The 70,344-nt window shown below is 48.3% G+C and overlaps 2 protein-coding genes and 1 non-coding gene across 5 annotated transcripts; 2 read left to right on the top strand and 1 right to left on the bottom strand.

The window, feature by feature from the left end:
- The first annotated feature begins 16,179 nt into the window (after positions 1–16,179).
- LOC103540039 (BLCAP apoptosis inducing factor) lies at positions 16,180–44,962 on the top strand. The gene is made up of 3 exons (XR_011531078.1): positions 16,180–16,316; positions 24,654–24,772; positions 44,794–44,962. It is a non-coding gene; the product is annotated as a BLCAP apoptosis inducing factor (transcript).
- Positions 20,373–23,803, bottom strand: NNAT (neuronatin). Of its 3 annotated transcripts, none has more exons than XM_070589181.1 (3): positions 22,642–22,864; positions 21,625–21,705; positions 20,373–21,401 (listed from the first exon to the last, which is right to left on the bottom strand). In XM_070589181.1, exons 1-3 carry the CDS (start codon positions 22,711–22,713, stop codon positions 21,309–21,311), a joined length of 246 nt encoding a protein of 81 aa, XP_070445282.1. In that variant the 5' UTR covers positions 22,714–22,864; the 3' UTR covers positions 20,373–21,308. The 3 variants fall into 3 exon arrangements, with proteins under 3 accessions (XP_070445282.1, XP_070445281.1, XP_070445283.1); XM_070589180.1 differs by having other exon boundaries at positions 21,630–21,705; positions 22,642–22,838; XM_070589182.1 differs by lacking the exon at positions 21,625–21,705 and having other exon boundaries at positions 22,642–23,803.
- Positions 24,695–25,279, top strand: BLCAP (BLCAP apoptosis inducing factor). The gene has a single exon (XM_070589184.1). It carries the CDS (start codon positions 24,830–24,832, stop codon positions 25,091–25,093), a length of 264 nt encoding a protein of 87 aa, XP_070445285.1. The 5' UTR covers positions 24,695–24,829; the 3' UTR covers positions 25,094–25,279.
- Positions 44,963–70,344: the final 25,382 nt, after the last annotated feature.

The following is a 70,344-nucleotide window of genomic DNA, read 5'->3' as shown; positions in this document are numbered from 1 at the left end:
TCAGCCTTGCTCAATAGGGCACACTTGAGTAAAGATGTACAAGATGCGAGGGAGGCAGCCATGAAAATCTCTGAGGGACGGTCATTCCAGCAGAGAGAACAGCCAGTGTAAAGTAGTAAGGGGTGAGGCATGTCTGGAAGCTCCAAGGAACAACGAGGCTAGAGTGCTGTGGAGGTGACGTCAGAGGGGGAGCAAGGAGGCAACTCATGGAGCGTCTTATAGGATTGAGGATTTAACTCTAGGAGAAATAAAGGGACATTGAGGATTTTGAGGAGAGTATTGACATGATCTGACTTATTTTTAACAAAATCACTCTGGCTGTTGGGTGATGACGACAGTGGAGCAAGCCTGGAATAAAGAAGCCGGTAAGGAGGCATTTGCAATAATGCAGGGGAGAAATGATGGTACCTTGGATCAGGACATTAGCGGCAGAAATAGTGAGAAGTTATTAGATTCTGGAGATATTTCAAAGGTAGAGTCACAGAGATTGACCAGGTGTAGACAAAGAGTCAAAGATGACTCTAAGGCTTTGGGCCTGAGGAAATGGGAGGATGGCATCGCCATCAGCTGAGATGGAAAAGGCTGCAGGGAGAGCAGGTTGGGGTGGCGGAAGGATCAGGATTTCTGTTTTGGACACTCTGAGTTTGAGGTGCCTATTGGACATCTAAATGACAGCATCCAGTAGACAGTTGAACATCTGGAGTTCAGAAAAGTGGTATTAACCCCTTCTCTGATAGGGTTGAACACTGAGAATTAATTCCTTACCAAAATGAAGTCATGACATTTGTACAACAAACTTGTGTTTCTGGAAGCCATCTGAAGCAGTCTCTAGAATCTGTCCTTCCACTGAGTGTGTCAAGTTATTTATCGACGTCTGCAAAGTGATGGGAAAAGGGTTCTTATCCACTCACAGCTGCTTTCCAGTTCAGGAAAATACTCACGATGATCTTTTAATTCAATCTTTAAGTGTCTCTTCATCTTGCATGAAATACTTTCAGCGAGTTCTTCAGCTGAGTTTATAACCAGATCGTTGAGACCACAAAAAGGTTTTTGGCATTTGTCTTGTGATTGACAGACTGTGGGATTGGCATTCTCCCTCCTAGGGCACAAGGGGCTGTGTGGGAGCCCAGAGGTTGTAAGGGCAGCTGCTGCTTCCTGATTAGTTACTGTGTGCCGTGCGCTGTGCCAATTGCTCTATCTGCATAAACACATTGAAGCACCACAACCATATCAAGAGGGAAGTGCTATGATCACCCCATACAGCTGGGGCACTTGGGGCTCAGAGATAGAGCAACTGGCCTGAGTTCACTAGTGCCTGGGTGTTGGAGGTAGGACTAGAACGCTCTGAGGGACCCTAGAGATGTCCTTGGAGCTGCCGCAGTCTGCTGGGTCCATGCAGTGGGAGCTGATTCCGAGTCAGGGAGGTTGGAGGTCCTAGCTTGCCCCGAGCCTTGGCTGTGGGCTGGTCCACTCAGCACTCCAGGACTTAGAGCCACTCTGGCCTCCTGGGCCGGACCTCAGGATCCATGCTAGTCTGCAGTCCCCCTGGGGGCCATGGGTGTGTGTGGGAGGACACTAATGATCAAAAAAGAGGCCATCACTGCCCCTGATCTTGTTTCTCCTCATTCTCCAGACCTCCTTCCCTGCATGACGTAGAATGCCCTCCCACTTACTTCCGAGAACCCTGAAATGGAGATAAAAGTAGCACGTTGGGGGCAGGTAGGGTGTTATTAGCCATTTCTCTGCCTGGAAAATCACTTTCTCCCTGAATATAACCCTGATAATCCTTGAGATCCCCTCCAGCCTCTTTCCACAATCTCCAGCCCCATTAGTAGGAAGCGGACAGATGGAAAGAGGAGGTCAAGGAATTAGAGTGAGGCCCAGGGAGGATGGGGGAGATGGCATTCTGTTAGGGACCTTTCTTTTGGGTGTGAGGTGCCCCTCAGACTTGGAGGGTGATGCAACCACCCACAGCCCTCTTACTTGTTTGTGCTTGGGACTGGAGATTAGTTTCTGGGATGCCATTAACTGTCGAGCAGGTTGTATACTGCACAAGAGCACTTAGCCAAGGAGAGATGGAAATCTAGCCCTTGCTCCCTTTGCCGTGGAGCTGAATCTACCCTTCCACTTTTTCTGATTTACACAAAGGTGTTATATGGGCTGCAGCTTAGTATGTTAATTAAACAAAAGGCTTAAAATGTTACATATAAAGCTTCAGTATTTTACTTTAACTTAGAACATAGAAACTTATTCACTCTCCAATCTTTTATACAGGTCCAAGGCCTTTTCTTTGAGGAGTCCACTGATCAGAATTCTAGTTCATTATCTGCAGTCTACAATTTCCAATTTGGGTGTCTTGAAAGAAAGGGAACTTAAGACTCTTATGAAGTGACCTGTAGGCAGAATTCTTCTTGAGGATTTCTCCCTTCAGCAGCTGTCCTGCTCATATCTAATGAGAGAGCAGTATTTTAACAATTTGCCATTATTGGGGTTTCACAATCTCCTACCTGGATCCCAAAGCTCCCAAAAAAGGCACTTTTGTCCATAGATAGCTGCCAAATTACTGTCGCTGAGGGGGAGACAAGTGGAGGACCCCTATTCTACCATCTTACTGAGGTCTTTCCTCTACTAGTTTTCTAAGCTAGCATTTAGCAAGTATTTACCATGTGCCAGCTCTATGCTAAATTAAAAAAAAATTATGGTAGTAACATTGGTTTATAACATTATATAAATTTCAGGTGTACATCACTATATTTTAATTCCTGTGTAGATTACATCATGTTCACCACCCAGAGACTAATTACAATCCGTCACCACACGTGTGCCCAGTTACCCTTTTGCCCTCCTCCCTCCCTCTCTCCCCCCGTAACCACCAGTCCAACCTGTCTCTATGTGTTTGTTTGTTGTTGTTTTTATCTTCTACTTATGAGTGAGATCATACAGTGTTTAACTTTCTCCCTCTGACTTATTTCGCTTAACATAACACCCTCGAGGTCCATCCATGTTGTCACAAATGGCCGGATTTCCTCGTTTCTTATGGTTGAATAGCATTCCATTGTGTATATATGCCATATCTTCTTTATCCATCCATCCCTTGATGGGCACCTAGGTTGCTTCCAAGTCTTGGCTATTGTGAATAATGCTGCAGTGAACATATGGGTGCATGTGTCTTTACACATTAGTGTTTTCATGTTCTTTGGATAAATTCTCAGCAGTGGAATAGCTAGATTGTATAGTAGTTCTATTCTTAATTTTCTGAGGATACTCCATACTGATTTCCATAGTGGCTGCACCAGTTTGCACCCTCACCAGCAGTGTATGAGAGTTCCCTTTTATCCACAGCTCCAACACTTGTTGTTTCCTGTCTTGTTAATTACAGCCATTCTGACAGGAGTGAGGTGATATCTCATCGTGGTTGTATTTTTTTGCTTTTTTTTAAAAAAAATATTGGCCCTGAGCTAACACTGTTGCCAATCTTTTGTTGTTGTTTTCTTTTCTTCTTCCCCCCAAAGCCCCCCAGTACATAGCTATATATTCTAGTTGTAGGTCCTTCTAGTTCTGCCATGTGGGATGCTGCCTCAGTATGGCTTGATGAGCGGTGCTAGGTCCACACCCAGGATCTGAACGGGTGAAACCACCGGCCACCAAAGCAGAGAGTGCGAACTTCACCACTCGGCCACGGGGCCTGCCCCTCATTGTAGTTTTGATTTGCATTTCCCTGATAGTTAATGATGTTGAACATCTTTTCATGTGCCTGTTGGCCACGTGTATATCTTCTTTGGAGAAATGTCTGTTCATGTCTTTTGCCTGTTTTTTAATTGGGTTGATAGTTTTTTTGTTGTTGAGATGTATGAGTTCTTTATATATTTTGGATATTAACCCCTCATCAGATATATGGTTTGCAAATACCTTCTCCCAATTGGTACGTTGTCTTTCTGTTTTGTTGATGGTTTCCTTTGCTATGCAGAAGCTTTTTAGTTTGACGTAGTCCCATTTGTTTATTTTTTCTATTGTTTCCCTTGCCCAATCAGACATGGTACTCGAAAATTTGCTGCTAAGACCAATGTCAAAGAGCATACTGCCTGTGTTTTCTTCTACAAATTTCATGGTTTCAGGTCTTACATTCAAGTCTTCAATCCATTTTGAGTTACTTTTTGTGTATGGTCTAAGATAATGGTCTAATTTCATTCTTTTGCATGTGACTGTCCAGTTTTCCCAACACTATTTATTGAAGAGACTGTCTTTTTTCCATTGTATGTTCTTGGCTCCCTTGTTGAAAATTAGCTGTCCATAGATGTGTGGGTTTCTGGGCTCTCGATTCTGTTCCATTCATCTCTGTGTCTGCTTTTGCGCCAATATCATGCTGTTTTGGTTACTATCGCTTTGCAGTATATTTTGAAATAAAGGAGTATGATACCTCCAGATTTGTTCTTTTTTTCTCAGGGTTCCTTTAGCTACTTGGGGTCTTTTGTTGTCCCATATAAATTTTAGGATTCTTTGTTGTATTCCTGTGAAAACCGTTGTTGGAACTTTAATAAGGATTGCATTGACTCTGTAGATTGCCTTAGGAAGTATGGACATATTAACTACATTAATTCTTCCAATCCAAGAGCATGGACTATCTTTCCATTCTTTATGTCTTCTTCAATTTCTTTCAACAACGTTTTATAGTTTTCAGTGCACAGATCTTTCACCTCTTTGGTTAAATTTATTCCTAGGTATTTTATTCTTTTTGTTGCAATTGTAAACAGGATTATATTCTTAATTTCTTCTGCTGCTACTTCAATGTTAGTGTACAGAAACACAACTAATTTTTGTATGTTGATTTTGTATCCTGCAACTTTACTGTATTCGTTATCTCTCAAAGTTTTTTTGTGGATTCTTTAGGGTTTTCTATATATAAAATCATGTCATCTGCAAATAGGACAGTTTCACTTTTTCCTTTCCAATTTGGATCCCTTTTATTTCTTTTTCTTGCCTGATTGCTCTGCCTAGGAGTTCTAACATTATGTTAAATAAGAGTGCTGAAAGTGGGCATCATTGTCTGGTTTCTGGTCTGAGAGGGATAGCTTTCAGTTTTTCTCCATTGAGAATGATATTAGCTATGGGTTTGTCATATATGGCCTTTATTATGTTGAAGTGCTTTCCTTCTATACCCATTTTATTCAGAGTTTTTATCATAAATGGATGCTGTATCTGTCAAATGCTTTCTCTGCATCTATTGAGATGATCCTGTGATTTTTACTCTTCTTTTGTTAGCGTGGTGTATTATGTTGACTAATCTGTGGATGTTGAACCATCCCTGCATCCCTGAAATAAATCCCACTTGATCACGGTGTATGATCTTTTTAACATATTGTTGTGTTGAATTTGCTAGTATTTTTGAGGATTTTTGCACCAACGTTCATCAGTGATATTGGCCTGTAATTTTCTTTTTTTGTGTTGTCCTTGTTTGGTTTTGGTATCAGGGTAATGTTGGCTTCATAAAAGGAGTTAGGAAGCTTCCCCTCCTCTTGAATTTTTTGGAAGAGTTTGAGAAGGAAAGGTATTAAGTCTTCTTTCAATGTTTCTTGGAATTCACCAGGGAAGCTGTCTGGTCCTGGACTTTTATTTTTTGTGAGGTTTTTGATTACTAGTCGATCTCCTTACTGGTGATTGGTCTATTCAAATTCTCTATTTCTTCTTGACTCAGGTTTGGAAGGTTGTATGACTCTAAGAATTTATCCATTTCTTCCAGATTATCCAATTTGTTGGTGTATAGCTTTTCATAGTATTCTCTTATAATCTTCTGTATTTCTGAAGTGTCCACTGTAATTTCTCCTCTTTCATTTCTGATTTTATTTATTTGAACCTTCTGTTTTTATTGGTGAGTCTAGCTAAAGTTTTGTCAATGTTGTTTATCTTTTCAAAGAACCAGCTCTCAGTTTCATTGATTTTTTTTCTATTAACGTTTTAGTCTCTATTTCATTTATTTCTGCTCTGATTTTTATTATTTCCTTCCTTCTGCTGATTTTGGCTTTGTTCTTCTTTTCCAGTTCCTTTAGGTGCACTTTTAGATTGTTTGAGATTTTTCTTGTTTGTTGAGGTAGGCCTGTGTTGCTATAAACGTCCATCTTAGAACTGCTTTTGCTGTACCCCATAAATTTTGGCATGTTGTATTTTCATTTTCATTTGTCTCCAGGTATTTTTTAATTTCTTCTTTGATTTCTCCATTGACCCAATTGTTGTTCAAGAGCATTTTGTTTACTCTCCCCATATTTGTGGCTTTTCTGACTTTCTTCCTGTAGTTGATTTCTAGTTTCATACATTTGTAGTCAGAAAAGATGCTTGGTATTATTTCAATCTTCTTAAATTTTTGAGACTGGTTTTGTGGCCTAATATGTGATCAATCCTGGAGAATGTTCCACGTGCATTTGAAAAGAATGTGTATTCTGTGGTTTTTGGATGGAACGTTCTGTATATATCTACTAAGTCCATCTGGTTTAATGTGTCACTTGCAGCCAATGTTTCCTCACTGATCTTCTGTTTGGATGATCTATCCATTGGTGTAAGCGGAGTGTTAAAGTCCACGACAGTTACTGTGTTACTGTCTATTTCTCCTTTTAGGTCTGCTAATAATTGCTTTATATATTTAGGTGCTCCTATGTCGGGCGCATAAATATTTACAAGTGTTATATCCTCTTGTTGGATTGCTCCCTTTATCATTAGGTAGTGCCCTTCTTTGTCCTTTTTTTTTTTTTTTTAAGATTGGCACCTGACCTAATATCTGTTGCCAATCTTCTTTTTTTTCTTTTCTTTTCTTCTTCTTTTCCCAAAGCCCCCCCAGTACATAGTTGTATATTCTACTTGTGACTGCCTCTGGTTGTGCTAGTGGGATGCTGCCTCAGCATGGCCTGATGAGCGATGCCATGTCTGCGCCCAGCATCCAAACTGGTGACACCCTGGGCCGCTGAAGCGGAGCACGTGAACTTAACCACTTGGCCACAGGGCCGGCCCCTCTTTGTCTCCTGTTACAGTTTTTGTTTTAAAGTCTATTTTGTCTGATATAAGTATTGCTACCCCAACTTTCTTTTCTTTGCCATTTGCATGGAGTATCTTTTTCCACCCTTTCACTTTCAGTTTGTGAGTGTCATTAGGTCTGAAGAGTGTCTCTTGTATGCAGCATATACATGGGTCTTATTTTTTTTATCCAGCTGGCCACCCTATGCCTTTTGATTGGAGCATTTAGTCCACTGACATTTAAAGTAGCTATTGATAAGTATGTACTTATTGCCATTTTGTTACTTTTTTTCTGAGTGTTTTAGTTCTTCTCTGTTCCTTTCTTCTTCTCTTGCTCTCTCCCCTTCTGGCTTGATGGCTTTCTTTAGTATTATGTTTGGGTTTCTTTCTCTTAATTTTTTGTGTATTTATTATAGTTTCCTGGTTTGTGGTTACCATGAGGTTCATATATAATGGTCTCTTTAGTTTGACCTCTCTCTAAAAGCTCTACTCTTTTATTCACCTTCTCCCACATTTTGTGTTTTTGATATCATATCTAACCTCTCTTTGTGTGTGTGTGTATCTGTTACCCTCTTATTATTGAAATGGGTAATTTTAGTACTTTTGTCTTTTGACCTTCATATTATCTTCATAGGTGGTTGATCTGCTACCTTTACTGTATTTTTGCCTTTACCAGTGATTTTATTGCCTTTTTAAATATACAATTTTCTTATTCCTATTTGTGGTCTTCTCTTTCCCACTTAAATAAGTCCCTGGAGCATCTCTTGTAAGATTGGTTTCTTGGTAATAAACTCCTTTGGTTTTTGCTTGTCTAGGAAATTCTTTATCTTTCCTTCCATTCTGAATGATAAACTTGCGGGTAGAGTATTCTTGGCTGTAGGTTTTTCCTTTCAGTGCTTTAACTATATTGTGCCCCTCCCTTCTAGTCTGTAAAGTTTCTGCTGAGAAGTCAGCTGATAGCCTTATGGGTTTCCCTTTGTATGTAACTTGTTGGCTTTGTCTTGCTGCTTTTAAGATTCTCCCTCTTTATCTTTAATTCTTGACATTTTAATTATAATGTGTCTTGGTGTGTACCTCTTTGGGTTTATCTTATTTGGTGCTCTCTGTGCTTCCTTTACCTGGATGTCTGTTTCCTTCCTTAGGTGAGGAAAATTTTCAGCTATTATTTCTTCAAATAGATTCTCTACCCTTTTATCCCTCTCTTGTCCTTCTGGGATACCTATAATATGAATGTTAGTGTGCTTGATGTTGTCCCAGAGGTCCCTTAGGCTATTCTCATTCATTTTAATTCTTTTTTCTTTTATCTGTTCAGCCTGGGTGATTTCCTCTAGTCTTTCATCCAGTTTGCTGATCCGGTCTTCTGTATCATCTACCCTGCTACTGAGTCAGACTTGGCCCCTGCCGAACTGAGGCTGCTCCATCTGACTGGGTCCCACCATGAAGCAATACAGAGCAGAGCCACAGTGGAGCTGCAATGGATGCACAGCATGAACGAGAAATAAACATCTGTGGTCATCAGCCACTGAGGTTTGGGACTGGTTTGTCTCTACAGCATAACCTCGTCTACCATCCCCTGTCCTAAGTTCTGGAAGTACAACTGGGACCAAGACAGACTTAGTCCTTGCCGTCATGGAGCTCACAGTCTACTCAGGAAGACAGATGCTAACCAAATGAATAATTATTTAGTCACAATTACTTTAAGGGCTACAAAGGAAAAGCACAGGGTACTGGGACAGCACCTATCAGAGGTACCTGACCTCATCTGAAAAACCAGGGAGAGCTTCCAAAGAAGCAACAGTAAAACTAAGACCTTAAGAATGGTTTTGAGTCAGCCAGGTGAAGAAGGGCAGGTGAGGTATTCCAGCAGAGGGAACAGCATGTGCAAAGGCCCTGGGGCAGGAAGGGAGCCTCCTGGGTTTCCGTACTTTCCAAGCTTCCTTCTCTAACTGTCTCACAATTCTGTGAACCCCAGGATTCTGCTGATACCTTTCCTTTTTACTTAAATTAGCTGAAATTCCACTGCTTTCCACCAAAGGAATATACACTTTATATTTTAGGCAGGAATGGCCACAGTCTGTAGCCTTTTCTCAGGGTCACATCAACCTGAGTCTCTCAAATAAATACCCACCTCAATAGACTCATTGGCCAGAAAGAAGTTCTTGGGCTAATGTATATGTGGGTCCATCTGTCCTCTCCAAGGACAAGTCAAGAGAGTATCCTCTTGTGCAACTCAGTAACGAAAAGGAACCTGACTTCCTTGTTTCCTTCTGTTGATTCTTCAGAATGAGTCATTGGCCCTATTCCACACCCCGCCAGGGCAGCAGAGCCCAGCGGTCTCTCTCAGCAACACTTCTGGCACCCATGACCTCCTCCCACCCCTGTGTCAGGTGTAATCTCCCAGCATCATCTAAACCAAACAGAACAGAGAAGAATCTCCACCCTGTGGGGCAGATCTGAACTCGAGAGTCTCCCCACGTCTGCTCTTCCCTCGGCCTTACCCATTTCAGTAAATCCATCCATTTTTCAAGCCAGAATCCCAAGAATCATCCTTGATTCCCTTCCTTACCCCTTACATTTAAGCAATCAGCAAGTCCCGACAGTCCAGCCTCCAAAATACATCACATTCTAGCCCACGTTCCTACACCACTCCTGCCTCCACCTTCCACCAAGCCACCACCGCCCACACACTTGCCTGACCTCCCCACCATGTCCCCACTTCCTCTCCTGCTCTCCAATCCATCAACTTCAGCTGGAGTGATCTTTTAAAAAGGCAAATCTTCTTCTTAAAGCCTTCCAATGGCTCTCCATTGTCTTAAGATAAAATCCAAACCTTCTCCTTGGCCTGTAAGACCCTGTGTGATATGACCATGATGCAGGTCACTCACTTCTTACCCTCAGACAGCCAGCCACACTGACCAGCTTGTGGTCTCTGGAACAGCCCTAATCTCTCACTTCTGGGCTGTCTCAAATTCTATTCTCTATAATGCCTATAATGTTGTCGCCCATATTCACGATCCAGAAAACTCCTTCCTCACCCTCAGGCTTCAGGTGAAATGTTTCAGGTCAAATGTTACCACCTTCAGGAAGTCTTCCTTGGCCACCCCCCGGCTAACTTAGGTCCTCCTGTTTATGATTCTTCTCCATCAGACAGCAACACACTTGTAATCTTCCTCTGTCCCCGGTTCCTCTGCCATCAGACTGTGAGCTCCATGAAGGCGGGGACTCTCTTTCTTGCTCACAGCTGTCTCCCTAGAGCCCAGCACAATGCCTGGCTTATACCAGGTACTCAGTAAGTGTTTGCAATAGGGATGAATGAATGAATGACAGCTGGGATTCTGGAATCTAGGCTTCTAGCTAGCCCTGGCCAGATTCCATAATCTTCTGGGATGGACTTGGCCCCTTGGGAAGGAAAAGCTCTCTAGGTCATAAATTCTCCAAGGGATATTATGGAGACATTTTATAGCTTATCCAAGCATGGGAGCCTAAGTATTAATTATTCCCTCTAAAATAGCTATCTCTTATGGTTACATTCTGTATGAGGCAGGAATATGATTTTTTATGTTTTCCCAGTATTCATCGGGGGGCCTGGCACAGAGGTGTTAAAAGTGAAGATTTCAGAGCCAGCCCTGATGGCCTAGTGGTTAAAGTTCAGCTCTCTCACCGCTTTGGTGGCCCGGGTTTGGTTCCCGGGTGAAGGACCACACCGCTTGTCTGTCAGCAGCCATGCTGTGGTGGCGGCTCACACAGAAGAACCAGAATGACTTGTAACTAGGATATGCAACCATGCACTGGGGCTTTGGGGAGGGGAAAAAAAGAGGAAGGTTGGCAACAGATGTTAGCTCAGGGTGAATCTTTCCCTGCCAAAAAAAAAAAAAAAAAAAAAACACAAATCCAGAACTTCCTATAAATATTAACTTATACTTAAGAAAAACAACAACAACAATGCAGACTTCAGGTTCCATGTGGCCTGGATTCAAACCCAGGTCCGTCACCTATAGCTGTGTAGCCATAGGCCACTAACTTCATCTTCCTGAATCTTCCTTTCCTCTTCTGTAAAATAAGGATAAGAACAATCTAGATTCTTTATAGGATTACACTGAAAATTAACTAAGACAGTTCATGTAACACTGAGTGTCTGGCACAGAGGAGGAGCTTAATATACCATTATTGTTTGTAGCACTAATAGTTTGATAAGTTTAGTAAGAACGTTAGGCATTTCCCCATATTATCATTAGGTGTCGCCACAGACTTGGCTAAAATAGCAGCACCAGCTTCCTGAGTGTAGAAGCCTAAGTCAGGGACAAAAGGGCCTGGGAGCTGGAGAAATGGAAGACAGAGTAGGCAGGAACCTCTAGAGGTCATGAAAGCAGGTCCCGGATTTGAACTCCCTTGTCCTGCCTCCTTAAGGGTGGCAAACTTAAGGGCCATGGTTGGGAGGGGCCCTCCCCACCAGGCCTCCCACAGCTCATCCAGCCCATGGGATAGCCTGTTTTAGCATTCGTAGTAATAGGTAACTAGGAGAGCCAACTACGTGACAGGCGCTATTCTAAGCACTTCAAAATATGAACTCGTTGAATTCCCAGAAACAACCATATGGGGCAGATTCTAATGCTTTCGTCATTTTACAGATGTGAAAAGCGAGGCACAGGGAGGTTAAGCAACTTGCTCAAGGACACACAGCTAGTAAATGCAGAGTGGGATTAAAACCCTGGTATTCTGGCTGCAATCTGTGCTATTGCAGAGTTTACTTCTTTCGTCACCTTGGTAATAATGTTTCTTATTACGCTTTTAATCTTTTGACATCACATAGCTTCTCTGGTGACTTAACAAATAACTACTGTTCCATGACAGGTTAAATTTCCTGAATCTAAGTCTTGGTAAGGAAAAATTTTCTTTTGTTCCTTTTTCTCCCCAAAGCCCCCCAGTACATAGTTGTATATTCTTCGTTGGGGGTCCTTCTAGTTGTGGCATGTGGGACGTCGCCTCAGCATGGTTTGATGAGCAGTGCCATGTCCGCACCCAGGATTCGAACCAACGAAACACTGGGCCGCCTGCAACGGAGTGCGCGGACTTAACCACTCGGCCAGGGGGTCAGCCCCGGAAATAATGTTGATTTTCGAAAAAAGTAATTGTCAAATGGATGCCAATATAGGAAATAGGTATTGTGGTTTCACAAAACTTGGTTCTGTAAAGAACACAAACTTTTGCTGATTCTTTATCATTTAGCCCCAAGTCTGCCATCTAGTTCTAACTGAATCCCACATACCTGGTTACCAGCTAAATTGGAGGCTTGGAGGGCAAATGAGAAAGGGAGGAGCTTGGCCTGGCCTTTCATTCATTCATTCAGTTGCTCATTCATTCATTCGTCAACAGTCACTGCCTCTTCCTCCCTGCCAGGCCCTGGACTGGGCTCTGAAACCAAGCAATGACCCCAAAAGGAGCCTGGCCCTCCAGGACTCACAGTCTAGGGGAGTTAACAGCCATCGGAAGGGCTTTAACTGCACTGGCATTCCTTAATTGCCCATCTCTCAGACCCGTCTGTAGATGGCAGTGTCTGATCCACTTCTCTATCCTCCATTCCTAGCACAGTGCTTGGCACATTTTAGGTGCTTGATAAATATTGGCGGAATGAATGCAAAGGCTTCAGGGAGGAGGCAGCATTTGATTTTGGACTTTGACAACTGGAGAGGCTCTTGACAGGTGAAGACAGGGGAGAGGGGACCCCCCTGAAGAGGAAGAGTGACAGGGCCACTTTAGAAAGATCATCCTGGCTGCTGTGTGAAGGACGCTGGTTCCGGGTAAGACAGGGCCAGGAGACCAGTGGGGAGGCTGGTGCAGGGTCCAGGGAGAGAGGATGGCAGCCTGGACCAAGGCTTTGGCAGTGAGGACAGAAAGGCCTGAGGGGGATTCAGGAGCGATGAACAAGACTTGGGGAGTGGGGAGCAGGAGAGAGCAAGAGTCGTGAGTGAGTTTGGGCATCTGATGGAGGAAGGCAAGTTCGAGAGGACTTGGCAGGAAGTTGAGGTCTGTTGAGGACAATTTTAGTGCAGAAAGACCTTCTAGGTCCCTCAAGTCAGGGCCCAGCTTTGGCGTCATTACTACCACCTGGAATTGAGCTTGGAGGGCGGAGCAATCTTGTGGGTACAGAGGAAGGGAGCCGGCGGGGGGCAGGAGGCAGCCCCATGTGAGTGAGAAGCCCCGTCTCCCCTTCTCCAGTTTTCTGGGGCCCCGAGGGAGAGAGAGCTGACCACTGAGGGTTGTCAATGCCCAGACCTCGGTGTGATGTTTACTGGAAGGCTGAGTCCCTCCAAACTGGACCTTCTGATTCTTGCTCAGCAGCACACATCACACGCCATGGGTTGGCAGGACCTCTTCCTCTCTTTCATTATATTTTATTTTTCTTAGGGTATGACATACACAAAGTACATAAAGTCCCCTAATCTTAAAGTATAAGCTTGATGAACTTTTGCCTGTGTAATCACCAACCAGATTAAGATACAGACCCTTTCCAGCACCCCAGAAAAGTTCCTCTTGCTCCTTGCCCATCTCTGCTCCCCCTCCAACCCAGGTAAGCACTATTCTGATTTCTAAAACGATAGATTTGCTTTGCCTGCCTTTGAACTTTACATGAATGGAATCATACAATATGTACTGTTTTTGTGTTTGAATTCTTTTAGTCCGCATGCTATACGTGAGATTAGTCCATGGTGTTGTGTAGATCAGTATTTTTTATTTTCACATGTAAAACATAGTATTTCATTGGATGAACAAGCCACAATTTGCTTATCACTTCTCCTGTTGATGGACATCAGACTATTTCCAGTTGAGGCTATGAATAAATCTGCCATGAAAATTCTTGCACGAGTCTTTTGCAGACATAGGCTCTCATTTCTCTCGGAATGAACACCGCAGAGTGAAAATTCAGGGTCATAGCATGGGTGTATGTTTAGATTTAGTAGATACTGCCAGTTTTCCAAAGTGGTTGTACCAATTTCCTCTCGCAACCAGCAGTGTGCAAGAATTTCATTTGCTCCACATCCTGGCCAACACTTAGCCCCTTCTTACTCTAAACAAGACTTCCCACTATGAGACTTCTCTTTTCCTCCAGTGTTGGATATTGGGTGTACCTGGCATGGGTGCAATGATCCCTCAGCCCATAAGCAGCAAGAGAGTGAGAGGCCACATCCAGTTTGTTTGAGTCTCAGCTAGAGGAGGAATGGACATCTCCTTGACATGGACGGGACCCCAGGAACTGGGGTGGCCATCTTATGACCATGAGCATGAATTCAATGTGAGAATGGCAGAGCAGAGATGGAATGAACCTGAGAGACAGAATGTCCTTGATAACATTGCCAAGCCACTCAATTAACCCGCCATTGATGGCAGCCTCCTTATTTTTTTAAGCCAATGGATTTAAGGATCTTTTTAGGAACTTGCAACATAAAGGATACAGTCCATAAGCCTCCTTGTAACCAAACCCACTGGTGCCATTTCTGTCCTCCACAGCAGTCAGCCCCCTGAGCACTCTCTCCTTGAAACCTTCTCTCTGGGATCCCATGCTCACCTGGTCCTCCTCCTACTCCACTGGTCACTGCTTCTCAGCCTCCTTTGTTGGGTCCTCCTCCTCCTCTGCCTACCTTTTTAAATCTCCTCCTCTCCCCTGGGATGTCATCCAGCACCATGATGTAGCACCTGTGTGCTGATGTTCCCCAAATATGTAGCTCCAGCCTAGACCTCTTTTTTGAGCTCTCATCTCGTATAAAACTGCCTATTGACCCTCTCCACCTAGAGGTTGCCCAGGCATTTCAAACTTTGGCTTCTCAAAGCCAAACTCTTGATCTTCTCCCTCAATCTGATCCTTCTGTAGGCTTCACCACCTTAGTCAAGGGTTCTTTCACTACTTCATACTCAAGGCAAAACCCTAAGTGTTATTGCCAAGGCCTCTGCACGCACCCACACCCAATATTACATCCCTTATTTCACCGCCCCAAGCCACCACCCTGCTTGAGTCACCATCTCTTTTCACCTGGAAAGCTGCAACAACCTTCTAATGCCTCTCCCCACACCCACTCCCAAGTGTCTTCCAAGCCATGCAGCCAGGCTGATCTTTCAGCAACCCAAACTTGGAATCACTCCCCTGGTGGAAACACCTTATTACTCTCAAAATAAAACCCAGAATCCTTAGGTAGTACTACCTGCTTGCTCACCTCTCACCCTCACCCTGCTCGTTCCCACCTCCACACCTGGGACAAGTAGTTCTTTCTGACTCGAACATTTCCTCTCTCACCCCTGCCTCACACAATTCCTTAGTTTCTCAGCCTAACTGCCAGGTTCCCAAGGAGGGTCCACCTTCACCTCTCACCCTACATTCGACTCTATTAATTTTTCATAATACTCTTTACTTTGCCCCACAGCACCTCCCATGATGCATAATTACATATTGACTTGATTAAAATTATTAATATGTAGTGATAATTTGATGACTGTCTTTTCTCTCCTCCCCCACTCTCCCCCACTAGACTGGCAGCGCGTCGAGGTTAGATCAGTGTCTGTCACCCTCCACTCTACCCTCTCGCTTTTAGTACTGCACTTACACACAGAAAGGGCTCTAGAAACGTGCTTAACTAACTAATAAATGAATACACTGCCTCCTTCAATCCCCGTAACAACCCTGCGAAGGAGGCATTTCATCAGACACGAGGAAGCTGAGTCGGGGTGGGCAGGAGGAGGAGTCAGGTCCCGACTCGAGTCAGGTTCTAAGTGCTGAACCCGGATCTTTACGCTCCTGAGCTTTAGCCCCTTGGGGAAAGGGCCAGGGAGGGGGCGGACTTTGAGCCACGAAGTTTTCCCGGAGTACACGGGTCATCCACGCGGACCACACGAGACCAGAGCTTACCTATAAGGACTGAGGTACGCCCCCTGGGCGCTCAGGGAGTAAAGATCACAATCTGCTGCATATGCATGAGGGGACCATGGGCCCTTGATGTGGGACTGCCCAGGCTGCGCCTGATAAAAAAATTCTTCGGACTTGAAGACTTCGGAGCCCCCAGAGTTCTGCACACATACGCATAAAGTCTTCAAAGGGTCATCTGGCACGGATATTGAAGGGACGTTGGAGGAGAGATACTCCAATTTGGGTCATATGATCAGGCTTCTGCCTTAGGCAGCCCAATCCCAGGAGGGGTCCTCGGCCGGCTCGACTAGAAGACGAAGGGGGCGTCACCCCGGCTTCCTGCGGCGTCGGTGGCGAGCTGAGGTGGAGGCAGGCTGCGGCAGCGAGGGCGACAGTGGCGGCGGCGCCATGGCAGGGCTCGCAGGTACCGTGGCAACGGCCTCCTGGGGCGGGATGAGAGGCCCTCAATGCGGCCACGCCGCCATGTTGTCCCTTTGGGGTCACCTTAGGCGTCGCCCGGTCCTTCTCTGGGGTTTTCCTTCCGCGCACCCTGGGCGCCAGCCCTGTCCGGTGTCACGTGATTGCCCTATTTGGCCCCAGCCTGGGCCTAGGGGGTCCCTTCCCGCCCCGAGGGCGGGTCACTGGACTGCTGGGTTCTGGTTCTGGCCTCCAAGGTCAGCGCTCGCCTGTCTGCTCCTGGGATGGGGTAGGCAGAGCCGGGGAGCGCGTGACTGGGGGGCGCGCCCACCCCACTGCGGCCCCGGGGACCCTGGCAGGGGGCCTAGCTTCTGAGAGGCCTGTCACTCTGTTTCCTCCACTTGAGTTGCACTAAATCAGAAGGGGCATGCGGGAGAGGGGAGACAAGGGTGTCCCGCCCCGGGCCCCGCTTTGGTGTCTGGGCTGATAGGTTGACGCTGTGCTCTGGGGCGCGGGTGCTTTTTAGTCTTGCTAACTTTACATCAAGTCTGGATACCCATTGCCTTTCCTCCAGTATACATGGGGAGTGGCCCTCAAGGGCAGCTGAAGGAACGGAATGCCTGGCACACTAATGGCCTGGAAAGAAGTATGGGGGATGGGAGACAGTTGCTTTTCCCTCCCTCCTTCCAAACCTTCTTTAATTTCCTTCCAGGCCTCCGTGTCCCTTTTCAACGCTAAATGTTGGGACAGACTGGGGTCTGTCCTAGGAAAGAAATGGTCTTTCTGTTTATAGGTCTGGATTGTGTTTTATCCCTTTCAGGGAACTGGTGTGTTGGGGACAGCTTCTGTTTGCCCTGCCTGACATGGTTCAACCATCCTCTCAGCCTTCTGGACGGCAACACCAAAGCCAGGACCAAAAAAAAAAAAAAAACGTTCCAAGCTTAAGTGCTAATGCCAGGTGTTAGATCTTGTTTATTTGTTTTAAATCAGAGACTAATTAATGTCAAGCAAATCTGTTAAAAGAATCCGAGCCCTGGTCAGTTTCCAGTGACCAGATCAATTCCATCTCTTAAATTGGTCTTGTTAGAATTGTTGCCAAAACAGTTTAACCTTTTATCTGTAATATGTTGTTTCAAAGAGGAATCTGGAAGTCTGGGTTTGGCTGTCTTTTTTTGTTGTTGATCTCTTATCTTTGCAACATATGCATTCGATTTCAAGCCTGTCACTGTGTGATGTACCAAGGACCATGTGTTGCCTGCCTCTCTGACTTCCTGTTTTACGAATGCTCAGGAATCTGGATCCTGCTGGGATATGGGCCCTGTGGGAGGGAAACGGGGAGGAGCGGGGGGGGGGGGGGGGGGGGGGGGAGGTGAACAGGATCATTCCCAGAAAAGATGGTGACATGTCTCTGGGGCATATAGAGGAAGTCAGAGGTCACCAGGGAAAATGAGACTGTTAGACTAATGTTTTGTGTGTCTGTGTGCAGACGTTTAAATCTCTGGGGGTAAAACTAACTGCAAATTCAGAGTCTCACTTTAGGGTGCCAGCTCCTGAGTAGATACAAGCTTGAAAATAGATATCTAGCAAATGGCTCACAGCAAACCAACTCTCTTCCAAACCACGTGTAATAGGCTGTTGCTGTCCTGCACCTGAAGCTCAAGAAACTTGTCCTTCTGCCCCTTCCTTCAATCACAATCCAAATACTCCACAGATAGAGGTAACAGTGTCACATAGCACCCCACACCTCTGAAAGTCATGGTATCTACACCCCCTGGGGACTTAACTTCAACTGATTAGGCTAGGAAACTAACATCCCTCATGGGGCATTAGTCCCAAGGGTGTCACCTGTTGCTGGAATCCCACAAAGCCATTCCCATCCCCTCACAATCATCAGTTCTATCCTTGGCCTTGTGGGGGCAAAGTTCTGTGGGGGTGGTAAAGACAGTTTAGGGAAAGGGGAGGCCTGTGGACATTTCACCCTGTAGACTAAGGTCTTTGCAATAAAACTCGCCATTTTCAGTTCCTCCCAGAATAAAATGTTTTGATGGTATTGCTTCTGGAAAAAATTTTATAACCAAGATGTGTTTGGACCGGACTTTTAGGCATCACACAGGAATAGAAAGTGAACACATTCCTTCTGTATTCTCTTGTGGGTTGTGTTTGCTGCCAGAACATGGGGACGAAAGGGAGGAGTGGACATTGCACATTCACGCCCACCCAAGCAGGTGCAGGCCACCAGCACAGCCCTTGCCTGGAAGTCCGTCATCACCGTGCCGTGCTCAGAGCCCTGCTGATGGATGGATGGAGGAAACCCCACAGATGGGCTTTGCCAAGATCTTTTGGAAAGACCTTGGGCTGCCAGCAGCCGCCTGCCTTTTAAAGGGGGCACAAGAGGCTAAGAGGGGCCTACTGTGTCCAGAGTAGCCAGACCCTTTCATGCTGCTTTGGCTTGTCTCCCTGAACCCAGCTGCCTTGTAACTGGGTTGAGGTTAGAGCATCTGGGGTGGTGGGACTGTGGGCACACCCTTCGAAGGCTCTGAGGGGGAGGGGCAGCCTTCATTGAGAACACGTCGAAATATGTTCATGGTTCTGTGGGTTTAGTATAGAAAACCACAGATACTCCCAGTCTTGAGGCCTGCCAAGATAGGGGCTTCAGAAGGGAGGTGTGGGCATTGCCTGCTGATGAGTTAGCCTGGGGCAGGAGGAGAGCTGCCTTACCTTCAGGCTGTGATAGGAGCTGGGGGGACCCAACCCAAGGAAGATGGAGTCTTGGATTGCACATCCCCACCCCAGTCCCAGTGAGTCCTGATTGCCATTTTGATGGCAGAATATTTCTAGTATGTTGGGGTTTACTGGATCTTAGCAGCCCTTTTACAGAGGGGAACTGAAAGTGATGGGTAGGAGGTGACCTGGCCAGGTTCCCTGGGCTGTTTGATGCCATAGCCAATACCGGAACTGAGGTCTGCACCCTCCATCCCCATGATTCTCTGCTAAACTGAAGTTATAGGTGCCTCTAGGGGTGCTGGTGGTTGGGCTAAGAAATGTAAGGGGCTTGCTTAGGGGAGGGAAACATCATCAGGCTCAAGGGGCAAGGTGCTTTGTGCTCCGGAACTGTTTGTGACAGCCGTGACTAAGGGATTTGAGGAAGTGGCAGAAAGAGAGATTTATGGCCCTCCAGCTCCCCTTGGTGTTGACCCAGGAACAGGTGTGTAGTGACAGGGACACATAAAGCCAGAGACAAGGCTAAACAGGCGGCAGAGCCATTTGGTGAGGCAGTCAGCTGACTCCACGTAAAAGGAGCCCTGACTCACTGAGGAGTGGGAGAGGGGAGAGAAGTCGGGAGCCGAGCAGCCAGCCCACCCGCCCACCCTGACATGGCAGGGGAGAGCCCAGGGTCAGGGACCTGGTAAGCACCCCTAAGAATATGGAGGCTAATGCTGAGAAGAGAAGAGAATCTGATCCTGGGGAGAGTGAGCTGGACACAGGTTCCTGAGGGTGGGGGAGGAGACCCTGGAGAGTAGCAAGGCCAGGCAGGATGCCTTTGTAGGCCTCATGGTAGAGGTTGTAGGGCCTGGAGGTATGAGCCGGGTCGGGGAGGCACCACACACCTCTTATCCCATACTCATTGTCCAAGGCAGTGCCCACCCTGCCCAGTGCTCATTTCCTGGGGGCTCCTGGATAGAGATAAGACTGTTCTGAAGTCCTGATCAGCCCCTGGGTCCCTAGTATCCCATTTTGAGGGCTACTCCCACCTTTTCCAGTGATTACCTGCCAAGGCTCCTTATCCCAGTACTAGTGAAGGCACCCACTCCCTCCTGGGGGGAAAGTGGTCCCTTCTTCCCAGAGCACAAGTGAAGCTGTGAGCCTTTCTCTTTGAGGAGGGAGAAGTGGTCCTTTATCTCAGGACAGTGTTGAGATGGAAGTGGGTTTGTGAGGGTCCCAGTCTATTCCTATTTTATTGCCTCCCCTCCTCTCGCTAGTGTTGTGCCCACTCCACAACGGGCACGTCAGCCCAGTCTCAGAAGTATGTGTCGAAGCCGCAAGAGAAATCACAAGAGACAACTTTTTGGTGCGCCTCCACTGCCCCGCAGGGTCCTGGGACACTGTGCGAGACAGGGGAGGTACTGGTTTTTTATTTTTTGTAGAGGTGGTCCCTGTCCTCCAGGAGCTTACAATCTAGCTGGGGAGACACAACTAATGCACACTTATACAATCAGTACAATTAGCGATTACCACAACATTGACCACAATTGCGTGAGACCAGGGAAAAGCAAGATCAGTGAGGGGCTGGGGGCTCGGAGAAGGTGTTTTAGTAAAGATGGGGTTTGTTTACTGGTTGTATAGGTCCAAATTGAGTGATCCATTTCTTTTGGGTGGGGCGGGCTTGGGAGGCAGTGAGAGGGAGGGGGAATTGAGGGAGCAAAGGCAGCAAGGCTGGAATGCACGTGCTGTAGGCAAGGGACAGTGAGAGGGCCCACTCTGTTTCTTCACCCGCCTCCTCCCTCACCCTCGCCCTCCAGTCCCGCCACACTGGCACGCAGTTGGCGCCTTGTCTGCTGCACCGAGATTCAGGGCTTCGGCTGGTGGTGCTGGAGTGTCCATTCTGCTGGCTGGTGTGGTTGTCTGGATCTCTGTGGTGTGGGGCCTGCTGGCGTGGCCGTGGTTTCCGGGCTGGGATGTTGCTGTCCCAACTTGGTCCAGATAAGAATGCACTGCCTATGCCCAGATCTCAGGGGTCTGCTCCCCCAAACCCCCCTCCTCCCTCTACCCCGCCTGGCAGTGGGACGGGTGCAGAGGGGTTTGGAAAGGTTCTGGTATTGTCATCATTGTCGGTGCTGCTTCTCCGGGGGCCTACCGGCCCCTCACTGACCTTGGCAAGTGCTCCTATGGCGAGGGAGCACAGGGGACCCCCCGTTCCTGCGCGGCACTGGCTCCCATGCTGGTCGAGATGCACAGGAGCACCTGGTGACACGGCCGCCCAGGGCTGGGGGCTGGGGCCTCAGTTGGGGGCTCGCTGCCGGCGCTCTCCCAGCACCTGCCGCCCGGTCCTCGACACGGTGTATGCCAGCTTCTGCAGGGAGTACCTGAACACCTGCGGTGAGAGACCCAGGACCTGCCCTTAGAGGCGAGCCCCCGCAGCGTGTCTGCAGCGCTGCGGTGCCCGCCCCCGCCCCACCCCCTGCCCCGCCCGCCTGTCCGACCAGGAGAGGCGGGCGCGGGCGCAGCTTGTCCACGAGTCAGGGCAGCTGGAGCTTTTCCAACTGTGCTGAAGGCTGCATGGCTGCAAGCTGATTGGACCCACAACTTAGGTATACCTCACTTCTCGCAATGGGCTGTGTCCCTGGAGGATTTCGAAAAGCGAATCCTACCCAGTAAATGCAGCATTCCAGGAACACCTTGAAGGAAATATGCAATTCCTTTGGCAAAGGATTCCTTTAAGAGAATTCTTCCTGCAAGGGGTGCTTTTAGGGTAAACGATTTTGTGGACACAGCGCTTTCTTCTGTTTTCTTTCTTTTTACACGAAGCGCTTTGCCTCTATTTGATTTTTTTTTAAATAAAGTGAATTGTCCTTTTTTGGAAGTGCTTTTTTCTCTTCCATTTTTCCTGCAAAGAGCCTTTTCCTCTAATTGTTTTCTTCAAAGCGCTTTTATCCGATTCATTTATCTCTTAGCTCCTTTGTCTAATTTTTTTCTGCAATGCGCTTTTTATCTAATGCATTTTTTTCTGCCAAGTGCTTTTGTCTGTTTTATTTTTCCTGCAATGCGCATTTGCTCTAATTCATTTTTTCCCGCGAATTACTTTTTGTCTAATTAGTTGTGGGGTTTCTTTTTTTGCAAAGTGTTTTTTATTTTTTCTCAGAAGTCCCTTTTTCTAACTTATTTTTCGTCGTCCCCCCAAATTTGTGTGTTTTAGGAAAATTTCCCCGCAATGCGCAGTTTTCTAAGGCGGAAAATTTTCGCTGTGCAAGATGTAAAGTCTCTTTTCGCAAAACAGAAGTGCCCCGCCCCCCTCCTAGGATCGAGTCTGAGTGTAGCGGGTTTTTCTTACCGCGTTGGTCGCTAAGAGTCTCGATGATTGTTCGCGGCTGGCGCCTGCCGCGCCCCAACTCTTTGTTCCCGGCCGGGCGCGGGCGCACTGGGAAGGGTCTGCGCGAGGAGGAGGGCGCAGGGGACGGGCAGAGGTGCGCGGTGCCGGCCGCGGCACTCGGGCAGGCAGGGATGCGGCAATCGGGACAGGAAGGGTCCGGGAAGCGGCAACTGCGACGCGGACTTGCCGGCTCAAGGGGCATGCATTGGGACCCCGCTCCCACCCGGAGCCCAGGCACACTTACCTGCAGCAGCACGCGGAAAATGTACCAGCCGATGATGAGCAGTTCAGCGGAGGCCGCCGCCACTGCCGCCATGGTTCCGGGAGTGGTAGGTGGGTGGTTGAGTGCGAGCGCTGCCAGAGGCCGCCGGTGTGCCGAGGTCCGCTGGTCTCTCGGAGTCCGCTCTTGGGCGCACTGCCGCAGCAGCGGTGGCCGCGCCTTAAGTATCCGCCCGCCACCCAAGTGCGCATGTGCGCTTGGGGGGGGGGGGGTCCGTGAGGAGGGGTGGCCGGGGGGTGGGGGCGCTCCTCATTTGCCAGGAGAGGAAAAAATAATCCATCTGCTCTTTCCACACCGACCCCCGCCTCCTGAGTTCCATCTTAGCCCCTTTCCAGAAGATTCCGCCGTGCCGGCTTTTGAATTTCAGTGTAAAATGGAGGGGAACTGCAACTTTGAATAGCGCATAGGGCGAGGGTAGGGGTTGTGCGCCTCGTGGTGCGGAACCCCTCTCTCCAAACCCTGGCCTGCAAATTTGAGCCTAGTGTCCAGTGTCGCGCCGGAACCCACCTTGGGCACGACGGAAAACCTGATTTAGAGAGGGATCCTCTGCCCCGCAGAGCGAATAAAGGTGCCCCTTCCAGGAGCCTTGGCTTCATAAGCCTATGGTCAGCATTCCTTTTCTAATGTTCAGTGTGTTGTAGCTCAGGTCCTCTGCTTCACCCGAGTCTCTGAGCGCGTAACCTTTCCCGGATTCCTCGCATCCCGCCTCTTAACGGTTGCTAGATGAGGATCTCCGCCGGTGGCGATTGTACGGAGCTGAGGCAGGGTACTGAGCGCTAGGCGCAAAAGCGGTAGTAGCCGGTATCTACCCTGTGGGAGGGATGCGGGCGTGCCGGATTGGCGCCTTTGTATGCACGGAAGGGATGGGATGAGCTTTCCCGAGAAGTGGTTGGAATGCGCTCTGGGGTAGTTGCTGGACGGGTCATTTGAACCTCTCTTTTCTGCTCCCCTCACCCCAGGCCCTAGTAGGTCTTCAGCCAGCCAGGTTCTTTGTAGCCCTTGCGCTGGGTAGCTGGAGCTTGGAGCAGGGTTTTGCTACGGCCACAAGAGGGTTGTGGCTGCCGCAGCTCCGTTTCCAGGCGCGGCGGGAACACGGGAACATGGTTTGGGAGCGCAGCCTTGGTGCGCCGATGGCCCGCCGCTCAAGATCATCTCTTTCCAGCAAGCTGCCTGGCACAGGGGCCAACTGGCATTTGCCCCTATGTGGATAGAAAATTAATTTTGGTTAAAAGCTCATAGAGGTCAGGTTCTCTACAGTGCCAGCAGCAGATGGAGAGTGTAAGTGATCCAGGCGAGGTCAGTTTGGACGAAGTACTATGGTGATTTTTTTTCTACGTTGACTTTCGAAGAAGTGGCTGGTTTTGGCAAATGATACCGGACTATTTGAAAAAGGCAAGCTCATCCCAGGCTGCCATGTTAAAACCAACTATTTGGGGTGCTGCCACTGCAGCTTCCCAGAGCTTGCAAGGATCCATTGCCTGCGATCTCCAGCAGGCAGCGCACCACTAACTGCTTTAATTCTCCACTGAGCACCTGCTATGAGAGCTACTAGATAGACAACCCTGTCCTTATTCCGTGGTGGCACAGCACGGAGCCCATGCCTGTCCGGTGGAACCACAGGGCGGTATTGTGAGGTCTGGGCCCCTTGAGGACGGGCCGCAGCCCCAGGAGGCGATACATGATCTCTGCTGGGCAGGGCCCAGACAAAGCCAGTCCACTGTGCCGGACCTGCTGGAAGAGCCCTCTCCAGGTCCCCGGGAAGCCCAGGGGAGATACCCCAGGAGGCTTCCCGAAATGGTGACTTGGAGAGGAGTAGTCTTCCCTGGGTGGGCAGGGAGGAAAGGGCATTCACATTTGCTGTTGTTAACCATGATCCATTTTCCCAAATAAGTATACATTCTGTTCCTGTTTTTTTTTTTTTTGTCTGTCTGTCTGTCTGTTTTTTGTCTGTCTGTTGTGTTGACTTTTCTCTTCAGGATCCCTGCTGCCTTGGTGATCCCGGGCTGACAGCCAGAGAGCACAGCGGCTCAGCTCCTGGAGAGTGAGGGTTGAAGAAAGTGGAGGGCAGCCGCCCGCGCCCGCTGGCTCCCATTAGGTCGGTTCCTGCAGCGGTGCCCGGCGGCCTTGGCGAAGGCCCTGCCCGGCAGAGATCATGTATTGCCTCCAGTGGCTGCTGCCCGTCCTCCTCATCCCCAAGCCCCTCAACCCCGCCCTGTGGTTCAGCCACTCCATGTTCATGGGCTTCTACCTGCTCAGCTTCCTCCTGGAGCGGAAGCCTTGCACAATTTGTGCCTTGGTTTTCCTGGCAGCCCTGTTCCTCATCTGCTACAGCTGCTGGGGAAACTGTTTCCTGTACCACTGCTCTGATTCCCCGCTTCCGGAATCAGCGCACGACCCCGGTGTTGTGGGCACCTAACAGCCTGCCCAGTTAGCTTTCCAAGGAAGCAGAAGACGGGAGGGGAGGCATTGACATAGGTCATAAAGCATTGGAGTTTCAAATCCCGCAGCCCCGCGGGTGCCACATTCCTGACGGCGCCTTTTTGGCCTGTGATGTTTTATCCTTATAATGTGAATAATGGCACTGATCGGTGCTTTTATTGTAGAGTCTTGTAGTCGTGGGTGGTCTTGTGGTTGTGTCTGTTCTGTCCCCATCTCGGTCCCCGGCTGTCAGGATGGCCACCCCCCTCGTCTCATTCCTGCGAGGAGTCTCTGCCCATCCTGGTCAACCGCCTGGGTATGACGTAGGCAGATAAAACGCCAGTCTCATTGTCACCTCTGTGACCCGTCTTTGACAGGGTCTCCTCCCTTCCCAGAATGTTACTGTCTCCCTAGTCCCTCTCCTGGTTTCCCTTTAGTTCTCTTCTACCCCTTTCCTTTTTTGGGGGGCACCTGTCCAGGACAGGGCTCATTTTTGCACTTATCTCAAATTTAAAGAGATTGCTGACGCCCGAGAGCCTCGCTTTTTCATTGTCCTTTCCCTGGTCAGCAGGCTAGACAGAAACATGTCTTGACTGTTTGTTGTCCACAAATCTCCAGTATTTTTGCCACTTCACTTTTAAGAAAGAGGTAACAGATGCGTGTTGCTCTTTCACCTGGGTGTCTGGGCTCATGCTTAGCAGCCGGGCCTCGCTTCCTTTGCCCCTCCTGCTGCCTTCCTCCGCTGTCCCGAGGAGGGGCCTCAGTGTGCCTCCCGCGCGCTCTGCAGGATTGAGGTGTGGTGTGTTCACGTTGACCTAGCAGTCCCCAGCCGAGTGAGTGGGAGAGCACTTTGTGTTTCATAACAGCTATGATCCCCTTGATAGGCGTTTGGATATTTTTGGTGTGCTGTGCGTGTGTGTACGTGTACAAATGTGTGTATTCCTTTTAAAGAAGCTTTATGGAACGTGTTCTGATTTTGAGGTTTAGCAATAGCTAGCTATAGTAGGTACCGCTGCAGTTTTTATTTAGCATGGGGATTACAGAGTGACCAGCACACTGGACTCCGAGGTGGTTCAGACAAGACAGAGGGGAGCAGTGGCCGTCTTCGTCGTGCCAGGAGCTTCTTCAGTCCTGCGCGTATAGACTGTACGTTGTGAAGAATACACAGGAAGACTTTGTGACTGTCGCTTGCTGTTTTCTTTTTCTGCGCTTCAGTAACAAGTGTTGGCAAACGAGACTCTCCTGCCCTGCCCACTGGGGATCAGCATGGTTATCCTTCCAGTCTAAACCATCCATCTTTCTCTTGCCTGAGGTGGGGAGGGAGGTGGGCCGGCAGAGGACAGAACTGGAGGCAGTGAATGGGAACGCAAGGCCACACTTGTGGAACATTTGGACTGCTATTCTGGAGCTTTGATTTCTGGTGTGTTCGTTGCACAGCTGTTTGAAATGTTTAATAAAGCTTTATAAACTTTACTTTGTGGTTTTATGTGGCTGCAGTCCATTTGGGTCGTGGTATTGGGTTTCTGAGTTGGTGGGGGACAGGGGCTGGTACAGAGGGGCTGAGTCCTTGGCGCCAGAGTACCTTAGCCTGAAAATTTGATCTGCTCTCTGGAGAGCAGATGGTGGGGTTGGTGGAGGGGGAGCAGGGGCAGGCCAGGCGGTGAGCAGGAGGGAGTCTGAAAGTCTTCAGAGATGAGACATTCGCCTCTCTCAGCTCCCATGGCTTCTTGCCTGACACTGTTTCCCTCCATAGGAGATTTGAGTAACCGATCCCTTGACAAACAACTTAAGACAGCTGGAACTCTAATCATCAAGGATTTTTACAGTGCTGCTTTTGAAGTAAAAATAAAGTGAAACCCCTTATCGCATTTCAAGTGGAAAAAGAAATAAAGTTGGCTGTCCAAGCTGGGGACTCAAGCGGGTAGCTGGAAGCGTGAGAGGGGTGGAGTTCCATGTCATTGATGCACACGTGCTCCCTTGGCTCTGACATTTGCGGCAAAGCCGGGTAGCTTGCCAGGACCCTGTGCTGGGTGTCCACCTCTACATCTCTCCTAGAGAGCATCCCAGGAGCAGTGTGTCTCCAAGGCACAGGGCTGTTGTGAGGGTTTATTGAGATTGTTTATTGAGTTGGGAAAGGGGTCTGGTAATTTCATACGAGTTTATCTGTTTTACGTAGATTTTTAATTTATTGCTGTAAACCTCCCCATCATCAGTTTACCCCTTTTTCATTCTTAGCGTTGCTTATCGGTGCTTTCTCTTTTTTCGGTCAAAACTTGCCAAAGGTTTGTCCATTTTAAGGGTATTTTCAAAGAGCCAAACTTTTATTGATTTGTATCTGCTGAGTATTTTTCCTGATTCTTTCGTGCTTATATTTCTGAATTCTTCTTTTCCGGGTTTCTGGATGTATTTGGTGGTTCAGCAAAGTCTTGATAAGCTGAGGAGTCATACACGTGGAAAGGATGGTTTGTTCAGCAAACACTGAGCCCCTATACTAGGCTTGCTGGGGATTTCAGGGGCAAGACCCAGGCCTGACTCTCCAGGAGTGCATGATTCTAGCATAGTGGGAAGACTTAAGAAAATAGACAATTGCAGATTCCAAAAACAAAACAAACAAACAAAAAAGGCTTTTGTGGCCTCCCTCTCCTGTGGAGGCACCTGGATGATAAGTGAAGCCAAGATTGTTGCTTATTTTGCTCTCCCTCAGAAAGCAGCTTTGTGTCTTAGGTCAAGGCCCCTGAAGAGTCACAAACAGGCCTCCCGCTGAAAGATCTGTGGCCCTTTCCAGCAGGGAGCCTGCAGCCCACCCCCTCCTAAGGCGACTGCTAGATCAGCATTCTGTCTTCCCAACAGTGCTTTCCACCTTGCCAAGACAGCATGGGCAGCACCCTGCCCTTGTTCCTGAAATGCCTTTCAGGAAAGTGGAAAGTAGATACCTCTTCTGGAAAAAGGCAGGGGCACCAGGCCTTAGAGACCACACTCTGCAGTTCTGCGGTCGCTGTGGCTCCTAGTTCGAAATGGTTGGTTGCTCACATGGTACCTGGTAATCACAAGACCTCATGAGGCCTAGGTCTATGCCTTGCTTTGGGCCTCAGTTTCCTTGTAGGTAAAAGGTGGTCTTTAGAGCGAACACAGTCTTACCAGCCCTGATATACTGGAAATCCTTTCTCCTAGGATCTTAAGGTCCTACTGGATGCACTTTGAGGAAGGCGAGTGAGCTCTGGGAAGGTGGTAGTGCCTTTGCAGGATAGTCTGCATGTGCTTTCTGCATTAGTCAGTGTACCATGTAAGCCCTCATACACCTCTGTCAGTCAGGAAGCCTTCCCAGACTTCTTCCCTCTCCCTGGGGCTGCTTGCCTACAGCACTTCTCAGCCCTCTGTTGAGTGCTGGTGCTAGTGTTTGGCAGACTTCCTCTTCCGTAGTGACTGAACTCCTCCCACCTCCAAGGGGGCCAGCATTATTAGTCTATCAGTGGGTACTTGTCACCATCTCATGTAGAACTAGGCCTTGGGACCAAATGGTGGGCAAGGTGGGCAGTCCCTGCCATCAGGGAGTCATCAGGCTAATGGGAAAGGGGATGACATTGGGCAGGTAATCCCACAGATAGATATTTAACTATGAATTGTGGCAGGTGCTATAAGAGAGAGTCTAAGAGCGGAGCTGATGTAAGCAGGGGAAGATTGATGTTCAGGCGGAGACCTGAGGACAAGTGTAAATGAGCAGTGAAATAATAAATGAGATATTATTTCTCACCATTTAATCAAGCATCTCTGTGCTTACAGATAAAGAGTCTGGGCTGAAAGTAAAATGAAGGACCACCAGTATCTGGCTGCCCTAGAATCAGAACCTAAAAAGGCTTTTTGGGGTAGGAGTCAGTCTATTTAAAGCCAGAGGACTGTATTGGGAGAGACAATTGGGAGATACTGAGGGGGTCTAAGGCTGGCATTCTGGTGGCAGGCTCCTGAGAACTCTTCAGTTTCCAACTGACTGGAACCATCACAAAACAAGGATATGACAGGAATAGGGGGTAACCCAATCATAATAGCATTTAAGGTGGGTTCTTTCAGTAGGGAACAGGATAGCCTGTGAGCAGTGAATGCAGCAGGGCTGTCGAGAAGGCCATTGCCCTGACTAGATCATCGGGAATGGAGAGAAGTGGCTGTAAGGAGCCATGGTGGGTGGGCGGGGGGAAAACAGGAGAAAGGGTAGGCTGAGGAGAAAGGAGGACAGAGAAAGATGATAGAAGGAAAGTTGACCCCCATTGAATAGCTGCGGGAGAGGAGGCCAGAGGAGAATTGTCACCTGTATCGAGTCGGCTGGCACCCAAGGCAGAGTTCACCCCATTACCCCCCATCGTAGGTGGAAGGGTCGCTGCTCTGAAAAGGGGAGAACTAAGAAGTGCTCTCCTCAGCAAGAGACAGAAGGTGATCTTAAGAGCAGCTTGTCCGGCATCAGCCCAGGACCCCTCTCTCCCCAGTGTCTTCCTGAAAGACCTGAGAGGGGCAGGCTGTGGTCTGGCAGGTTTCAAGGGGGAATCTGTATCTTGAGAACAACTTCGATTATAGGGTGGGCTCAAGGGAGAGGAGGGCAGCTGGCTCAGCAGCAGCTGAAGCCTTCAAACAGAAACCCTCCGTCTCCCTCTGGGGATGGGGAAAGGGCCTCAAACAGTGGGTGGAGGTAGACTTGGAGAACAGTTTAGGACCGAGGAACGTTGAGAGGTAAAGCTTCAGGGAGCCTCAGGCCTTATGCCCCCACCTTTGTGACTCTGCCTCCCTCAGCCTCAGTTTCCCCACCTGTAAAATGGAGATCATAACATCCACCATCGCCTGTCTCAAGGCGAAGTCTTCACAAATGTTATTTCTTTTCTTCTGTGGCCCCACATTGCTGACCCCTATTGGGCCCAAGGCTCTTGGGGATGCAATCTGATCATCCAACTCTCCCGCTCGTTCATTCGTGCAAGGAGCATTTGCCCGGCCCTGTGTCAAGCTCTGAGCACCTGATGCAGAATAAGACCATGCCCTCCTTGAGAGCTCAGCTCAGCGGGAGGGAGGACACTGAGGCAGTCCTGTAGGCAGATAGTTACAATGCCATGGTGTCAGGACTGTCGTGGAAGTAAGGAGAGCGATCATTTGGGAGCCTATGTGTCGGCCCCTCAGCTTGACTGCCCTTAATTATTTTTTACAAGCCCCAAAATGACAACATCCTAAAAGGGAGAGTAACACTAAGGCATAGCTCTTTCCTGAGAGGCCAAAATCCTGGCTTTGAGTCCCTGCTTGGCCAGCAGCTTGCCCAGGACCCTCCCTGGATTTTACTCTCTTAGAGAGAAATCCCCGCCTGTGCAGCCTCCTGTCGTGAGGAACCAGTGCAGGGTATGATAAGAATGCTTTGTCAGACATGGGTTGGACAGGACCCTTCTCCAAAGACTGATCCTTTCAGTGGGTCTGGGCTCTCACCTCTTCCCGAGCAGCTTGTGGAGAGGCTGCCCTTGGATCGCACACCTCTTCTGAAGCTAACCCCTCTGCCAAGTCCCTGCCCCACCCTTCTATGGCAGCCCCTCAGCGGGCGGGCAGGGAGCTGAGGCCCTGGACCTGATCCCCACCCCCTTCACACATGACCTTGCCCTCCTCTCTTCCCTCTTCTCTGGGCCTCTGTTTTCCCATCTGTATGCCAAGGAGTATTGGCCAAAAGTTTGTTAAAACAAGCTGTGTTTAATGAAAGGATCTTTTGTATTAAAGAGTAAACTTTAAATCTCTTGGGTGCAGAACTGTCAACAATACTAGATTAGAGTCAAGGCAAAATTGGAAGGGTCTGTGAGGAAGACAAACATAGCCCTTCAGTGGATCCCTCTTGCCTGTGGTCCCAACTCCTTAGCTTGGCCATGGAGGCCCTGCACAGCCCTGGAAGGTGGGGGCTTGGTGTTTGTCCCTTATCAGGCACAGTACTTGGCTGACCAGGCCTGGCATAGAGCCTGCTGGTTGGCCGGCCAGGGGAGTAGATAGATGGATGGCTCAATCAATCAGTCTCTAGACTCCCTAAGGAATTAGGTGGCCTGGTCTTTCCTAGAAGGAAGGGAATTCGGTTTGCCTCCCAAGTCTTCTCTTGGCACTTCTGAAGTGACAATGACAGTATTTTACAGCCTCTAGACCAATATTTTGAACAAAGGTCTGTGAGAAGAACCTCATAAAAGGCTCCACAGCCTGGTGTCCTCCGTATGGCAAAAGGTGGCTATGTCACCTCCCCTCACTGAGCCTCAATTTCTGCATCTGTAAAATGAGGCCATTGGACTAGATAATCCTCAAGTTTCCTTCTAGCTCTAGCATTGCCTTCAGATGTCCTGGTGCCTAGAGTAGTAATTGGACAGGGCCATGGTGACCCCAGTATCTGGGTCAATCCACATCTGGAGCATGGAGGAATCGTGGTGATGGCTGCAGCCCCTGGAAGATGAACTTGGCAGGAACTAGCTGAGTGATTTTTCTGCTGACTGTGAAATGTCCTGGCAGTCTATGCAGGTAGGCTGATGCAGGTGAGGGGTGGGGTTGGGCTCTCCCTCTCTTGTGATTCCTGAGTAATGTTTCCTTGCAGAATCACAAGCCTCCGGCACTGGTGGGTGCCAGCTAGATTCAGCCACTTATATTGGCAAAGTAGGTGAACCCTCTTTCCACGCTGTCCTGGCATGGCTTCCAGAAAGGCTTTCTGCTTCCACCCCTTAAATGCCTCACTGTGTCTCATTGTCATCACACCTGGAATCATACCTTCCCATAGCTTTCCAGTTCCCTGTACAGGTGGCCTGTTCTCGGAGAAGGTTGTGGCCCTGAAGCCTTAGTTAGCCAGGAATAGCTTAGCTCAGAGTCAGAGCCACGAGAAGGCTTGTCCAAAACTGGGGCTCTAGCTATTGAAAGAAAAATAATAATCCATTTTCAGCCTCACCTGAGAGCACACACCCAAATTCAAAACTATTTTAAAAGATCAGAAAGGAGATAAAAGCCCATTAAAAACCAGGGAGAAAAGGAATTGGATGTTTAACAAGTGTCTGAATGGAGGAGCCCCACTAAGCTAAAAAGCAATGACAAAAATGACATAAGGAAGTGGAAGACCAACCAGTTTGACTACATCAAAACTAAGTATTTCCAAAGTCAAATTTAATATCACAAACAGAACCAGAAAGCAGAGATTTGCGGATCCATAACGTATAAAAAGAACACATGCAAGGGGGCTGGCCCCGTGGCCGAGTGGTAAAGTTCGCGCGCTCCGCTGCAGGCGGCCCAGTGTTTCGTTGGTTCGAATCCTGGGCACGGACATGGCACTGCTCATCAAACCACGCTGAGGCAGCGTCCCACATACCACAACTAGAGGAACCCACAACAAAGAATATACAACTATGTACCGGGGGCTTTGGGGAGAAAAAGGAAAAAATAAAATCTTTAAAAAAAATAAAATAAAAAAAAAAAAAGAACACATGCAAAACTTCAGCAGTCAAAAGGCAACAGATAAATATGGAATTCGCTTAAACAGTTTACAGAAGAGGAAATAGAATTGACTAAAAATATTTTTTTGAAAAAGTATTCAATTTCACTAATAACCAAAGCTTAATAAAAAACAATAAAGAAATACAAGTTTTCAGCAACAAATTAGAAAAAAAAGTTGAAGAATACCCAATGCTGATGAGAAAATTGTGGAACAGGCACTGTTATTCAGTGCTGAGGGAAATGTGAATTGGTGTAAACTTTTTGGAAAATACGGTAATATGGTAGTCGAAGAGGAGAGAGATGAAAGTTTCAAGAAAAGGCAAATGGGCTACTTATACAACATTTATTGAGTGTCTACTTTGTGTCAGGCACAGTGCTAGGTGCTAAAATATGAAAATAGGTAAGATGTGTCATCTGCTCTTGGGCATACAGTCAAAGAGGCAAGAAAGACACACAGACAAATACTAAAATGATATGTAGTAAGAAGAAGGTCAGAGATACGCTTGGGTCATGGGCAAAGCATGGAGCAGCTGTGGGGGGTGTCCAAGTTTGAAGCTTTATGGGAGTATCCGGGGAGGTTCCTAGAAGAGGGACCTGGATGAGTAGGAGTTAGTCAGGTAGAGGGCAGAGACAGAAGTGAGAAGTATCGTGAATGAACTCGTAGACAGTTCTGGGTTGCCAAAGCGTGAAGAGGCAGGAGATGGAGAGGGTGCGACCAGATCACACAATGCCACGTCTGTCTAATTGAAGAGTTAGGTCTTTTTCCCCTTGACACCAGGGAACCACTGAAGCATTTTGAGCAGGCAGGTGCCGTGGTAAGATTTCTGTTCTAGGATGATTACTCTGGTTACTTAGAGACATTTGAAGGTTCGAAGGCCAATGAGGAGGTAATGCCTTGGTCAAGGTAGAGAGGGCAAGCCCTGAATCTGGGAGGGGGCCAAGAGGATGGAGAGAAGTGGCCAGATACAGGAGGTAAAATTAGGAGAAGCTGTTGACTGACTGATGGCTGGGGTTAAAGAAAGAGGGTCAAGGATACCTTCTCTGTTTCTCTCAGGTGACTGAGGGAATGGGAGAATACCCAGAGAAAGAGCAGGCTTGTGGGGCTGAAGGAGGATTATTGAGCTCAATTTTGGGCACATTAAGTGAAAGGTGGGCATCCAGATAGAGGTGGCTTGAAAGGAGCTAGGTAAAGGGTTTGGATCCAGCAGCAGATTAGAGCAAAAGATTTGGGTTGTGACTGGTGGCTGTTGTAGCCATGGGCTTCCGTGAGCTGGCCCTGGGAGAATGTGGCAGCTGAGAAGAGAAAGGGGGTCCAGACAGAGAACCTCTCTCCCTTTTAAGGAGTGGACAGAGAGAAAGGGGAGCCCACAAAGGCAAAAAAAGAAATCGGAAAGAGTTGGAAAAAGCACTGGAGTCTGTGTTAGCATGGAAACCCAGGGTATGGACTGTTTCCAGGAGAGAGTAATCAGCAGACAAAAGAGAAAGGCCAGTTAGATAAAGACTGAGAGCTCCCTGGGTGGAGCAATTAGGGGGCCCCTAGATTCTCACAGGAGCAGCTTCCTGGGAGAGATGGGGCAGAAGCCCCCACTAGGTGGGCAGAGGAAAAGGAGAGAAGGAGAAGTCGGCAGCATGGGCACCTGTCCTGGGAGTTTGGAACACTGGGGAGAGGCTGCTGGAGTACCGATCTGAGTCAGGGAGAACTTCTGAGCCGTGTTGAGAGGAAGTAAGGATAGACGTGACAGAAGAGGGGTTGAAAGGGCTGCCACCTAAAGTCCTCCTGGCTGTATAAATCAGAGACAAGATCAAAGGACAAGGGTGGCGAGGAGGAAAAATGTCCATTGGTGACCTTGACTTGAGCTGTTGTCAAGTAGGAAAGTATATATGCCAGTTTGGAGCTCACAGAGGAAGTGTGTGCATCTCCCAAGGCGCATAGATGGAGAACCAGGGATAAGCTTAAAGGAGAAGGTGCAGAGTTCCCAGAGCAGGACCGGACACTGAACCATGACGGACGTTTTAGGGATGGGTTCAGGAAGAGGATCCTGCTGAAGAGACCTAGCAGGAGGGGCTGGAAGAGAAGACCAAAAAAGTGGGGGTCCTAGAAGGCCAGGGAGGGGAGAGGTTCTACAGGTCAGGGTGGCCACTGGTGGGCCAGGTGCACAGAGACCAGGGGGTTGAGGGCATCCCCTGGACCGGCCTTTGGGGACCTTTGCCACAGCAACTGTGGGGAAGGGGCAGAAGCCCACCATGGTGGGGGATGATCTGGAGTCTGGCTGAGAAAGCAGGAGGGGAGGGGGCAGCTGGGGGGACAGCAGGGTCCAGGAAGGAGCTGAGTCTCACTCGCCGACGTTTGGAGGGAGGAGGCTGCGCGAGCCCGAGAGTGGGGAGCAGGGGCAGGTAGTGAGCGGGCCGAGAACGGGGGGATTAAGTGTAGAGGTGCGGGGATTAGTTGTGTTGGTGGAAAAGAACAAAATTAAATCACATGCATTTTTCCGGGTAACCTGATCTCCATGTTCTTCTGGAGGCTTTTTCTCTGCCCTCTGGGTACTGACTACAGCTCTAATTAGCAGTGGTTTCATCCTGCCTCATGTCTGGGGCCATGTCTTCCTAGTTTTTTGTACCTTTTGGCACCTAGCAACAGGCAGCGAGCTAGGTAGAGGCAGAATAATTATTCCCTGCTTGAAATCAAATGTCTGAAATGGAGGTTCAGAATTTTTTTTACCACAAAGATTTTGTGACAGTTCCCAGGGAATCGAGGAACAAGGAAATAAAAGTCAAAGCTGAGGCTGCCTGGATCTCAGGAAATGCACTCTGTGCTCCAGTGTGGGTGCAGCTCTCTATAGTTTACATGATGTGGTCATGACCATTGTCTCATCTGGTCATTGCAACCCCATCGCAACCACTAAAAGCCACCATTAGTCCCATTTCACAGGTTAGGAAACTGAGACCCAGAGAGGTAGGATGGAGGGAGAGAATGATGGGCAATGAAGTGGGTGGGGACTGGGGCACAGTCTTGAATGCTACGTGTCAGGGTCTTCACCACCACTACCTGGGAGTGTCTTCTAGACATTGAATTATTCTGTTTCTTCCATATTTGGACAGAGGGCAAAGTCAAGAGAGAGCCTTGGTCTAATTGGCTGAGCTTGGGCCTCATGCCACCCCCGATAGGACCTGAGAAGCAGGACCAGGAGGAGGGTCCCACCATGGCTACATAAAACAGAGAACAGGAAGTTTCCCTACATGTAACAAGGGGCGTTAGGGAGGAATAAGGATAAGGATGCTAGAAAGCCCAAACGCCAAACACATCCATTATAAGAAATAACCAGCCCAGAGGCTAGGAGATCTGTGGGGAGGCCATAGTTCAGATAAGAGAGGGAGAGACCTGAACTAGCCCAGTGGAGATGGAGAGAAATAGATCAGAAACTTGTAGTAGGTAAAACCCAGAAATAATTGGTGAATGATTAGCTGTTAGGGTGAGAGAGAGGGTAAAGACAAGGGTGGCTCCCATGTGTCTTGAGTGGGGCCCTGGGTAGATGGAGGAGAGGCCCCTGGGATGGGGAACTCAGCATGGGGAGCAAGTTTGAGAGGCAGGACAGCGGACTCAGATATGGCCAAGGCGTCAGAGTCACAGCCAGGTGGAGCCCAGCAGCCACTTGGATTCAGGGTCAGGCTCAGGGAGAGATTCGACTGGAAGTACTGACCCAGGGCCATGGACACTCAGAGAGTAATGGAAACCCTGAGAATGAATGAGATCACAGAGAGAGAATGGGACAGGGTGTAGGGCAGAATCATGAGTTATAGTGACATTTGAGGAGCCAATCAAGGTGTGGGCAGGTGACAAGAGAAAAAGAAGGAAGGGCCTGAGAGATGGGACAAACAACTAGGAGAGTGGGTTGCCATGGCAACCAAGGTAGTGAAGAGTTTCAAGGAGAAAGTAATCAACACTGTCAAATGCAGCAGAGAATTCCAATAAGATAAAGACAGAATTTTTTCTTTGGATTTGATGATTAGTAAGCTTTTGGTGACCTTAATAAGAGCAGTTTGGGGAGTGATGGGGCATGAGCTGGAATAATGTCAAGATGTGAGGGGGAGGCGAATCTGTCACTAAGAGTCCTCTGAGGAGTCTGGAAGGAAGACTTTGAGATGCGAAGGATAGGGGTGGGGAGGCTGAGCATAGGAAAGTCATGAGCAATTTTACAGGCAGACGTCAACTCCAAAATGTGATAAGCATTCATTGCATGTTTTCTAATTTAGCCCATTATGTGCCTGGCAGTGTGCCTAGCACTATGGATACTTGGTGAATGAATTAAAACAAGCAGAATCTCTCTTCTCTTGGAACTTGTTTGATAGTAGCAGAGAAAGACATTAATCAGATAATCACACATAAGTGTACAATTTCCAACTCCGACAGCACTCTGAAGGAAAGGTACTGAGAGCTGGAAGTGTACGACAAGGGGGCCTGCCCTGTGCTGACTCCAAGAGGCTTCCCTGAGGAGGTGACACTTGAACCAAGTTGTAAGGAAGGAGAGGACTTAACTGGACAGAGTGAATTGGGGAAAAGCATTCTGGGCAGAGGGAACAGCCTGTGCAAAAAAAGGTGAGGTGAGACCAGGAAGGCAGGCAGTGCTGGCTGTGCAGAGCTTTAGAGGCCAGGGCTGAGCTCCTGCATCCATCCTGAGAACAAGGGAGGCAGGGCGGGCGCTGCCCTAGTGGGTCACTCTCATCTGAGACCGGCTGCTCTGAGGAGAAACCATTAGAGGAAACATTTGCAGACTTAGGGAGACCAGTCAGGTAGTTTTTGCTGTCATGGTGGACAGGCTTTGGCTACGATCAACATATTCTGGTTAGTCTTGGTGCTGGATGGAATGAAGAAGGGCAAGGAGAGAAGGAGGTCTTCAGGATGACACCTGAGTTTCTGGCTTGCCTTACTGGTGAGGTGGCAGTGCCATTGTCAGAAGTGGGGAGCCCTAGAAAGGGACTGGGTCTGTGAGGCAGACCTTAAGTCTCGTGGTTGACAGCTGAGACATCCAAATGAAGAAGGGGAGGAAGTGGCTGCAGGCATAGATTGGAGCACAGAGGAGAAAGTACAGAGATTGGTTCAGAGCTCCCGAGGGATCCTGAGTGGAAATGTGAATTAAAGTGGTGTCAGGTTTCTGGAGCATTCTAAGGCTATGAGGACAGCTGAGGAAGAAGCCGGAAACCAAGCCCAGGAAGCACCAACATTTGGGGACTGTAAAGAAAAGAAGAACCGTTCTAGGGTACTGAAAAGAAAGGCCAGCGCGTTCTCTCAGCAGAAAGATGGCGTGGTCAGCGGTGGACATGTGCAGAGAGGTCCCTGGGACAAGGGCTGAAACGTGAGGCCCTCCAATGTGCAACCATGACACCAATCACCCCAGAATTGGGCAGCATGGTGGCCCTGCTGATTGGCACCCCCCAGGGCCCATGGGGAACTCTGGGGGCCTTTACCAGAGACAGCGTGGGTGGGGGTCGATTAAGGAGAGAAAGGAGGAGGGAGCAAAGTCTAGGGCTTTTCATTTTACTCTTAAAGGAAAGAGCAATGCTGGTCTATGAATATTCTGAGGGAAGGGAGCCTGGGTGATGGAGCGATTAAAGATGGAGACAATTAGTGAAATGAGTTCCCAAAGGGGCTGGGATCAAGTGTGGAGGTGGATAAATTAGTTCGAGGCAATAATGTAAAGTTGACTGAATGGGGCAAAATTAAATTATTTACCTTTCAGAGAGTAACTTGATCTCCATGTTCTTTTGGGGGCTTTTCTCTGACCTCTGCGCTGACTGCAGCTCTAATTAGCATCGGTTTTATCCTGTCTCATGGCTGGGATCATGTCTTAGTATTTTTTGTGTTTCTTAGCACCCAGCAACAGGCAGTAAGCTCTTTGGGTGCCGAATCAGTGTTTTCTGCCTTGGAATCAAATATCTGAAGTGAACATTCAAACTTTTTGATCAAAAAGCATCTGTGACAAGTCTCTTCTTACAGTGCAAAAAAGAAGAACTGCGGCATTAATGGGTAGCAGGTGTTTTGCTGGCTGGGTAGGGAAAAGAGGAGTCTGCTCCCCTCCTCGTCAGCTCTGTGCCATTTATCCAAGTCCACGTTCATCATCTCATGCGGACACCCCAACAAGAGAGAGCATTACCCCATTTCATAGAGGAAGGGAAGAAGCTGGAGATGAAAGTGCCTCACTGACACCGAGCACAGGTGGCAGAGGCTGGGTTCAGACGTCAGCCCATCCAGTGTCACAGTCCTTCTTCCCAGGACCAGGTTGAGCTGGGGAGAAAGAGGAAGAGGGACCTGTGAGGTCCAGGTGGAGATCTCACAGGCACTCACAGAAGGTTAAAGGTGTGGTCCAGTTGGAGACCTACCGGATATTAAAGCACCAGATATTAAAGCATTGTATCAAACTGCAGTGACGAAATCTGCAGTGCTGGCTCTAGGGGCAGCGCTCTTGTTTAAGAAGCCCCCCACCACGTGAATGATATGTACATTCTCTATTTGCATCTAAAACTTCTACCTATTTTTTTAAATGTTTAAGTCTTTAACCCTTCTGAAATATATTTTCCTGTATGGTGTGACAGAGATCTAATCTCATCTTTTTCCAAATGGGTAACCAGTTTGCTAAGCACCATTTATTGTCCCAACACCATTCTTTTCTCCCAGTTCCTTATGTCTAGACTATTCAGATCTGTTGATCTGTTGTCTGTTTCTGGGCCAATACCAGATTTTAATGAGCAAACCTTTATCTTACTCCCTGGTAAAGTAAGAACCCCTCCCTTCCTGGCCCTTTATTCTTTGTTAAAATTACCTTGGTTGTATTGCACGTTTACTTTTTCACATGCATTTTAGAATCAGCCTGTCAAATTTCCATTTAAAAAAATCCTGTTGGAACTTTGAGTGGGATTCATTGGAGGGAGAAATAACATCTTTAGGATATCAGTTCTTCCCGTCTGTGAATATGGCATCTGTCTCTGTTTAATCAGAGTCTTATTTGTTTGGTTTGGTTTTTAATGCCTTTAATAAAGATCGCTTGCTTTTGTCATAAAGGTTTTTCATGTTTCTTAATAGCTTTATTCCTGAGTACTTTATCAGTTTTGTTGCTTTTGTGAGTGGAAAAAGTTTTCCTTTTGTTCTTTTGGCTTCCAAATTTTAATCAGTTAACTAATCACAGTGTTTCATTCACAGACACACTCGGAGTAAATGTGCTTTGTCCCTGGGCACACAAATGAGAACACAGCACACATGTAAAGCAGAGTTAATTGGCTGGAAATGAATTAGAACTTTTGAATTAAATCTTAATTATACAAGTAATACATGAATACATTTTCCTTTAGATAAAATTGGAGTGTTACAGATAAAGAAGTCTCTCCTGATGCCTCCTCTGCCTCGGGCCCCTCCTCCCCTGCAGAGGGAGCTGCTCTTAGACTTTTGCTCTTTGTCCAAAATGTTCCCCTTTACCCTTTGAAACGCTTCTATTCTCTTTTTCTGTGTGTGTGTTTGCACAGACATGGTGTGTACACGCTGGAGTTGTTGCTCTCAGCTTAGTGCACCCTTAGGCCCACCTCGTGCCGCCCACCGCAGCCCGCTACAGGGCTCATGCAGCTGGTGACTGGCCGCCATAACCAATTACACCACATTTCATTTCCTTGTTTCCTGTTGATTGACTATTAAAATGTTTCCAGTGTTGTTGCATTAAGACAAACCTATAAGAGCATCTTTGTATAAGGCCTGTTTTGCACATGTACAAGTGTTTCTCTGGGACAGATACTTAGAAATGGAATTGATGGATTATAGGGTATACACATCTTCAGTTCTAATAGAAACTGCTAAAATGTTCTCTAGAGTGCCTTGCTGATGTAATCTCCTGCCGGCAATGTATGCGAGTGTCCTTTTCCCCAGACCATCTCCAACTTGTACATTTTTAACCAGTCTGATAGTGAGAAATAGCATCTTGCTTTAGTTTGCATTTTTCTGAATTACCTACAGGGCTGAAGTCTTCATGTGTTTACTCTCCATTTATATTTCCTCCTCTGGATTGCTTGTCCATATCCCTTGCCTACTTATTTTCTTTTTTTTAAGATTTCTTTCTTTTTCCTATTGATCTTTAGGAATTCTTTATGTATTTTGAATATAATACTTTGTTATGTATATTGCAAATATTTTCTACTTTGTGATTTTTGTCATTTTATTGTATAGTATCTTTTGTCTTAGAGTAGTTTTAAATTTTGATATAGTCAAATTTATCAATCTTACTTTTATGCCTCTTTTACAGCCTTATTTAAGAAAGCCTTCCCTATATCAGGGTCATAAGCATTTGCTGTATTTTCTTCTCTAAAATTTATAGTTTACATATACTATATATATATATATTATACTATATACAAAAAATAAAGTCCATATGCATGAATCTTAGGATCTAACTTTAATTCCCTGCCCCCCACAAATGGATAGATAATTGTCCCAACACCATTTATGGAATAATGTATCATTTCTCCACTGATTTAAAATTGCTACCTTCAGGGTTGGCCCAGTGGCATAGTGGTTAAGTTCCCACGCTTCACTTCAGAGGCCTGGGGTTGACAGGTTCGGATCCTGGCCATGCTGTGGCGGCATCCCACATACATAACAGAGGAAGATTGGCACAGATGTTAGCTCAGCAACAATCTTCCTCACACACACACACACGAAAACCATGCATTTCTCTCTTCCATTCACCTGGCAGTTGGTTTCTTCCTATTATCCCTGAGCTCACAAGTCCCTGAAGAGGCAGGTATTAGTTTTCTACTGTCTCAGCCATTGATTGGAAGAGTAGCATTACAACCAAAGATGAACAAACCTAGTTGCATCATCTATGTATAAAATTGCTACCTTTGCCCGACACTGAATTCCAATACGAATCTATATTAGAGCTCTTTCTGGCCCACTGATCTATTTGTCTACTCCTGAGCTTGATTATATGCTTTGCTAACTAGCTGGACAAATCTCACCTTCTTTGTTGCTTTTGCAAATTGTCTTGGTCATCCTTGCATATTTGCCCACCACATGAATTTTAAAGTCAGCCTTAAAGTTTCAGAAAAATTTCTGCTAGGACTTTAATTAGGATACATTTAGTTTATGGATAAGTTTGAAGAAAATTGGCATCTATCATTTCCAGTCTTCCTACCAATGCACATTGCTATATCTCTCAGTCCTGGTCATCTTTTCTGTCTTTCAGGGAAGTTTTACAGTTTTCTCTGGTCAAAGTCTTGCATATTTCTTGATAAATTGACTCCTCGGTTTATGTTAGTTTTGCTGTCTACTGAGAATAAGATCCCTTCTCCCCTTGTTTGTTGACCCTTGTTTTTCTGTATTCCATTTCAACGTGTTTGCTAATCACTGTGCTTGATTTGCAGACACTCACACAAAGTAAACGTTCTTTCTCCCTGGGCACAAACATCCGAGCACAGCCAAACACACACATAGCCGGCATAACTGGCTGAAAACAAATTAGATCTGGTCAAATTATACTTTAATTAAACAAGTAAAGCATGAATACATTCTCCTTTTTAAAAGCAGACAATGTGAATACTGCTGCAATCCTCTTTGGCCACCTTCTGAAGTCCTAGTTTCCCACCCCCTCTACAGTTTTATGTGTCTCCTTCCGTAGAAATGTATAGTATTGATGTAAGTATTTTGAATGAATCATCTCACTTTATAGAAATTTTACTGTAAGCTGTGTTTTTTCACTCAATCTTATATTTTTAAGATATTCTCCTATTGATACATATATCTCTTGCCTGTTCCTTTTAATTGCGGTATTGTATCCATTCCCATGAAAGTACCCTGTTTTCTCTTCCCTAAGACCCATGGACATGGAGTTGCTTCCTTTCCTTTCTTCTGCCATAAGCGGCGCTGCAGAAGCAGCCTTGCGCATGCCTCCTCTGTAAGGTTTCTCTAGGGTAGTGACTGAGAAGTGGAATTTGGGGTCTCAAGGTTTCCACAGTTTTAGTTTTAACAGATATTACCAAAGTGTCCTCCATAATTTCTGTACCATTTAGACTTCCAACAAGAGGGTATGAGAGGACTCCAGTCCCCACACCGTAAGCAATTGTTTTAAAGTTTTGCCAATCTGATGGGTGAAAAATTGAATCATTTTTAAAAAATGATATATATACCTGATTGCTAGTGAGATGTGCATGTGTGTATTAGGTGTTTGTATTTTCTCTTTCCTGAATTATCTGTTAATTTTTGCTCATTTAAAAAATTAGATTGTTGGGGCTGGCTCCATGGCCTAGTGGTTAAGTTCAGTGCGCTCTGCTTTGGCAGCCCAGGTGGGTTCAGTTCCCAGGCGCGGACCTATACCACTCGTTGGCCGCCATGCTGTGGTGGCGATCCACATACAAAATAGAGGAAGATTGGCACAGATGTTAGCTCAGGGTGAATCTTCCTCAGCAAAAATAAATAAATAAAAATAAAAATTGGATTGTTTGTCCTTATCTTATTGATTTGTGGAATTTCCTAATACAATGTGGATATTAATATTTTGTAAGTATGTGGCAAATATTTTCTTCCAGCTTGTCTGTTGCCTTTAACTCTTTGTAGGATCTTTTGTTAGACAGAAGTTATCAATTTTAACATAAATTTGTCAATCTTTCCCTTTATTTTTTTTATTTATATATCATGTTTAGGCCTTTCTTACTCCTAAAGTTTAAATATATTCTGCATTCTTTTCTAATAATTTTGCTTTAATGCATCTGGAATATATTTTTATGATTGAAATGAGATAGGATCTAACCTTTCTCCAAACGCACAGCTGATTATTGCTACGTGACGGATCGACTAGTTCATCCTTTCTCCACTGATCTGAAGTGAAATTCCCTCATATTCTGAATCTCAGTGTCTAGGTAGGTCTAAGGCCCCTGTTCTGTTTCACTGATCTCTCTGTTCCTGTCTGTCCCACACTATCTTATCTGCGATAGCTTTAACACCTTTTGATACCTGTTAAGTAAAATGCCCTGTTTCGCTGGGCTTCCTTTTCAGTTACCTAAGCTAACTATTTCTGCACGTTAACTCTTCCTCCACATGAATTTTAAAACCTGCTTGTCAAGTTCTGTGAATTCAAAGATTATTTTGGGAAAATTGACATCAATACAATCCTGAGCCTCTCCGTCTCTGAATACAGCAGAACCCTGTGTTTGTTCTGATCATCTCGTGTGTCCTTCAGCCACACGGTACAGCTTTCTCCATGAAGAACCTACCCATGTCTTAATGGGTTTGTTCCTGTGGTTTTTATTGTTGTGAACGAGTCTTCTCTGCACCTCCTTTTTTGTTTTGCTTTTGCTTGCTGCATTTTAAAAATCTCCGTACTAATCACTGTACTTCATTCACAGACACACACAGTAAACGTTCTTCCTCCCTGGGCACAAACATGCGAGCACAGCCAAACACACGGAGCTGGCATAATTGGCTGAAAATGAATGAGAATTTTTTCAAATTAAACTTTAATGACACAAGCGAAACATGAATACATTCTCCTTTTTAAAAAATAGAACATTGCAGATGAAGTTAAAGTCCCTTTTGGCCACCCACTGCCATCCCATTTCCTTCCTCCTCCCCAGAGGTAACCACTCTAATGGGCTCAGTGTGTACTTTTCTAGACTTTCTAAAAACTTGTAAATACATAGATAGGTACCCCGAGGAAATATATTGGTATAGTTGTCTCAAATAATGAGAATTTTATCTTTTACTTTCCAATTCTCATTGAAATTCAGTTTTTTTATTGACACGGATTTTATTGTGGTTACAGAATAGAATGTCAATATTATCCATCACAACGTGAAAATAAAGATATAGAGGTTGGGAGATCACAGTGGAGGGAAAGGGGTGGGACGGCTGATAGTGGGGAGGCAAGAGCTTCTGTGGACACACAGTGGAAGGAGGAACGAAGGGGCAAGGAGATTTCTTAAAAAGATAACCAATAGAGGTACTTAAAATGGTGTGGGAGAAGCAGGGACGGAGGGAGTAGTTTCCAAGTGACCCAAAGCCCAGTCCGCCACGTGGGACCTCAGTGGATTTTATGAACTAGAAATAGGGTGTAGCAGATGCTATTCAGAGAACTCCCATGACCCAGTTTGACTAGGATCTTGAAAGGGGACATCTTCAGGCAGCTTCAAAGAAGCACTTTCCTCTCTGATTAAAGAGATACACCTGGAGAGCTTTCTTGGCCCTGCCCCTTCCTTTCTGCCTAGGTGCTGTTGGGTGAAAACGTGATGCTTGGAGCTCTGACAACCATCTTGTGACCAGGAGGGGAAGGCTAGGAGACTCGCAGCTCTCTGCTGACTCAGAGCCTGGACACCAGGAACTACCAACGTCTGGATTTTTCATTATTTGGAATAAATAAATGTTCTTACTATTTAAGCCACTCTTAGGTGTTCTGTTAGATGCTGGTGAAAGCATGCTTCCTAGTGTAAGGCCTCTAAGAGCTGGAGAGGTGACCTCGAGGAGCAGATCACACACTCTGGGGTGAGATTTTGGGGGTGGGGAGAAGGTGGAGAAAGATGCTCTTCATCAAAACCCTGTATCCTCTTGAATTTTTTTAAAACTATGTATATGTATCATGTGGAAAGAAATGGAAAATTGTTTTTGTAAAAACAATTCTGATAAGAAATGTGTCAAGATATGAACAGTGGCTGCCTCTGGTTACTTAACAATTTTCTAAGATGTCCACAAATTATTTTTGTAATTAAAAAAAAGTCAAAGACCTAGGTCCTTAGGAGATGACCCGTGAGAGAGGTAAATTTTGTTGCAGGAAAAAGCAGGACCCAGAGCTTGGAAGAGCCTGCCTGGGTGAAATCCTGGGTAGACTTGGATTCAAAGAACTTGAGAGCTGGGGGGAGGAGCAGGCAGAGCGGGCACGGACCTCATCTCACCTGGACCCAAGAGGCCAGCAAGCTCTGTGGGGCCTTCAGAGGACAGCACTGAGTCCGGCATGTGTGGAGACTCACACGGGGTTGGGGGCATGGAGGCAGCAGGAGAGAGATCAGTGACAAATCAGGCTGGCCAGCGCGTGCAGGGCCTGCATGTCGTGCCAAGGAGCTTGAGCTTGTCCCCTAATGGTTCTGAGGAACCGGTGAGTGTGCTTACGCAGGGAGACAGGTGTGACCACATTTTCATTTACTCACGTCTCTTTTCTTTGCCAGTGAAAGAAGCTCAACTCAAACCAGCTCAGGCAGAAAGAGAACTTGATTGGCGTCCATAACCAAACTGCAGGCCAGGCTAGTGCGACCTCCAGGTCCCCTGGAGCCAGGGACTTGCCCGGCAGACCTCCCTCTCAGCTCCGCGCCTCCACATCTGGCCGCCTGCCAGCCTTGCGCTCTCAGGCCTGCTTCTCCCACGTACTGGCATTCGTGGCTACCAGTGTTTCACATCCCTCAGGTTCATGACCAGACCCAGTGGGAGTGCAGGGTTTGGTTAAGAGGCCTCCGTGCCACTTGCTACTCACTGTTTTGTCTAATTTCTCTGTCCTCAGTGTCCTCATCTGTAAAGTGGAGATAATAACAGCACCAGCCTCAGAGTGTTGTGAGGGTCAACGGAGATGATGCTTGTAAAGTGCTCAGCCCGGGGCCTGACACGTAGTCGGTGCTCCATGAATGTTAGTTCCCAAGTCAAAAAGTCTGGGGAAGTGCTCTTACTGGCAGTGATGGCCAATAAGGTGGCTAATGTAATAAGGCAAATTCCATTCAAAACAGATAGCTTAGAATGCAGAATGACTCCCAGGAGAGTTGGCACTGGTCTAGGTAAAGAAAACAATTGCTGTGTCCCACCATCCCTCTGGCTGCCTGCAGAAATGGTTTGAAGAGGGCCCACAAGCCTGGAGGTAGGGGGAATCCCTAAGGGGCCACCTCAGTCGTCCAGGTGAGAAGCGGTGCAGGGCTGAGCTAAAGGACAGTGTAGACGGAGAGGAGGTGGAGTCAAGAGAAGTTTTGGTGGCAGAAATAGGGGCCGTGGTGCCGGCCCAGTGTGAGACGTGAGAGAATGAAAGGTTGAAGAGGGCCCCAGGTTGCTGGCCCACAAGCAGCCACAAACGGCTCGCTAGAATACAGTGGCTTCATTTCTCCGTGACTCAGTTTGCTCTCACCCCGTCCCCACCCTTTTCCTGTTCAGTAACGCAAGCTTCATCTTGTTCAAGGTAAATGCAGTCACAGCTGGACCTTTCTTAAGTAGACTCTTGGTCTACTTCCAGCTTCCCTGCTTCCTACTGCTCCTTCCCTTCTCCCTGAGGGTGGTCAGGGTTCTGGGATCTCCTATCTTGACCTGGCACCAGGGTGTATATCTGATCCGGGACTTCTCCACTCCCATCCGCTAAGCCAAGACATCTCCAAAGAATCCTTGTCCTGACCACAAAGCATTCCCAAGTCCAACAGCTAAACTCAACCCCTCCCCTGTGTCCTCGCCAACAGTACCTTGCTACAGGACACACGAGACTTGAGGCCACCCCCAGGCTCATCTGTCAGATGCCTCCTCCCATAGGGCTCTCAACCTCTCCAGCCTGAGCTGGGAGGCTTCCATCTCCTGGGCAACACCATGAGAAGCCAGGCAACAGCCCCTTCTACTCTGGGACACCCCAAATTTCTTTTGGGAGATGTAGTATCTACCGTTAGTTATCTCCATATGATTCCCCTCCTCCACTAGCTGGTCAAATTTATTTCCTTTCGGGCAGAAAGACAGCTTCTGCATTCTTCCCTATCTACTGTTCATGGCATCAATTTCAAGTTTTGAGTCCCTCAGGTTGTTTTCTCTTAACCGGCAATTATGACCAAATGCCCTGTCTTTGCTGTGGATTTCAAGAGAGAATTTGAAACCACTGACTGCCTGTCTCGTTGCATTCCTGCTATAACCACCCCAGTCCTCCCCGAGAGCTCTGACTGAGTTAGCAGAGAGTTATCATGGTAGCCAGTCTCCAAAGATGGCCCCATCAGTCCTTGCCCTCCCTGTGTCCTCCCACTGCTCCTCACATCAAGAGATGGCGTCTCCTTCCCCTCCCCGTGAACCTAGGCCGGCCTTAGTCACTTTCTTGGCCAAAAAGAATGTAGCAGAGGGGACATTCTGGGACTTGTGAGACTAGGTCATCAGAAGCCTTGTAGACTCTGCACAGCCCTCTTGAAACACCTGGCCTTGGGACACTCCTCTTTTTATTTATTTATTTATTTATTTATTTGAGGCAGATTAGCCCTGAGCTAACATCTGCTGCCACTCCTCCTCTTTTTGCTGAGGAAGACTGGCCCTGAGCTAACATCCATGCCCATCTTCCTCCACTGTATATGTGGGGCGCCTGCCACAGCGTGGCTTGCCAAGCAATGCTGTGTCCGCACCCCGGATCCGAACTGGCGAACCCCAGGCTTCCAAAGTGGAATGTGTGCACTTAACCGCTGTGCTACCGGGCCAACCCTGGGACACTCCTCTTGCAACCCAGCTGCCATGCAGTGCAGAGTCCAACCTGTGCAGTGAATCCACCTGTGGGCACGCCGGTCGACAGCCTCAGCTGAGCTCCCAGCTGTGTGAATGAGCTTCCTGCGCAGGAAGCCCAGTGGAGCGTTTGCTGACTCAAGCCCAGCCGCCATCTGACTGCAGCTGTGTGAGAGACTAAGCGAGAACCACCCAGCTGAGCCCTGCCAACTCCAGAACCATGAGAAATAATAAATTGCCTTTTCAAGCCAGTAAAGTTTGGGGTCATTTGTTACACAAAACAGTGATGGGCAAGGAAGTGTGGGGAAAAAAACACATTGAATAATATATAAAATATTACCCTGTGGCACAACATTTAAGTGGAACATTATAATACGGTATACTAACTGCAATAATATAATATATATTATATGTTATTGTATTATATTTAATATATAATAACTATATAATATAGATACAATATAGAACATAGATATGCACAGAGCTTTCCAGAGATGACCAGTGGTCTGACTTCTTAAAGATGGGTAGGAATGAGCAAGATAGAAGGGACTGGAAGGACATTCCAAGGAAAGGAAACAACACAAGCAAAGGTGCAGAAGTGAGAATTAAGAAGAGTGAGCTTGAGGGCATTTGGTGTTCCTGGAATGTGAGAGAAGGAGGGAACAGCAAGAGTGAGACTGAACAAGTAGACAGAGTTCAGGCCTGCAAGGCCTTGGATGCCCCTCCCCCGTCACACCCCATGTCAAGGAGCTTGGACACCATCCTGTAGTCAGTGGGCACTATTGAAAGTTTTCACACCAGTGACATTTCAGGTTTATGGTCTGGGAAAATCACTGTGGTAGCCAGCGCAAAGGCTAGATTTGTAAATTGATGGTCTCTAGGTAGAGAAACCAAGTACAAGACTAGGGTCATGGTCCAGGTAAGATAGGGTGAGGCCCGATCTGGAGCAATGACAGTGGGGATGGACAGAACCTGAAACCTTTAAAAAGTAAAGTCAGAAATGAATGATGATTGTTTGCCGTTGGGGTGAGAGAGAGGGATGAGTCATGGGTAAGTCCCATTTGTCTTGGGTGGGGCCTTCGGTGGATGGTACGGAAGCGCTTGGTGTGGGGAACACAACATTGGGGCAAGTTTGAGGGAGGCAACCATGGACTCAGTTTCAGCTTGTGTGGAGGGGCCAAGGGAACAGCCTGATGGAGCCCAGCAGGCAGCTGGATCCCAAAGCCTGAGGCTCAGGAAGAGATTGGACTAGAGGGCCAACCCAGGGATGGGGTACTCTCCAGGGTGAGAGTGTAGGGAGAGAATGGGAGAGGATCCAGGGCAGAATCGTGAGTTACAGCGACATTTGAGAGGCCGACTAGGTGTGGGTGGGTGACAAAGCAGAGAGAGAAGGAAGGACCTGAGAGATGAGACAAACAGCTAGGAGAGTGGGTTGCCATGGCAACGAAGGTAGTGAAGCGTTTCAAGGAGAAAGTAATCAACACTGCTATATGGCCGGAATCTCACAAAAATAAGAAACAAAGTCCTTTGAATTTAGTAATCGGGGGGCTAGTATGAACCTTGGCAGGAACTGTTTTAAGGGTTGAGGGGGTAAAAGCTAGCTTACAGGGGGCAATGGAGTGAATGGGTGGAAGAGATGCAGAGCCCTCCTTAGAAAAGGTTGGATGACTAGGGGAGGAGTTGGGTGGCAACGAGAAAAATGTGGGTGATCAAGGAAGGATTTTTGAAAACGAGAGACACTAGAATTTTCTCCTCTTGAAAGAGGGCACCAGCAGAGAGGAAGAGGATGAAAAGAGGAACAATTTGAGAGCCGGGATCCATCCTCTGAGCCTGGCTGAAAGGAGACAAGTGGATATGACTGGAGATGTCTGGAGGGAGGAGGGTGAGACACAGAAAAGACTCTCTTGTGATGCCCTTTCCGAACCCGAAAAACTTGGAGGTAAGCTTGTCTACACCGTCAAATTCTGCAGGGGGGCTTACAACTGATAAGAAAGGGAAAACGTGCATTGACTTGAGTAGCTAGAGGGTCATTTGGTGACTGTTCTGGATATTCTTCAATGGCCCCTCCAGAGCCATTCTCTATCTTGCCCCATCCCGTTCTGTGCCCTGGATGGCAGACCTGTACATCACCCAGGCTCCCCGCCCTCAGGCTTCTAGGTGAGAAACCAGTGGAAGAGCCAGCAGGAGAGTGGGAGAGGGGAGGAGAGTGAGGTTCCCCCGGCTGCCTTCCGATATGCTGTTGGTTGACACTGATTGCTTTCCTTTACTTATGGCCACAAGTGGGGTCTCTTTCTTAAAGTCACAGCTTTCTCTCCAGATTCTAAAAGCCCATACCCTTCTCTCATCAGGTTTACAAGTGGCGATGGCTTCCAAGTGTTGCTTGTCCATAGGTCTTTTATCATCTCTGGAACCCTTAGCTCTGCGACACTCTGTGAATAACCCTTTCATTAAATTCGTTTCAGTTAAACCCTTTTGAGTGCACCACCCTCTTACCTGCCAGGCTCCTGACTGCATCGGTGAACTTGGTTCGTATAACACCAGGATGGTCACATGGGAGGGTGCACAGTGCTGAGCAAAGACAGACTTGGTCTTTCCCTACATAGACCTACCGGTCCAGTGAGGGAGCCAGATATTAATCACGTAAATAAAGAAATCCATAGTTTTAAACTCTAATAGGTGCCATGAAGAAGTCTTCCTACATCAAAGAAGTAACATTTGATCAGAGGAGCAAAAGTTAACTAGGAATGAGAAGAGCATTGCACACAAGGAAACAGCATATGCAGAGCTCTGTAGTAGAAGGATGGTGCATTCCAGAAACCAGAAGGCCGTCATGGCTGTGGCACTTATCAGTAAGAATAATTTTGACACAAGTGACAGAAAACGCGACTAAAAAACGTTTAAACAGTCAGAGATTTATTATCTCATATAATGAGAAGTCCCAAGGGAGACAGCTCCAATGTCATCAAGGACTCAGTTTCTGTCCATTTTCAGTTCTCCCATCTTCAGCATATGTGCTCCTGTCCCCATGGTCACAAGATGGCTACAGCCACTCTAGGCATTACATCCACCATACCAATATCCAGAGATGGATGAAAGGAAGTGATTCTTCCTTATAGTTCTTTGTAAGAACTAAGAAACTTTTCCCAGAAGACCCCACCACCTCCACCTCTCTTTGGTCAGATTTGCACTGAATGCTCACTCAGAAACAAATCACTGGCAAAAGAAGTGGGCCTACCCCCCTGACTCACGTAGATCAATCTATGTCACGTGGAGAGTGGCTTCTGTTAGCAAGAACCAAGGAGAAATGACTGTTGGGTAGGAACCACATCAGAGGTGGGACCATGGTGTATGTTGAGGCTTGAGAAATCAAAGTTGATCTTTCTCTAAGAGCCATTGAACAGTTTTAAGTAGGAGGGGGACATTAAAAAGATGTGTACTCTGAAAAGACCACTCTGGCTGCCCTGTGGGGCTTGGATTATTAGGGGAAGAATGGATTGGGGGAGACCAATTAGCAGTTAACTGGAGTGGACCAAGCAAGAGATGGTGGCTTGGACTAAACTGTTGGTGATGATGTTGGAGACAGTTAGGAGATAAGATCAAGCAGCTTGGGGCCAGCCCCATGGTCGAGTGGTTAAGTTTGTTCACTCTGCTTCGGTGGCCCAGGGTTTCACCAGTTTGGATCCTGGGCGCGGACATGGCACTGCGCGTCAAGCCATGCTGAGGCGGCGTCCCACATGCCACAACTAGAAGGACTCACAACTAAAGTATACAACTGTGTACCAGGGGGCTTTGGGGAGAAAAAAGAAAAATAAAATCTTAAAAGAAAGAAAGTTCAACCAGCCTCACAACAGGATGTCATGGGTGAAGTAGGAGGAGATCCTGGGGTGACTGCCAAGTGTCTCCCACCATAGCAGCAGTGTCATTCCCCAAAATAGGAAACACTGTCATCCTATAGATGAGGACAAATTTGGGGAAGAAAGATTAGGAGTTTGAATAAAAAGGGATAGTCAAGTGATAAAAGAGAAACAGACCAGGAATTAGGTTTGGGTCAGGTTGTAGAGATGTCTGAGATGTTGGTGGATGCTTGGCCAGGGGGTTCCGAGCTCGGAGTGGGGCTCTGGCCTGCAAATGAAAGAGTTGTCATTAAAGAGAAAGATGGATATGTTCGTCCCCCTCTCAAAGGAGGCTTGGACTGGACCATCAGTTTGGGGAATCAGCCCCCAGGAGGTAGGAAAGCTTTAGGGATGCATTATGAGATTGAGGAGAAAGGTGCACAATGAAAGAGAAAGCCAGAGACCAAGCCCTGGACGACAGTGACACTGGGCAGGGCTGGTGTTGGATGTGGGAAGGGGCGTGTGAGAGAGAGGGGAAGGTAAGGAAAGAGGGGATCCCAGAAGCCCATGAAGGAGAGTTTCCAGAAGGAGAGTGGCCACTGGTGGGCCAGGTGCACAGAGACCAGGGGGTTGAGGGCATCCCCTGGACCGGCCTTTGGGGACCTTTGCCACAGCAACTGTGGGGAAGGGGCAGAAGCCCACCATGGTGGGGGATGATCTGGAGTCTGGCTGAGAAAGCAGGAGGGGAGGGGGCAGCTGGGGGGACAGCAGGGTCCAGGAAGGAGCTGAGTCTCACTCGCCGACGTTTGGAGGGAGGAGGCTGCGCGAGCCCGAGAGTGGGGAGCAGGGGCAGGTAGTGAGCGGGCCGAGAACGGGGGGATTAAGTGTAGAGGTGCGGGGATTAGTTGTGTTGGTGGAAAAGAACAAAATTAAATCACATGCATTTTTCCGGGTAACCTGATCTCCATGTTCTTCTGGAGGCTTTTTCTCTGCCCTCTGGGTACTGACTACAGCTCTAATTAGCAGTGGTTTCATCCTGCCTCATGTCTGGGGCCATGTCTTCCTAGTTTTTTGTACCTTTTGGCACCTAGCAACAGGCAGCGAGCTAGGTAGAGGCAGAATAATTATTCCCTGCTTGAAATCAAATGTCTGAAATGGAGGTTCAGAGAATTTTCTTTTTACCAAGAAGAGGTTATGGGAGCTCTGGGGGAGTGAGATTTCCAGCGAAACGAGCTGTCAGGGTAGGTAGGGATGGAAGGGTTGGGGCTGGAAATGTCACCAGGCTAGCCTCCTGGCGGGGCGCCGGGAGGTGTGCTCAGAGGAAGTGACCAGGAGGAAGTGCTAGGACTTCTCAGCCCAACAGGAGCCCAGCTCTTCACAGGTGACAGTGCTGCCCACGGGCCTGGCATCGCCCCTGCCTGTTCACCGCTGCCATCCTTTGCAACAACCCCCAGTGCCCAGTCCAGCGGGTACTTTTCTCTCCTTAACTCACTCAGCCTCGGGGCAGCATCTGACATAGCTAAGCACCCTCTCCTGAAAGTGCCTCTCCTTGGCCTCTGTGATGCCACATGACACCATTGTGCCACCATGATCTCCCAGTTAACATCCACCACGCTCCTCAGCCTCCTCCACCCGCCATCTAAGTGTTGGGCTCCCTCAAGACTCATGTCTGGGCTCTTTCCATCGTCCTCTGTCTTCTCACCCTGGTGATCACTAATGACTCCAATTCTATGCCCCAGCCCTGCCCTCTCAAGGCTGGCATGCTAACTACCCAGCTGTCAAGCTGCTTGGATGCTTCTCACAGGTACCCCAAACTTGCCACAGCCAATCAGAATGCTAACTTCTTCTCCCCAAAACTGTCTCTTCCCTCTTGTCTTCCCCTTTCCCGCAAAAGGCCCAGCCTTCAGCGTAATTTCCCAAACCCGGCCATTAAGAGTCATCCTTGACTCTTCCCTGCCTCCACTCCCCATCCCATCCCAGCGAATCCTGGCAGTTCTGTCTCCAGAGTCGTCCCCAGTCTGGCCCTTCTGTCCCGACTGCTGCCACCTGGTTCCAGCCGCCTCCCATCGCCGTCTCCCTACCACCGTGCCCTCACGACTGTCCTCCCCACCCTTCCACTTATCACACCAAAGTCAAAGCAGACTTCTCGAAACGTAAATCCCGTCAGGGCATTTTCCTCCGTGTTACCAGCCTTCAGTGACTTCCCACTGCCCTTGGAACCAAACCTGGTCTCTCTCAAGGCCTGGAGAGCTCGCCTGATCTGCCCGTCCGTTTTTCAGTCCCCTTGGATGCTCCAGCTGACTGTCCTGCCCCAGGAGAATTCCTTAGTTCCTGAAAGAGCCCTTCCTCTCCCTTACTTTCCTGGAAGCTCCCCAAAGGCCCTGTCTGCAGGGGCCGTTTCTTCTCTGCCCGCTCTGGTGTTCCTGGAGAATCAAGCTGGGTTGACATTCTTTCTCCCATCTGATCATCACAACCCCATTTCATGGAAAGTGAAGCTGAGGTGTCCAGAGACACCGTGCCCAGCTGGCAGGGGTAGTGCTCAAACCCAGCTCTCCTGACCCCGCCTCTGGATTTCAGGGCTGGACCCACACCTGGCCACGCAGCACAGTGATATGATTTGACTTCCAGGGAAAAGAAATAGCTAGAAAAACATGTATAGGTGTGAAAAAGCGGTGCTGCGGGAAACCCAAAGTGACATACGCAGAAGGAAGTTGGACGTGGGAATTGGACACGTGGGCAACTGATCTCCTATGAAATGGAGATTTCAAGGCTTCTAACCCTAACAGATATTGCAGTATAATATAAAACAAAATAACATTTTTTTTTTGCAAAAAAACAAAGACATCTTAGGGCCAGCCTGGTGGCACAGTGGTTAAGTTCACCCATTCAGCTTCAGTGGCCAGGGGTTTGCCAGTTCGAATCCTGGGTACAGACCTACGCACTACTGTCAGGCCATGCTATGGCAGGTGTCCCACATAAAATAGAGGAAGATGGGCACGGATGTTAGCTCAGGGCCAATCTTCCTCAGCAAAAAAGAGGAGGATTGGCAGCAGATGTTAGCTCAAGGCTAATCTTCCTCAGGGAAAAAAAAGAAGAAGAAGAAAGAAAGACATCTCAATGGAATAGAATAGAAAGTCAGAGGTGGATCCCCAGAATGTTTACCACTGTGGCTTATGAGAGCAGAGGCATCACAAATTAATGGAGAATGGAAGGATTTGACACTAAGTGGGGCTGTAAAGTGATTTTAATCTATTTGGAAAACAATTTTTACCTCCCTTTATAATAACCACCAAAATCAATGTCAGGTGATTTAAAGAGTTAAACACAAAAAAATTTAAAAAAGCATACTACTAACTAGAAAAAAAGTAGAAATGATTCATTATCTGAACTGTGATTGAAGGAGGCGATCGTAGCTTTCACAGCAATAGACAGAATTATAATGGAAAATACAAATATAATTGACTACAGGAAATTTAAAGCTTCTCTGTGTTGAAAATTCTCATAAATAAAACATTCACAGAGGCAGTAAGAATTTTCATAATGAAATGTTGGGGCAATAAAAGGCAGTAAGAGTCCATTTATGAAAGATGAATTTCAAAAGGCAAATTCAGTTGAAAATGTTGAACTTAGTCATAATAAAGTAAATGTAAATTAGAACGGAGAGATACCACTTTGGGCCCATCGAAGGAGCACTACAGAACAAGAGGCTCGCGGTGCCGGTTTAGTCCTGGTGACATGGGACCTCTCATGCACAGCTGGCAGGACTGTCAAGTGGCAAAACCTTTCTAGAAGGCAATTTGCTTAAGATGTGTGAAGAGCCTCGAAAAGGTTCATACTGTTTGACTCAGGAATTCTATTTACAGGAAGCTCATCCCAAGAAATGATCGAAAACAATGCCCAAAGATTGGTGCAGAAAGATGTGCACTGTGGCTTTATTTATAATAGCAAAAAAGAAAAAAGGGGGAAAAAAAAGAAAGCTATCAAAATCTCCAACTCCAGGAGAATGGTTAAACAAATTATGTTTCATTCAGTGAATGGGTTATTAGGCAGCCATTAAACATAATAATTACAAAGAATGTTGACTAACACGGGGAAATGCTTAGCATATAATCAGTGGAAAAGGGTGGTGCAAAATTATATATACGATAAAAGTATTTATTGTAAACAAATGCATAAGAAAGACTAAAAGGAATGTGCTTTTCAGATGCATTTTCACAAAACACCACTGTGGTTGCCGGTATCTTGTCAAGATTTTTCTGTTCTTTGTGCTTTGGTTACTCTCCAAATTTTCTGCAGTGTTCAGGCATCACTGTTTTTATGACAATATATTTCAAAAACACAGAAGAGAAGAATAGTATAATGAACACAACATACAAGACACTCACCGTCCAAGATAGTGTGTTACTTTTATAATAGGAAAACCAAGAAAAAGAAAGCCAGTTCTTAAGGAAATGGTACCTGTACCAGGCAAGTTTTGAAGTGGGGAGGAGGGATAGGCAGGAAGGGAAAGAAAATGTTCAGAGTGAGGGAGGCTGCCTGGGTGGGTCCCTCTCAAGAGCTTCAGAGAGCTGAGGCATGGGGGCTTCACGCCCCTGGGACCGGTACCCGTCGTTTGAAATGCCCTCCCTAGAAGACGGCAAGTTCCCGCGTGGGCACAGTCTGGTCCTGAAAGCTCCAGCTCTGTCGATCAGTGCCTCTGCGCCTGGCCACACTGTTTAATCACTCTTGCTTTATCATATGCTACTTAGTAGGGCCAGTCCAGTCCTTTCCCTCCTACTGTGTTCACACCACTTGTTTTTCTTTCTCAAAATTATCTCGGCTATTCTTGCCCATCTCCTCTTCCATATGACCTTTAGAATCAGCTTATTAAGTTCCATTAAAAAATCCCGGTGGGATTTTGATTAGGAAGGCATTGAATTTGTGCATTAATTTGGAGAGAATTGACATCTTCGCAATATCGAGGCTTCAGGACCCTAACATTTCAAGGGTGGTTGAGTCAGAGACTCTGATTAACGAGACTGGGAAGGAAAAGTCGTCATAGAGACGGGTTAAAAAACAAGGAGAGGGTGTTGTCATGGAAACCAAGAGAGCCCAGCGAGCGTTTCAAGAAGGCGAGAGCGATCAACAATATCAAACCCAGCAGAGAATTCCAATAAGACAGGGATGGAAAAACACCCGCTGAAGTTGGTAATTAGGAGGTTATCGGAGCCCTCAGCAAGAGAGTTTCAGGGGTGAGATGGAGCAGAACCCCGACTGCAGCGCCTGAGTGTGATAGATAGTCAGCAAAGACGCTCCTGGTACAGAAGTTTAGATAATTAAGTTTAGATAATTAGAAAAGTTTCAGGAAGGATCGTCTGGAAACTAGAGAGTGAAGTGTGGAGTCAAGAGAAAGTTCTCCACTCAGTCCAGCAGATAGTTTTCGAGCACTTCCTATGCGCTGGCCTGCTGTTCGAGCAACCGCGTGAACAAGACAGACACATCCCTGCCCACACGCAGCCAACAGTCTAAATGGGGAAACAGACAGGAATCAAGCAATCACCTGAATCAATGGATAATTACGAATAACGATAGTCACGAAGGAGAGGTGTGTGTTGCAGAGAGCAGCCGGGGGGGCCCCAAGTCAGAGACCAGAGGATCCCTGAAGAGAACCGAAAGATGAGTGGGTGCCAACCAGGCTGAGAGGACTCGGAAAGAGCATTCCAGGCAGAGGGAGCGGTGTGCGCCAAGGCCCTGCAGGGGTAGGGCAGGGCACGTTCTGGGAAGGGAAAGGCCAGTGAGGCTGGAGGGCCGTGGCTGAGGGGGCGGCAGGGGGAGAGACCAGGCTGGAGAGCTCAGCAGGCTGGGAAGGTTTGAGGCTTTCTCCCAAGAGTGATGGGGGAGGCGGCTCTTCGGAGGAGTTTAAACATGGGGTGACATGTTCCCATTTGCACGTTGGAAGCATCACTTGGGCTTCTGGTGAGGAAAAGATTGCAGGGGTGCAGGAGGGGCTGCAGGGGGACCTGGGCAAGGGCGACTTCTCTGTCCTCCAGCCCACGGCTGGCGGTGGCTTGGACTAGCGTGGGGGCAGTGGAGTTGAAGAGAACTGGAAGGGTTCAGGAGCCACTTGGAGGTTGTCTCCGAGGCTTGAGGCCAGACTGCGGATGGAGGTGAGTGCTAGCAAGCTGAGGAGGAGGGGTACCCCAGGCATCTGCTGATGGTGTCTTTCCATGAGACTGGGGACCCTGGGGAAGGACCAGATTGTGGACGAGAAGAATTGTCTGTGGAGTGTGTTGGGCATGAGGTGCCCCTGGACTTCTGGCCTCTGGAAGACGGAGGAGAGCTCAGGCTGGAGCTGGGGACCGGGAAGGACTTCAGACACAGGCAGGAGTGCAGGGGTATTGAAGAAGCTCAGGGGATGGCGCTATGAAGGAGTAGAGGATGGAGGGAATGAGCAGAGGACTGAGGCTGAGCCCAGGAGAGCACCAGCATTTAGGGGGCTGCATATAGGAAACAAATGCTGAGAAGGAGGGACCAGAGGGGGAAAGCAGGAGGCGGTGATCCCAGGAGCCCGGGGAGGAGAGCTTCTCACAGGGCAGAGTGGCCGCTGGTGGGCCACAGGCGGGGGGGCGGCGGGGGGGGGGGGAGGGGAGAGGTTGGCAAGCCTGGACTCAGCCTTTGGGGCCCTTTGCCAGTTTTTTGAAGGTGGGGGTGCACAGGTCGGGAGTGAGGGTGATCCAGGAAGGAGGGTGGGTATGAGGGCAGAATATTTCATTTGGTTTTGGTTTTAATAAAAGAGCAACATTCACATATTAATTTTCCCAGAGGAAGGCAGGCACCTGTGGGACATGGGCCATTGCAGAACAGGGGCAATTAGCTAAATGAGGCCTCCAAGGAGACAAGGACACGTGTTCCAGAGGGATCCATCCCGGGCACTAATGGGCACCCAGCTCCCCGGAGACAGTTCAATACTTGGCCTTTTACCCAGTAACCTGCGTCCCGCTTTCTTTCAGAGAATTTGTACGTGACCTTTGTGACTTAGCCACGTCTCACTTTAGCCAGATGTCACCGTGCCCGTGGCCAGGTCTCTGTCTCATTCATTTTGGAATCATCCCCAGCCTGGAGCAGCTGACCAGGGACGGCTGAATAAAATATTTTCTGACTTGAAATAAAATGTTTGAAATGGAAAGTCAAGACTTTTTAGCCAAAAGGCGTTTGTGATCAAGGAGACAATTGGACAAATACATTTTCTTGGTGCCAGTTTTGCACAGCGGGGTAAGGAGGGCTTAGGAGAGTTTGGGGGTGGAGTAGACGGTTGGTGTCCTTGTCACGCAGGGCTGAGGGGATATGGGGAAAGGAGGTCTGCTCATGAGCCAGAACTGGGACAACCCACCCCAGCACGGGCACAGGTCTTTACAGCTTACACAGTGAGGTCGTAGGCATTGTCTCATGTGGTCGTTACAAGCCCCATGAGGCAGACAGGGGTGGGTGCCCATTTTACAGACAAGCTGAGACCAGAGCAGGGCATTGGCTGTGGAAGACCTCATAGTGTGTTAGCAGCCTGTACCCGCTGCCTCTGACTGCAGCATCCCAGCCCCTCTCCATCCCAGGATGAACTCCGGCAGGAGCTCCTGTTCACAAGCTGACTGCTGGAAGGACTCGGGTCCCGAACAGGAGTAGAAGTTGTGAAAGATGAAAGCAGAGTTTGTGGGTCATCAAGAGAAGACATTCACCGGAAGGTTTCTTGGAGCTCGAGGTTTGACCAGCCCTGCTGGACATCAAAACATAACTCAAAACCACATCAATGAGGCCATGGTGGGGGCTGTGGGTCCAGGCCTCAGGCCTCAGGACTCAGGGACCATCACGTGGTTGCAGGCAGGATCAACATGCCGCTCCGCTGGGCCTGTCCTCGCGTGCTGGCAGCCACAGCCACTGAGTCCACAGGTTCTGCATTCTCCTCAGTTTCCCCGCTTCCCTGGGCCTGCCCGCTGCTCAGCCCACCCGTCTCCTTGTGGGCACCTCAGACACTCTCGGATGCTCCTCCTGTGCTCTCTTTGATGTAAGCACAAGGATGGACTTAAGACCTCTGCCATAGGATCCTCCAAACTTGTCTGAAACCCCATCATAGTCCTCCCTGGGACTCAGCTTAGGGGCTAGGGCATGAGCCCCTCTTGGGGACAGAGACAGTGACAAAGTTGTGGTCAATCCTCTTGGATTCCTCTCCTCCTGCCCACAGCTTGAACCTGGTCCCTTCATGGAGCCCAGGCTCTGACACCATTGTGAATTGTCTTTTCCATCTACTGTCTATGGATAAGCTCTTTGCCTCTTCTGTTAGCTTTGGCTCCAAATCCTCTGAGCTCTCTGGAATCCAGAATCTTTCCTTTCTCAAGGCCCAGCTCTTGTCGTACGGGCTGCCCTGTAGACGACACTCTGTGCAAGTGTTGTCTGTGCTATCAACGTACAAAAGCCACACAGGAGCTAAAAGCCAAGCCAGGGACCCCATGTAATGCTATTCCCCTGGGAGCGGCGCACCCAGGACGCGTGCACAGCGAGGCAGGGCGCGATGCAGAGCGAATTCCGCCCACACACAGTGCAAGAGAAAAATATGACCGTAGCCCATACGGTTAAGAAGGGGAACTGAAGCAGCGAGGAAGGCAGGGTTTAGTCAATGCAAGGCGCTGGCATGATCAGTAAGGTTATTCAGAAAAGCAAGGCTGCTTCATTCTTTGCTTCATGTCATACACCAACATCGAGTTCAGATGGATTCAAGATTTAAATTAAAAATCACACTTCAATAAAGTCGAAGCTAATATTCTTCCAAAACCCTGGATGAGCACCTTCTGAGCTTAAAAGCAAAGGAAGCATTCACAAAGGAAAGAAGAAGAAAACAGGTTTTAAATTTTAGACGTAACTATATGAAAATTGAAAACAGCTTGGAGGACGTCATGCGGAGGGTTAATATCCTTGGTGTTTAAGAATCCGTATAAATTGAGTTTTAAAAATTCAAATCACTGCTGGATAAATGCGAAGGGATAGGAACACTCAATTAACAGAAGATTAATTTTTTATGGCTCATAGGTTGAACCTATTTTCCAATATCTAATTATTTTTTAAAAAGTAAATTAAAACAACAGTGAGATAACACTTTTTTGCCCAGCACAGAATGAAGAAAAAAATGTTAATGAGAATACCCCATGCTGGCTACAGTGTGATGAAACAGACAATGCTGCTGATGAGAATGTAAATTACTGTAGCCTTTGACCCCGTAATTACACTCATGGCACTCCGTCAGAAGGAAATAATCTCAAATTGACAAAGATTTATGTACAAAGAGATGTAGTGTGGCCTTGTTTATAACAACAAAAAAATTGAAACAACCAAAATAACCAACTATAGGGAAAATGTTAAGCAAATTATTTTACATCCGCTCAAATGGATTGCTCATCAACTGATTGTGATCTTTAGAAAAAGCTCTAGGAAATTCTTATGGCGTAAAAGTGGAACAGCAAGTGAGAAATCAGGGCACAAATTGTATGCCAGATATTATCTCAGCTATGGAAACAAACACACACAAAAAGCATTTTAAAAAGACTGAGAGGAAATTTGCTGGGACCTTGAACCTAAGGGTGGGGGACTCGGGACAAGTAAGTTTTGATGGAGGACGGGGAAATAAATGGTTGAGCCTTAGAAGATGCCCGAGTGGGGTCCTTGTTTTCATCTCAAATTCAAAGAACTTTATATCTGGAGGAGAGGGGGAGTGGAGTCTTGCTTCAGCCTGGTCATCCGGTTCAGGCTGACCTGAAGTTCAGAGAAAGGCTTGCCTTGGGCATTGAGCTCAAGACATTGCCATTTGTTCAGTACATGTAGACCAAAGAACGGAGAAGGGCGGTGGGAAATCAGGCTGGCAGCTCCTGCAGGTCCTCTGAGCCATGCTAGGGAGTTTAGGATTTTATCCCAAGGAAAGTGAGGAAGCCTTGAAGGTTTTAAAGATTTTTCTTCTAGATAGATTACAATATTAGCAGGGACTCTCTTCTTTGCAATACCAAAAACCCAACTCAAAGTAACTCAGGCATAAAAATAAAAGTGGAAAATTAGGAGTAAAATCTAAATCTATAAGACTTCTGGAATAAAACCTATGAGAAAACCTTTGTGACCTTGGGTTAAGCAAAGATTTCTTAGATTATGACACCAAAAGCAAAATCCATAAAAGAATACACTGTTAAGTTGGACTTGATCAAAATTAAAAACTTACGTTCTTTGAAAGACACTGATGAGAGAATGAAAAGACCAACCACACAGTGGGAGAAAATATTTGCAAGTTAGATATCTGACAAAGAGCTCCTATCTAGAATATATACAGAAGTCTCAAAACTCAATTAAAAAAAACCCAAAAACCCAATAAAAAATGAGCAAAAAATTTGAACACACACTTCACCAAAGATATACAGATGGCAAATAAACACATGAAGAGATGCTCACATCTTTAGTCCTTGGGGAAATACAAATTAAAACCACAATGGGATACCACTGCATACCTGCTGGAATGTCTAAAATTAAAAAGACTGATCACACCAAGTGTTGGTGAGGATGTGGAGCAACTAGAACTCTCGTACTTCATGAGTGGGAATGTAGAATGGTACAAACACTTTGGAAAATAATTTGGCAGTTTCTTAAAAAGTTAAACATACACCTATCATATGATCCAGCCATTCTTCTCCTAGATAATTACCCCAAAGAAATGAAAGCATGTATCCATTCAAAGACTGGTACATGAATGTGCATAGCAGTTTTATCTGTAACAGCCACAAACTGGAAACAGCTTGAATATCTATTGCTGGGTGAAAGCATAAACAAACCGTGGTACACCTACACAATGGCATACTACTCAGCATTAAAAAGGAATAAACTATCAACACACAACAATGTGGATAAATCTCAAAATAATTAACGCTGAGTGAAAGAAGCCACACAAAGCAAGAATATATACTGTACGGCTCCCTTTGTATAAAATTCTAGGAATTGCAAATTAATGTATATGACAGAAAGCAGGTCAGTGGTTGCCTGGAGAATGAAGGGAGAGGGCCAGGTGGGAAGGGAAGGGAAGAAGAGATCACAAAAGGACACGAAGTCTTTTGGGGTGATGGGTATATGCATTATCTTGACTGCTGGTGGTCTCACTGGTGTATACATATGTCAAAACTTACCAAACTGTATACTTTCAATATGTGCCATTTATTTGTATGTCACTTATACCTCAATAAATTTAAATAGACAAATAACAAAATAGGAATTATATTGGTGCAACTGGGTATCAGGGATTTTTCCCTCATCTCTCATCTCTACATTCAGTTTCCCAGGAACCCAGAGGAACCCCTGCCCTTCCTTGAGCCAAAACATTCCTCTTCTGCCTAAGCTCTTTCAAATTTGGTTTCTGTTGCTTACAACCAAAAACGTCTGGTTAGTGTGGAGATAACGCCTGGAGTTATAGTCACACAAGAAGAGGACCATAACCTGTGATTGGGGACCCAGAATTGGTGGGGACACGGGGCGGGGTGGTCAGGAAAAAGATTCGTGGAGAACATGACACTTCATGTGATTTCTCAGGGAGTCAGGACCAGAGTAGAAGAGACTGCAAAGGTCCCGAGGCAGAGGGAGCAGCGTGCACAAAGACATGGGGGATAGGGGCCATGAAGTGTGCGCTAGGAGGCAGCTGGGTATCCCTGGAGTCTCGGATGAGACAGGGACTGAATGGAAATGAGGCTGGAGGTCAGCAGGGAGCAGTTTGTGCCATGTTCAAGAGCTCGAACTTAATCCAGTGGGCAACAGGGAGTTGTGCAAGAGTTTCGAGCAGACAAGTGCCACGGGCGCATCTCTGTTTTATGGAGATCTTGCTGGCACTTGAAGCAGCAGGTAGACCAGGGAGGGGTCATTGCCACAGTTCAGAGTTGACTTTGAGGGGCCTGTGGACACCTCGGGGAGATGACCAGCAGGGAGTCAGGGCTAGAAGTCTGGTCCTCAGCTGGAGACACAGAACTGGGGTGGTCACGGTGTCACTGGCTGTTGCTCGGGAAGACTGACAAGTAGAGAGAGCCCCACCAGAGTCTAAGGACCTCCAACCCGCCATTTCAGGGGCTGGCAGAGCCCGGGGCACCTACAAAAGCAGCGGAGAGAAGGAAATGTCAGTGCCACGTGGCCACGTGAGCAGAGCCAGAGCAGGTTGTCATGGAAACTGAGCTAGTGAAGCGTTTCTAGGAAAGAGGGATCAGCAGGACCAAATGTAGCAGAAAATTCCAAACCGATGAAGTCTGAAATTTTCCTTTTGATTTGGCAATTAGGAGGACATTGATGAGCTTAGCGAGAGCCATTGCAGGGGCTGGTGGGCCAGCCTGGGGGTAGGCACAGAGAGATTCAGGAGGTTAAATAGAGCAGAGGTGGCGATGGGGTGCGTCCTGGAGGGGGAGCAGCAGGGCAATGTCCAACAAGAGCCCCAGTTTCTGGCGTTCGGAAGGGACTGGGGGCAGAAAGGGTGCTGTGGGAGGATCAGCTTTGCAAGAGGAAGATGGCGCGTTTTGTCGGGGACATTTTTATGTAACAAACACACACATTTGGGCTTTGACGACGTCCGGCACTGTTCCAAGAGCTTTACTTATATTAATTCATTTATACTTAGAACTGTCCGAAAGGTAACTACTACCTGATTTATCGTCCTCCGCACACGAAGAAACAGACGCAAAGAGGCTAAGAAACTTGTCCCCAGCAAGGAAGGGGCAGAACACGCGTCTGAAGCCAGGCAAACTGGACAGCTTGGCATGAGGTCCTCAAGATAAACAAATGAGGGTGTCAGGGAGGTGGGTAGACCTTGGTTTCTGGAGGTTTGGGCTGGAAGTGTTAGCCGTCCCCGTGCAGGGGAGGACCCCGACTTGCCTCAAGCCCCTGCCAGGAGAGGATGTACACTGGGGGTCACTGGGTCCGGGAGGGGGTTGAAGCTCCAAGGATGGGTGATACTGCAGGAGAGGGTCCAGGCGGAGGGCAGACCACGCCAGCATTCAGAGGGGCCCGCCAGGACAGATGTGGGCAGGAGGGTCACTCCCGAAGGTAGAGTGGCCGATAGCAGGCTGTGTCCAGAGAGGTCAGGGGAGGTGGCTTGGCAGGGGGAGGCCGTTAGGGGTCTTTGCCAAGCAGCCTCAGGGGAAGGTGTCAGAACCCTAAAAAGGGGGCAGACAAGGGCCGGGCAGGAAGGAGGCAGGGATGAGGTGAGCTGGGAAGGGGAGCGGGATCCAGAAAGGTATTGTTTTTTAATGGAAATTATTTTTTTAATTAAAAAATTTTTTTAAATTATAAAATACATTCACATGGTTCAAAATTCAAAACCGATAACGAATGCCGGACAGGTCGTCTTCCTCCCGCCCTTCTCCCCGGGCCCCCCGGCAAAGGAGCCCGCACATCCTTCCAGAGACAGAAAATTCAAATTCCACCACGTGGAATCCCAGAATTCTGTAAACAGACAGAAAATAAATGTCAGAACATTGAAGCTCTCAGGGGAACAACGTCTCACAGAGCAAGTGATGGAACAGAGGGACACACAAGCCGAGGGCGCAGGGGCCCACGTGGCGGTGGGAAATTAGTTTGCGACGAGAACTCGTGTTTCACTGAATGGGACAAAATGAAATCCTTCTCCCGCTGCCGAGGCCCGTGAGCTGGTCGTCATGGGCCCTCTTGGCCACCGTGGGCCCTGGCAACAGCCCTCAGTCTCGGGATGTTGTCCTGCCCGACGGCGGGAACCCAGCCCTGGCCTGGGACGAGCCACGGCATGTGGCAACCGCATTAATCACACGACCACCAGAGATACATGTTCTAACACGGAATGAGATGTCTGAATTGTGGCTCATTTTTTTTTTTTAAATTATTGAAACCAATTGGAGTGTCAAGGGGGACGTGGATGGAAGCTCGAGGGCCGAGGGAAGGGTGGCAGAGGCTGAGTGGGGAGCGTGGGGCCGGGGTGGAGACAAGGCTGCTGACCGGAAGCTTCCTGAATCCCCGGCTGCCTGTGGTGTCAGGAAGTGGAGCTGCGCGTGGCAGGGCCACCATTCCCAGGGCCACTGGGGCTCCTCCTGCAGTTGGTGATGGGAGTTTGTCCCCTTGTCCCAGCAGGCCCAGACTGCGTGGAGGCAGGGGCTGGCCTGAGAGGAAGCCCAAGGGGTTATGGGATGGGTAGGGGGTCACTATGTCCCTCATTCTGTGACTCCAGGCAGATGGCCCCCATCTGGGCCTCAGTCCCTCTGGCCGTAGAAGTGCTGGGTGGCGGTTTGAGGGCGAACTTGCACAGGGCCACCTCTCCTTGCTTCCGCCATTTTGGGTCCTGAGTGGACACTCAGGATCCATGGACCATCTTCCCTATCTATAATGATGCCCCTGCGGACACCCAGGACCCAGTTTGCCGTCCATGGGCCTGAAGGGACCCCACAGTCCAGCACACACTAGCGTCACAGAACCAGAGCCAGGGAGCTTGTGGGTCAGTGGGCACCCCCAAAGCCAAGCTTCTGGGAGGTTGGAGGGCTGTGCACTGGGCCCTGGGCCCCCCTGAGCCTGGAGAGGGCATCTTGGGGAGCCAGGTAGAGTCCCCGGGTCCTCAGGTTCACAAGCAGACCTCACACGGCCTCACCGTGCGATGGGAGCCCAGCCAGTGCAAGCTCTGCCCCAGGACGCCTGGCCCGCCAGTCCTGCTGCCTGGGGACGTGGCCTTTGCGAGCCTGTTCATTGCTGTGACCCCTGAGACGGAGCTTGGAAAACTGCTCTGAGGCACAGACAGTCTTCATGTACATTTTAATATTTTAATTGAAAATTAATACCTCTATGAGGCAAGTGCCCCGTTGCCCTCACCAGAGGCCCCCGGTCACCTGGCTGTTATGACTCCTCGAGGCCTCAACGGGGCTGGCATTCGGGTCAGGGAGAGGGACAGGAGGTCACAGGATGAGCCGGCATCAGCTGTGGGGGCTGTGGGAGGGAGAGGAATGGGGGCTCGTGCCCGGGCTCCCGCCTGCGGCGCCTGTGGGGTTTGCAGTGGTCCCTGTGGGGGCGATCTGTACAGAGTGGTTCTCAGTGGAAGGTGACAAATTCCGTTTAGGGCAATTTGGGCTGTGGGAGGATCAAGGAACATGAACGTTGGATGGAGGACGTCCCCTGGCACAGCAGACGGGGCCCCTCTCACCAGGTATGAATGAGCCTTCATCCTTTCCTGTCTCTCTAGAGGCTTCCCCTCCACATTCCCAGCAACTGTTCCATAAATCCTCCGCTCGCCACAGAGCACTCACCTCTCTGCCCACCCTGCCCCCTTCCCACCAGACGGCCCTGCCCCCGCTGCAGGGTGGGCACAACGTCACCTCTCACCCCCCACCCTCCAAAGAGGGGACCGCCCCTCCACCCGCATCAGCAGGCCTGTCCCTCCCCAGGGCTCCAGACCAGACCCCCCGGCCTGCCCGGGGCACGCCCCTCCCTCCTGGATCTCCAGGCCCCCACGCACTTGGCAAAGGACCCCAGTCCCACCCATCCAAGCCTGCTCCAGTTGATGCTCCCAGGACCCCACGCCCTCATCTCCTGCCTCCCTCAACGTGGTGGCACGTGCTCCCCACACGGCAAGCCAGGTCCGCTTCCACCAAGACTCCTAGACCATTCTCATCCAGGTCCCAGCAAAGCCCACACCCGGCCTCAGCCATCACCTGCTCGGATTCTCAGTGCGCTTGGTGCCGTCACCCACTGCCCTCTACGGCCTCTCCTGGTCCTCCCCTCCCCTCTCACCACTCCCTCTCCATGTCCCCTTACTGGGCTTTCCCCTCCACTCTGCCCTGGAGTGTTGGAGTCCGTCAAGGCAGCTCACAGCCCTTTTCTCTTTACACTCACACCTCCCAACCCCATCGCTGTAAACACATCTATATGCTGCCGATTCCCACATGTCCATCCCCAGCCCAGCCCAGCGCTGGGCTCCACGTCCGCATAGCAATGCCGTCCTGACGTCTCAGCTGTCTCGCTTGTGCTAAGATGTGGAGGGCATCCTGGACCCCACTCCTCTCACACCCTTCCCAGCGGTCAGAACAAACTCCAAGCTGTTCAGTTTTGCTCATATTTCTCAGCCCCGCCCCCTCATTTTCATCCCCACTGCTTCCCTGGTCCAGCTGCCAGTCTCACTCTGCCCATGACTGTGATAACCGCTGCCTCTTCTGCCCAGGTCCACTCTTGCTTAAAACAATCTCCACTGCGTAGAACAGTCAGTAGTTCCCCACTGCCCTTAGAATAAAATCTATCCTGCAAAATTCTGACCTCTGTCCCCTTTTCCAACCTCATCGTCCACCACTTTGCCGTCCACTCACTACGCTCCAACCACAAGAGCCCATTAATTCCTCACACACTATCCTCTTCTTCCTGCCTCAGGGCCTTTGCACAGGCCATTTCTGCTGTTTGAATACACTTCTCTTTGCACTGCCTCCCTCTGCTTCAGGAGGCTAATGCCTACTATGATTCTATCTTAGCCCAAACGTTACTCCCCAGGGCAGTCTTTCTTGAAGCCATTGCGCTGTCATAGCAGCACCTGCTCTGTCTCCCTCTTTGCTTATTTATTTGTGAGACTGCTTGTTTAAGATGGGTCTTTTCTCCTGCAGAAGGGATGCTCCACAAGGACAGGGCCTGGGGCTGTTCTGTTCCCCAGCATGGAGTCTCCCTAAATACTTGCCCACCGGCTGAATGTATCCAAGTGGAGATACTGACTGAGAGCCCCACACACCGGCGCCCCAGAGATGGGAGAGATGCTCGAAGACCTCGACTGCGTGGAGCTCATATTAGCGTAGGAGACACGCAACAAACAGGGGCACGAATGGCTACATCCTCTGCCTTCAGCGGTCATGAGCATGATGACACAGATGCAGGAGGAGGGCAGAAGGCTGGAGAGTGGCCAGAGCCTGCCCTTGCTGGGGGCCAGGAAGGGTCGGGCTAGCTAGAGGGGGCGGGCAGGGAAGGCCTCCCCGAGGAGGGGGCATTCGGTCAGTGACACGAGGGAGTGAGTCACGTGAGGACCCGCGAGGAGGTGGCTGGGCTGCGGGAGTGCGTTAGCTTGCTCAGGCTGCTGCAGAAGCCCCACAGATTTACGCGACAGAACTTGACTAGCTCACGGTGCTGGAGGCTGGAAGTCCAAGATCAAGGCGTCGGCAGGGTCCATCCCCTCTGAGGGCCGTGGGGAAGGATCTGTTGGGGTTTTTTATGTTTGTTTTTTAATCTCTTTACCAGTCGAAGCGTATTTGGGTTGTTTCCAGCTTGGGACCACTACGGATAAAATTGCTGCCCACGTCTACGTGAAGATGTCGTGTGGACAAAAGTTTTCATTTCATTTCACACCCAAGAGGGGGTTGCTGTGTTATGTGGTAAAGCGCGTGTCTGACTTTATGAGAAACTGTCAAACAGTTTGTGAAGGCTGTGACACTTCGCGTTCCCACCGGCAATGTATGCAAGTTCCAACTGCTCCTCATCCCTCACAGCGCTTCTTATTGTCCGGTTGGGTTGGGTTTTCATTTTGGCCATTCGGGCAGGCGCGTCCTGGCTCGAGTCTTTTGCCCATGTCTTTGTCGGGTTGACAGGGCCGGTTTTGTGGAGGAGGGGCACAGACGTGAGCTGGAGGGCTGGCTGGAGGGGATGAGCCTGCCTCTGGGGTCTGGGAAGAGGTATTCAGGAGGAGCTGGCAATCCTTGGCTGTTGCCTTCACTGCTGACTTAGGTCGCAGTCCCCAGAAGCAGACCGTGGGACGAGAATTCAGGTGCAAGTGGTTTATTAAGGGAGTGACCCCAAACTGCTGAGGGAATGGGGAAGGGGGACAAGAGAGGGGTGGAGGCTGGCAAGGCTACAATCTCAGACGAGGTCCCGCAGAGGCAGCCCCAGCCTGACCCCACGGGGAGCTCTGGAGGCTCAGGCACACCGGCGAGTCGTCCCTCCCGGAAGCGAGGAAGCTGGGCTGGCACACTCAAGCAGGCCTGCAGGGGGAGGGGTTGGGGTGCATGGTGGGCTCGGAGGAGCGAGGCACAAATCCCTGGGCGCTTCTGGTTGTTAATACCTGTCGGGAGAGAAGCTCCTGGAGCCTAAGAGGAGTCGTCCAAAAAAGCTGCCGCTGGTGCCAGCTGTGGGAAACCAAGCGCTCCAAAGATGGGGGCTGAGGACGCAGAAACGGGGTGAAAGGGGATCCAAAAGGATTTAGACGGAGCATCCGCATTATCCGCTGCAGATGCTGCCTCGCAGCACCTGGAACAGTGCCTGCACATAGTAGGTGCTCAATTAATCCTTGTGGCCTGAATGAGTGACACAAGCCACTGAGATGGGACACTCAGGGAGAAGAGCTGGTTCCGGAGGAAAGATAAAAGAGTCTGGTTTGGGGCCTGATGACGCTGAGGTGGCGATGGGTGATGGGCAGTTTGAACTAAGGGTGTGGCCCTCGCTTGCTCAGGAGCCAGGCCCAGGACGTGGGGGTGGAGGGAGGAGCAAAGAGGTGGG

Source organism: Equus przewalskii, chromosome 21 (genome assembly GCF_037783145.1).
Source record: "Equus przewalskii isolate Varuska chromosome 21, EquPr2, whole genome shotgun sequence".
Lineage (NCBI taxonomy): Eukaryota > Metazoa > Chordata > Mammalia > Perissodactyla > Equidae > Equus > Equus przewalskii.
Note: the sequence above shows the minus strand (reverse complement) of the source record. Positions and strands in the feature narration are given on the sequence as shown.

What these genes read in the sequence shown, in the direction of transcription:
- NNAT (XM_070589180.1), bottom strand. Translation starts at nt 22,713, where the DNA reads ATGGCGGCAGTGGCGGCGGCCTCCGCTGAACTGCTCATCATCGGCTGG. An exon ending in TTTTCCGCGTGCTGCTGCAG is followed by an intron (nt 21,706 to 22,641) that starts GTAAGTGTGCCT and finishes ATTTCCTTCAAG; the next exon opens with GTGTTCCTGGAATGCTGCAT. An exon ending in GACACAGCCCATTGCGAGAA is followed by an intron (nt 21,402 to 21,629) that starts GTGAGGTATACC and finishes CTCTCACCGCAG; the next exon opens with GTGTTCAGGTACTCCCTGCA.
- BLCAP (XM_070589184.1), top strand. Translation starts at nt 24,830, where the DNA reads ATGTATTGCCTCCAGTGGCTGCTGCCCGTCCTCCTCATCCCCAAGCCC.